At 34.2% G+C, this 55,214-nt stretch overlaps 6 protein-coding genes across 11 annotated transcripts; 5 read left to right on the plus strand and 1 right to left on the minus strand.

Moving 5' to 3' along the window:
* The first annotated feature begins 1,127 nt into the window (after nucleotides 1-1,127).
* On the plus strand, nucleotides 1,128-8,485 carry LOC7457371 (uncharacterized). Its single transcript, XM_024594885.2, has 14 exons — nucleotides 1,128-1,834; nucleotides 1,932-2,018; nucleotides 2,220-2,329; nucleotides 2,478-2,528; nucleotides 2,937-3,108; nucleotides 3,357-3,674; nucleotides 3,753-3,956; nucleotides 4,763-5,248; nucleotides 5,364-5,573; nucleotides 6,114-6,302; nucleotides 6,772-6,935; nucleotides 7,049-7,201; nucleotides 7,290-7,368; nucleotides 7,744-8,485. Exons 1-14 carry the CDS (start codon nucleotides 1,382-1,384, stop codon nucleotides 8,191-8,193), a joined length of 3,126 nt encoding a protein of 1,041 aa, XP_024450653.2. The 5' UTR covers nucleotides 1,128-1,381; the 3' UTR covers nucleotides 8,194-8,485.
* A 161-nt stretch (nucleotides 8,486-8,646) lies between these two features.
* LOC7457372 (uncharacterized) lies at nucleotides 8,647-11,710 on the minus strand. Its single transcript, XM_024594886.2, has 9 exons — nucleotides 11,380-11,710; nucleotides 11,224-11,289; nucleotides 10,989-11,094; nucleotides 10,804-10,846; nucleotides 10,521-10,593; nucleotides 10,192-10,279; nucleotides 9,228-9,284; nucleotides 9,070-9,148; nucleotides 8,647-8,964 (listed from the first exon to the last, which is right to left on the minus strand). The coding sequence occupies exons 1-9, from the start codon at nucleotides 11,448-11,450 to the stop codon at nucleotides 8,951-8,953; spliced, it is 597 nt and encodes a 198-aa protein (XP_024450654.2). The 5' UTR covers nucleotides 11,451-11,710; the 3' UTR covers nucleotides 8,647-8,950.
* A 1,974-nt stretch (nucleotides 11,711-13,684) lies between these two features.
* LOC7497233 (BAG family molecular chaperone regulator 6) lies at nucleotides 13,685-18,740 on the plus strand. The gene is made up of 3 exons (XM_052450706.1): nucleotides 13,685-13,978; nucleotides 14,536-16,591; nucleotides 16,874-18,740. The coding sequence occupies exons 2-3, from the start codon at nucleotides 14,633-14,635 to the stop codon at nucleotides 18,602-18,604; spliced, it is 3,690 nt and encodes a 1,229-aa protein (XP_052306666.1). The 5' UTR covers nucleotides 13,685-13,978; nucleotides 14,536-14,632; the 3' UTR covers nucleotides 18,605-18,740.
* A 2,336-nt stretch (nucleotides 18,741-21,076) lies between these two features.
* On the plus strand, nucleotides 21,077-22,800 carry LOC7457373 (uncharacterized). The gene has a single exon (XM_024594985.2). The coding sequence runs from the start codon at nucleotides 21,644-21,646 to the stop codon at nucleotides 22,424-22,426; it is 783 nt and encodes a 260-aa protein (XP_024450753.1). The 5' UTR covers nucleotides 21,077-21,643; the 3' UTR covers nucleotides 22,427-22,800.
* Nucleotides 22,801-32,663: 9,863 nt separating this feature from the next.
* LOC7457374 (F-box/kelch-repeat protein At3g61590) lies at nucleotides 32,664-35,712 on the plus strand. 5 transcript variants are annotated; one of them, XM_006386559.3, is made up of 3 exons: nucleotides 32,664-32,953; nucleotides 33,726-33,804; nucleotides 34,270-35,712. In XM_006386559.3, the coding sequence occupies exon 3, from the start codon at nucleotides 34,301-34,303 to the stop codon at nucleotides 35,516-35,518; it is 1,218 nt and encodes a 405-aa protein (XP_006386621.1). In that variant the 5' UTR covers nucleotides 32,664-32,953; nucleotides 33,726-33,804; nucleotides 34,270-34,300; the 3' UTR covers nucleotides 35,519-35,712. The 5 variants fall into 5 exon arrangements, with proteins under 5 accessions (XP_006386621.1, XP_052306611.1, XP_002301389.1 ...); XM_002301353.4 differs by having other exon boundaries at nucleotides 32,665-32,953; nucleotides 33,726-33,822; XM_024595795.2 differs by lacking the exon at nucleotides 32,664-32,953 and adding an exon at nucleotides 32,967-33,495 and having other exon boundaries at nucleotides 33,726-33,822.
* Nucleotides 35,713-48,199: 12,487 nt separating this feature from the next.
* Nucleotides 48,200-52,707, plus strand: LOC7457375 (uncharacterized protein At5g41620). 2 transcript variants are annotated; one of them, XM_024594192.2, is made up of 5 exons: nucleotides 48,729-48,862; nucleotides 49,319-49,455; nucleotides 49,608-49,771; nucleotides 50,064-50,189; nucleotides 50,932-52,707. In XM_024594192.2, the coding sequence occupies exons 3-5, from the start codon at nucleotides 49,718-49,720 to the stop codon at nucleotides 52,414-52,416; spliced, it is 1,665 nt and encodes a 554-aa protein (XP_024449960.1). In that variant the 5' UTR covers nucleotides 48,729-48,862; nucleotides 49,319-49,455; nucleotides 49,608-49,717; the 3' UTR covers nucleotides 52,417-52,707. The 2 variants fall into 2 exon arrangements, with proteins under 2 accessions (XP_002301390.1, XP_024449960.1); XM_002301354.4 differs by lacking the exons at nucleotides 49,319-49,455; nucleotides 49,608-49,771 and having other exon boundaries at nucleotides 48,200-48,862.
* Nucleotides 52,708-55,214: the final 2,507 nt, after the last annotated feature.

Here is a 55,214-nt window from a genome sequence, read left to right on the forward strand (position 1 = left end):
GTAGTTGTTTTTTAAAGTATGTTTTATTTAAAAATAAATTAAAATATTTTTTTTATTTTTAAAATTTATTTTTAATATCAGAACAATAAGACGATGAAAAAATATAAACAAGTTAATTTAAAAAAAAAAATATTTATAATTTTTTAAAAACATTTAAAAAACTAGTTATGTCAAGTGATGTCATCAGGAGATCAATTTTGGAAGGGAACTTGAAAGGGTTTGGTGAAGTTCTCGATGGCAGAGAGAATTCTCCACGTCGGTTCCCTAGTTGAATCCAGAGGAATCTCAAAATCATCAACCCTAATTCCATATATAAAGCTGGTCTGGACACAGCATATGAGGAAATTATTTGAAACATACCCTCACCTGCTTAAGCTTGTAGCCTCTTTGCCCCTTGACACAATAGCCTTGCATATTATACTAAAACCCACAAAACCACTGTCGCAATCTGAAGAGAGTACTCAGATTTGAGACAAAGATTCAAAAATCAGGGCTCTCTCTAAACTTCAATGTGTGTTTTCAAGAAGAAGAAGAAGATAGAAAATATAATTCGAAGAGAGATATATTATGCATTGAAGAAAGATGATTTAATATCCGTTTGAGTTTATAATAATATATATATATATATATATGATAGTAATTTGGTTTTAAACAATAACCAAATGTATCATCTTTATTGTTTACATGGACAATGAAAGAGCTCAATTGACATCTAATTATTTTAAATGTATGGAGTTATATCAATATTTATGTTAAAAATACTAATAAGTTAAATCAATATTTATATCAATACTAATAATTATTTTTTCTTGTAGTTTCATATTTAAATCTTGTAGTTGTTAATATTAATAGCCAAAATTTGCTTGATTATTAATTTTAGAACCTCCATGTAATTTAAAAAATAAAAATAATAAGTTGAAGTAGTAACAAGTTGTTGAGGATGCGAGTTCCTATAAGATTCTTGTATTTTTAATTCATTAACAAGTTTGTAATTACCAGTGGACCTTAAGTTAGCCTTTTCCGTGGTTTAGCTTTGGGAGTGGCTGCTCGTATTGTTATATATAAAAAATAAAATAATTTAATATGTGTGTGTGTATATATTAATAAGTTTCTTACCGATTTCTTAGCTGTGTGAATCACTGTAAGAACAGGACACGAAAATACCCTTCAAAATCCAATAAAAGAAAGAAACTCCCCGAATTGACCTCTCTCTCTCTCCCCCTCCTCTCTTCACTAATTACTCAACTCACAAGCATCTTGCAATCACTCCACTTTGCCTTTGGCTTTGCTTTCCCCCCCCCCCTTTCAACCTCACAACGATTAGCTTATATGCATGTCTGTCCTGAGAGGCAAAGGATTGATTTTTTGTATGGAACTCTAAATGGGTTCATTAGAGAGTGGAGGAATCTCCTTCAAAAGAGACAGCAACAATCTTATTCGTTCTCATTCAGCTGGTAGAACTGAAAGAAACCCTTTTTTGTATAGACCCAGATCGAGACTTTCTCGTTTCTTGCTTTTCAAGAAGTTAGATTACATTCAATGGATTTGTACTGTTGCTGTTTTTCTCTTCTTTGTAGTTCTATTTCAGATGTTTTTGCCTGGTTCTGTTGTGGAGAAATCTGAACTAGGCTCTTCTCCATGGAGAGGAATGGAGTTGGTTAATAAGGATTTGTTGTATTTGAAGGAGATTGGTGGGTTAGATTTTGGTGAAGATATCAAGTTCGAACCTTCGAAGATATTACAAAAGTTTCGAAAAGAGAACAGAGAGATGAATATGCCATTTACTAACGGGACATTAAGTCGTTTTCCTTATAGGAAACCGCAGCTTGCATTGGTTAGTTTCCGCTACTATTTGCTAATCCATTGCTGTTCCTTTTTGTTATTTTTTCTGCGGGGTTGACTTGCGGTCTAAATTATGTTTTCTAATTCAGGTGTTTGCGGATCTGTTGGTTGATCCACAGCAACTGTTAATGGTGACTGTTGCTACTGCATTGCAAGAGATTGGCTACACAATTCATGTATGTATTTTGGTGCTTCAATTTTTAATGCCGATGGTTTAGTGAAAAGAAAAAAGCGAACTGTTCGAGCAACAATTGTGCATATTTCTTTTTTTTGAGTTTTTTAAGTGCTTGTGGTTCTCCATTAAGTTGTATAAGAATTTGTTAGATTAATGATATTTCATTCTTCTTGGCATCAAATTCTTGCAATTTGTTTGGCAGGTTTATACACTACGAGATGGTCCTGTGCAAAACATTTGGAAGAGCATGGGATATCCGGTTACCATCATTCAAATGAGCCACAAACTTGAAATTGCTGTTGATTGGCTAAAGTATGCATGACATTCTACTAGATTTTTGAAACATGATGAGCTTTTAAATATCATCTTTTTTTGAAAAAAATAATAATATTGAGCATGGTTTGTGTCATTGGATTTGAAGGCTTTTGGTTGCATTGAATTTTGACGTATCTTTTTGCAGCTATGATGGCATACTTGTGAATTCTCTTGAAACAAGGAGTGTCATCTCTTGGTAAGATATTTTACCATCTTTTCTCTCAAATAATAGATGTATCTCCAAAATTATGCTTTGACTCAAACTCTTTCTTTTATCCATTTCTCTGTTTCAATCATTCTATTTTTTTGGGTAATCCTATGTGATTAGTCTTTCATTAGCAGTCAATTAGGATAAACCTATTTAGTATTGTAATGATTTGAGGATGCTATCTTTACCCAGGAATCTTAAATCGCCCCTATGCCCAAGACTTGACAGCCTGTGCAAATTAAAATGCCCAGTGTGCTGAATATGATGGAGCACAATTTTGTTACTTCGTTCTAGTTGAAATGTGTATATGAGGATAAAACCTTTCAGTAACTTAGTTAATTTATGTGAGACGCTACTTGTCTGAGTCAATTAACATGAATGATTTCACTTTACCAGTTTTATGCAGGAACCTTTTAAGTCCGTGCCTCTTATATGGACCATCCATGAAAGAGCACTTGCTATTCGTTCAAGACAGTACACTTCAAGTTGGCAAATTGAGCTTCTGAATGATTGGAGAAAAGCTTTCAACCGGGCTACTGTAGTAGTCTTCCCAAATCATGTCCTTCCGGTAATTGACTGTGATAAGTCTTCCACCTTGTGGACACTATCTGAAAATTCCATGGGGTTAATCTGGACTTGCAGATATAATGCAACTCCCCAATAAATCTCATCTATATTTTAAAAAAATTCCTATACATAGCAATAAGCAACTTAATGTTTTGTAACGTTATTGTGTTGTGATGTTGTCCTCAATGTTCATGCTATTAACACTGAAGCTGAAGCTGGCATTTATCTCCATTTCTGCATATCAAACAGATGATGTACTCTGCATTTGATGCTGGAAACTATTATGTTATTCCTGGTTCCCCTGCTGAAGTATGGGAAGCAGATACTACAATGGCATTGTACAATGATGATATACGCGTGAAGATGGGCTATGAGCCCACTGACATTGTCATTGCAGTTGTGGGAAGTCAATTTTTGTACAGGGGTTTGTGGCTGGAGCATGCGCTTGTTTTGAAGGCCCTGTTACCACTTTTGCAAGACTTTCCATTGGATAGTAATTCAATTTCTCATCTCAAAATCATTGTTTTAAGCGGGGATTCTACCGGTAACTACAGTGCAGCTGTTGAGGTATGATTTAGATACATGCCTGGAGTTCATTATATCTAAAAATAGATGCCAACTTCTGCGATCTCTTTATTTTCTCAGGCTATTGCTGTTAACTTGAGTTATCCAAGAGGTACTGTAAAACACTTTGCTGTTGATGGTGATGTGAGTAGTGCCCTTAGTGCAGTCGATCTTGTGATATATGGATCCTTTCTTGAGGAGCAGTCTTTTCCTGAAATTTTGGTGAGAGCCATGTCCATAGGAAAACCCATCATAGCCCCAGATCTCTCCATGATCGGGAAATATGTAAGCCTTAATGATTTTTTTATCTTTAGTCTTCATGCACAAACAGATTGAATTCACGAAGAACATTGATTTAAGTAGATGATTTGAAAGATGATCTCACATTCCTGATGGTGTCAGCTCAACTAGCCTATCTCCATCACTTACAGTGGATCACTAGTCTTTCTGTTTTTTCCTGCCTTTTCAGCTCTATCAAGACTCAATTTTCTTGATGAATAAGAACTCTTATTCCATTGGGGCTTATTCATAGCCTAAACCTGAGTTCTTATAAGGCCTATTTTGATCCTTGTATTTGTATGAATTAGATTGCCTAACCTATTCTGATCCTCGTGCTTGTATGAATTAGATTCCTCTCTTTACCAGGGCACTAACTTCTTATTTATTTGCCCAATTTGTTTATCTTTATCTAATCTTACTAGCCATTCATCTCAATATCCCCATATAGGGTTTGCTCATTTCTTGTCGTCACATCAGGAACATTCTTTTATAGTTCATGTTGCCTCATTAAGACTACTATTCTGTTTTGTGAATGGCTTCTTCAAATCAATTTGCACTGAGACATAATTTTTGTCCAATTCGATATATAGTCACTGCCCTTCTTTAAAGTCAGTGGCCCTGGAAACTAGCAGTTCTTAATTTTTTTTTGGCAATGACAAATTTTTTATCAGCTTTTTGAAATACCAAATAGACAATGATTAATAAAACGTTATTGGTATCAGATTTTTATTTTACATTATAATGAATCATCTTCTTGTTACACACCTATGTCTATTAAGCAAACTACTGACTTTTTCAGCAATAACAATTAGGTTGATGACAGGGTGAATGGCTATCTTTTTCCCAAGGAAAACCTCAAGGCTTTGACACAGATTGTATTGCAAGCGATCTCCAAAGGGACATTATCACCTCTAGCTCGTAACATTGCTTCAATAGGAAAAAGTACAGCTAAAAACCTGATGGTTCTAGAAACCATTGAGGGCTATGCTACACTACTTGAAAATGTTCTCAAGCTTCCATCAGAAGTTGCACTTCCTAAGGCTGTTCCAGAAATTCCTCCAAAACTAAAAAAAGAGTGGTGCTGGAATCTATTTAAAGCATTTCTAAATTCAACACATGAAGACGTAACTTTGAAAAGTTCTAGATATTTAAACAAGGTTGAGGAACAGTGGAACCATGAGCAAGGAGAGAGCACTGGTTCAATTGCCGCTACCGATGATTCATTCTCATATGACATTTGGGAGGAAGAGAAAAATATTCTGATGCTCAATACTAGAAAGAGAAGAGAGGAAGAAGAGGTAAGAGTTTGTGCAGTGATAAATATTAAGAGTAAATTTTGATGGAACAGGTCTTCCTGTTTTACATTATTGAAGCGCATCCTTTGTAAAATCTGACCTTTTTGATATTTGGCAGCTAAAAGATAGAACTGATCAACCTCGTGGAACATGGGAGGAAGTATATAGAAGTGCCAAAAGGGCTGATAGGTCCAGGAATGATTTACATGAAAGGGATGAAGGAGAACTTTTGAGGACAGGGCAACCGTTATGCATATATGAACCATATTTTGGGGAAGGAACCTGGTCTTTTCTTCATCTAAGTTCACTTTATCGAGGAATAGGATTGGTGAGTTTGCATCTGTATTTTATACTGGAAATATGTGTGCACAACATCTCTATTTTTCTCAAAGTTACTTGACTTTTGTGTCCTGTCAGATGATTGTTCCCAACATGATTGACATCACCCTCTCTTAACATGTAGCTTATGGTTAAAAATCTTGTGTGCTGATTATAAAGATTCTACTTTCCAAAGGTGTTTATTGCTTGAACTTTCAATCTTAATCTTCCACATTTAGCAAGTTGAGGAAAAGGTAAATGGTCAGGAATATCTTTATTCATTTATCTGAAAACTCTACATTTGCATATTCCTCAGCACCGTGGTGTGTTTTACCTGCAAAATGATTTTGGTTGATAAACACTTGCACGAAATCTTTTGCTCATCTCACATTGAAGGAATTTGAAGGCCCTCAGTCGCATATGCCTTTGCAATTGTAACCAAACCATGTGGCACCTTTTATTTTATGGAGCTTGCTTTATACTTCTGCTTGTAGTTGAAATTTATAAATTTGGTTTCCTTCCCGATTTTGTATACTGACTATGGTTGCAGTCCACAAAAGGTCGAAGACCCAGGACAGATGACATTGATGCACCCTCCCGTCTGTCACTTCTCAGCAACTCATACTATCGAGATGCCCTAGGTGATTATGGAGCTTTTTTTGCAATTGCAAATCGAATTGACCGTATTCACAAGAATTCTTGGATAGGGTTTCAATCTTGGAGAGCAACGGCAAGGAAGGTATATAATGATTCCCTATTTTCTGTCTACCCTGTATTCTTATTGTGATGTTTACATGCCAATTTTAGGAGCTGATATTGGTCTTTAAACCTGCATTTTTGGTCATTCAGACTGATATGGCCAGAACATGGTCAGATTTGGCTCTACTGTAAAATGTGGAAAAGACAAGGTTACTCGCAACCACTTGGGCTTTCTGAGCGCATGTGGCAGTTGCACAGGTCAATTGATGCATCCTATGCAACTATAGTTACCAATGTGATTTGCCTTACTTCGAAATGAGCTAAATTGATCAAATTTTTTTCTGGGATTCTAGTACCAAATTTCCTCTGGCCATTACCTTTACTATGAGTAGTTACCATTTCGGTTCTCTGTAATCTATGCAAGGAATGAGTTTATTGTTAGACAAATGCAATCTCATAATTTATTTCATACATTTAATGAACTATTTCTTATTCTGGGGTATAAACAGGCATCTTTGTCTAGGATTGCTGAAAAGGCATTGATAGATGCTATTGAAACACAAACGCATCGGGACGCGGTTTACTTTTGGGTTCCCATGGACATGGATCCAAGAAGTCACTTAAGGAGGGACTTTTGGTCTTTCTGTGATGCTATAAATGCTGGAAATTGCAAGTAAGAGCTATGCTGTTATATCAAGATTTATCATGTGAATCTTGACAATTGCGCTTCTTTCTCATTTGCATTCTTCTAGCTGATTTCCACCATTTAATTGTTGGTGATTGAAGGTTAGCTTTTTCCGAGGCTTTTAAGAGGATGTACGGCATCAAGCATGATTTGGATTCTTTACCATCCATGCCTGAAGATGGGGATACATGGTCTGTCATGTTGAGTTTTGCTTTGCCAACAAGGTCCTTCCTAGAGTTTGTAATGTTTTCAAGGTGTGATAAGTTGCTTTTGTTGGCTTTAGGAATTCAAAAATTCAAAGTGTAAGCTGGTTCAGATGCTGATTTGAACTGTTGAGTGCAGAATGTTTGTGGACGCATTGGATGCACAGATGTATGATGAGCACCATCAAAGTGGGCGATGTTATCTGAGTCCAGCTAAGGTAACTTCGAGTTTATATGATGAGTTTTCTGTGCTGCAAGGATATAACTTGTCTGTTCTTGGAATTTAGTTTGGGTACTATTATGAGTTGAAGTCTAGGTTTTCAATGAGTTCACCTGAAGAAACTCTGCAACCCAAAGTGCTAGACAACAGTTTCAACTGAAGCTCAGTTTACCCTTCAAGTTTATGATGAATAACTACAACCATACCATTCACCTCACTTGGTGCTCAAAATAATCGGCTGGCAAATTCTGTTTTTGGGATATGCTGCTTGAACAGTCAACTAGGCATTTTAAATTCACTCAAAATGGACAGATAGATCTGCAGTCCTTTTGATAACCGCAAGACCCTTTTTTTCTCCTTTTATGTATTGCAGGATAAGCATTGCTACTCACGGGTTCTTGAGCTGCTCATAAATGTCTGGGCATACCACAGTGCACGACAGATGGTGTACGTGAATCCTGAGACTGGCCTGATGAAGGAGCAACACACGGTCAAGAGCCGCAGAGGCAAGATGTGGGTTAGATGGTTCTCATACAGCGTTCTTAAGAGCATGGATGAGGACTTGGCTGAAGAGGCAGATTCTGATCGGCCCAAGAGAAGGTGGTTATGGCCTTCAACGGGTGAGGTTGTATGGGAAGGTGTATATGAGAAAGAGAGGAATCTACGGAATCATCAGAAAGAGAAGAGGAGGCAACAAAGCAAGGACAAACAACAAAGAATGAGGAAAAAACACCGTCAAAAAGTGTTGGGAAAATACGTGAAGCCCCTACCAGAAGACATAGAAAATTCAAACTCTACAATGTCTACGTCAGAAACTTTATAGCATTAAGTTCACCCTTCCGACTATGGGCAGCATTTGGAGGTGGAGTCTAGCTCGATAATTCTTTTATATTTGATTTTTCCTCTTCAGTTCTTATTTGGCAAAAGGGATGCATGTGTTTGTATCTTTTACATGAAGGGGCTTGTATGTAACTAACTGCATCCCTACGTCATTAGTGTTTGTGAGTGTATCAAGTGTATACTAATTTGCCTGTTCTTTTCATTTTTTTCACCCCATTGTAGAAGCTATTACATTCATAACCACAATGAAAGATGAAAGAAGAATTGTGTGAGTATTTGTAATTTCAATAACTCATTATACTCCCATCCATGTTCCGCTGTCTTGAGAGCTTTCAGATCATATTAGCTATAATTATAAGCTCATTAGCCTTGTCTTCCACATCGACCTACAGTCGTGAAGTTAAGATAGAAAATATAATCACGCGGTATCACCAAATTCAGGAACACGGCAGAGCTTCAGAAGGGTTAAATACCAATACAGGATTCAGACTGTAAGCATGATATAGCCATATAGGGCAATGAAACAGAGTGAAAAAGCTAAAAACAGTTGCATAGCGGGGAGTATTTCCTCTCATCACAGAAAAGAAACAAAATTGCAACCCTCATTTGGAGGGAGGAAACAACTACACTCAAGAGTGTCACCGCATGGTAAACGACATCAATTATATCTCTAGAAGGTGGGATAAATAACATTCAAGAGCCCCAGGCAAAATCCTCTATTCTCCCATTCTGGAAACTTATCAATACCTTGGAGCTGCAGCAGAAGACACAAGTCAGTCATGAAATCAGTCCAATCAATATCACCAGAGAATATTTACCAAATTGATGTTTCTACTAAACATGAGTCACGGGGGCCTACCTCCACCTACTGTTGCTTCAGGCAACCGCTCAATCGAGTATTTGTGTTGCGTAATGTACATGATTGGCACACCAGGGATCTGCCAGCAAGCAAGCAACTTCATATCAGAACCAATTTCATTTCAAATGCACAGCAAGAGAGTATTCACTTGAAGGTACCTTGCGGATCCTTCGCTTTAAATCTCGATCACATGTAGCAACAACATAGCATTTATGCTGTTCCCAAACAAATGATCTGGTTAGTTACATTAAAAAAAACATGTTGAATAAACTACAAATTAATTATCATGAAAGGCAGTATCCATAACAAACAAAGTAAAATACTTTGAAATACAGTCACATAAAGGATTATTCCTTGCAAATGGCCACTATTTTGTACTCTTTTTTTTTCAAATAAAGATTATTGTTTTTCATAGAACAGAAAAAAAAGATGGACATGAATATTTAAACGAATAATTTTCTCTAACTTCTGTAATTGTGCACACACTGCAAGGATGCGCTACTTTTTGCATTGTTACTGTCAGATAAATGGCAAAACCTATAAATCTGGTTTTGATCCTTATGCTCCTAGCAACATGAGGTACTATGTTTGCTAAATCCAAGCCGTAGGGTTTAAAACAAGTTTGATCCTTATGCTCCTAGCAACATGAGGTTTGCTAAATCCAGGCTGTAGGGTTTAAAACAGGTTTGACCCTTATGCTCCTAGCAACATGAGGTACCATGTTTGCCAAATCCAACCCATAGGGTTTAAAACAGGTTTGACCCTTATGCTCCTTGCAACATGATGTATCATGTTTGCTAAATCCAAGCCATAGGGTTTAAAATAAATGGTCAGATTCTATTTCTATTAGTTAGCAAGTGGTTAGGGTGTTTTCCAGACTATTGGGAAGTGGTGGACATTTGTTGAGTCATGTAATCCAAACCATTCATTTGAAGTTAACAGTCCATATTTAATGAAAATAATAGATCATCTTCCTGGCAAATTCAACTTAGCAAATAACTGGCTAATGGCTTCTAGCTTTGTATGAGGAGGAGGGGGAGATATCTCCAAGGTGGTTACTATTCTGAGAAAATAACACTTGACATGGAGAGTAGGCCAAAGATATTAGCGTCAGATTTGTACCTTGGTAACCCTTTCAACAATACAATCATCAGCATAAGTTCCCTTGTGAACACAGGGTAGTCTCTCAAAACGTGGATCCTTAGCAATCCTGTTCAGACACAAACATCCATCATCAAAATTCTTGTAAATAAATGAAATTTGAAGAGTAGTGAAGGTTGTTGGCCTCCAAATTACAAAGAAATAACATTGTGGATGTACACTATTAAGTGACAAAATTTACAAGCAGATTAGAACCACTTCCATAGACTATTCAACAACCTAGACCCTTGATGCAAAAAATAGCAGGTAAAAAAATATCAATTGCAAAACTCAGCAACATGAAATCATACCTTAAAGCCACACGGTACTTCTGACCTAACTTCTCAAGTTCTGCCATCACACAGTCCGTGATACAAGGTGTGCCTTCAAATCCAAAAAGTGGAAGTTATCGATAAACAAGCAGTACAAATCCAAAAACTGAAAGATATCAACAAACAAGCAGTAAAAAGAAGTTCCGGACTTTATCTCATTCCCTAGCCAGTCTTATTACTCAGACAATTGAGATATTATTTAAATCAAAAGCATATAATTTAGAGCTACTAAAAAAAAAAAAGCAGAGGCTAGCGAACACACATTTCGCATACAAGCAGTCCAGCATCGCCTTCTCTAAATCCAACTACAAATGGAAAACCAGAAAATCGTAAGGGCCAAAATTTCAATTCCGTGGGCTGAGCCTACAGCAAGTTTGGTTTGACCTTTGCAATTTTTGAATCAAAACCAGATGGAAGTAAAAATTGGCAATTGCATTAAACACTAACTTTATTCTGAATAGAGAAATTGATGAAGTTGGTATCCACCAAAACCCTGTATGGCGGCCCCAAAGCTGTGTTGTACGAGAAGAAGAGAGCTGAAGAAACCTGTGGCCTGTACAAAAAAACAAAAGAGAAGAGGGGGGGCGGGGGTGTTACTTGAGCTCCAATTTTTTTATTTTTATTTTACTTGCTAGAAGAAAAAACAACAATCATAGCAATAGTTATAGACATAAAAGCTTACACATTTCTCGGGAGCTTTTCGAGGTACAAATCTCTTTTCTTTGGATTCAAGACTTCTTCTTTATGTCTAGTAAGGGATTAAGCAACAAAACTAATTAAGCAGAGAGCTAAAATTAGAGAGGGAACTAAAATAATAAGAGAAAGAAACAGTGCTTACTGTTTAATTGCTCTAGAGGTAATCATCTTCTTCATTTTTGCAAATTTTGGGCCGTTTTTGGCTCTCCCCATCGCTTCGTTTGAAGAGTATAAATCCTAATATATAGGGCGAGGTAAGAAGAGACTGTTTTTGCAAATTGCAACTGACTACCCCTTCCAAAAAAGATTTTTATGCTGTTTGGCTCGCTAAAGTACTTTCAGTTTGGTCGATAATATACGCAGAGAGTGATGGCCTGAGATTGGAACGTCTGACAGCAGCTTTTGTTTGGGACGAGGACGGTGACGGTGAGGAAAAAAAATCCAGGAGACGCCCGCCGCAGGGTATCTGTTTAACCTGAAAGATGTATATGAGCCGGAACTGAGTCCAGCCCAGGTTCCTTATTATATTGGGCTTCGGAGGATTTTGAATCCAGCCCAGATAAAAAAAACCTTTTTTTTTTTCCTTTTGCTATTAGAATGAAAAACCTTTCTTTTTGTTTATTTTGATTGGTGCTGTTTATTTTGTTTATATATATATATATATATATATATATATATATTAATCGAGGTGCAATATTTGAGTTCGTGACATTGTCTTTTGATTTTTATGATATTAATCAGAAATTCCATATGATATTATATATATATATATATATATTAATCGAGGTGCAATATTTGAGTTCGTGACATTGTCTTTTGATTTTTATGATATTAATCAGAAATTCCATATGATATTTTTAATAAAAGAAATCCAACGGTTCATAACGTACAAGGATTAGCTCTAAGAAATTAAACACTGTTCGTAATTGGAGAACAATATCCACTTCGATCATCATGGTGCTGATTCCAAAGCATGACACCTCCATGTTTAGAAGCTGAGTATATCGTTTCCCACATAACCATTGCCTGCAGCCTGTTGAGAAGCTGAAAGCCCAACAAAGAACTTCTGGGCTGGAACAGATGACGTCCATTGGTTCCCTGAATCATTAAATTTTTTAGGCCCATTTCAAAAATACTTTCTAAAAAATTTAATTTTTTTATTTGTTTTAAATTAATATTTTTTTTTGTATTTTCAAATCATTTTAATACGTTTATGTCAAAAATATTTTTTAAAAATAAAAAAATATTTTAATGTATTTCCAAATAAAAAATAATTAAAAATAAACAATTGCAAAAAAATTATTTATGTGACGTTAGCTTTTCAAGAGAAATATTTTCTTTAACCAGATTATGATATGATCAGTAGTATTCCATCCAACCTTCAGTGCCAGATTTAATGATCAACTCTAGAATTCACCAAAATTGTGTATTCTCTATCCCCAGTATGTATCATATAGGATAGGAATAGAAAAACTGGATAATTTTCGGGGCCGTGAAGATTAGTCGAAGTATGTTCAAGTTAGTCCCACATCTCACAAGAATAAAAAAGCTGGATAACAAAATATAGAAGTAGCATATTCATGATGTTTATTATCGTACAAAAATAAAGCAGCGTAAGCTTTTATCGCCCATAATGAAAATCAGAAGGACTGATTATTTAGCTAGATATCATAGTTTTAAAAAAAATGTATAGGATAATGGCAAATCCACTCAAGCAACTACTAGAGAGAGAGCATCTCCAGTATTACACAATCATTAACGTGGATGTCCGGACCAGCTTGCGTGCACCTCAACTAATCCTACAGCCCCTGAAGTTAACGACCAAGCCATCATGTTTTATGATTAAGGGAGAGGGTGATGTTCTGTTTGCTAGGAGGCGAAAATGAAGAGTGTGTTTATTTCTTCGTTAAAAAAAAGTTTTTGAAAATTTTTAATTTTAATTTTTATAATTTTAGATTATTTAGATTTGTTGTTGTTTTAAATGAATTTTTTAAAAAATAATATTATTATTTTAATATATTTTTATTTAAAAAATAACTTGACTTCAAAGTATTACACAGCCTGTGTATTTTTGTGGTGATAAAGTATTTTTATAATAATTTTTTAATTATTTTAATATATTGAAGATAAAAATAAATTTTAAAAATAAAAAATATATTATTTTTATAATTTTTCAAAAAAAAAAAAACACCCAATCACCCCCTTAATTGTCGTCGTCGTCGTAAAAATGAATCAAAGCTCAATGGGCTGGGAACTTTAGGCCGACGTGTCCAATAAAACAAAGGATAAAATCTGTTAACTTGATCAACACAATATCTTTTAAATCCCAAAGGGCCCACGCAGAATTCTAGTTAAATCGAATTGCATTTGAAATCGCGAAACGTGGACGTCGATAAAAAGGTCTTACGTGGCAAGAAAACTCCAGAGAGTTCACCGTTAGTTGGCGTGGGCGCGCGAAACATCTGGAAGGGAGGGGAAGATGATTTTGTCATGTCTTACAGTTGAAAATTCCCCTTCGTAAGTTGGTATATAAAAGGCAATATCTAACACAAGATTAATATCAGGAAAATCAGAAATCAGTTGATAAAAGAAACACACTCGCGGTCTCGAGAATTTGAAGCTTTTGGTTTTGGGTTGGTGGGGTGGATCGATTAGCGCTGCTGTGTCAATTGGATTTGTGGAAACGTTAGGCTGGACATTTCGTTTTCTCCCTGTTACTTTATATTAAGTTAAAAGAAAATGTAAGTTACTCCTCCTTCTTTGTAGATGATTGCTTGGCTTTGATTTCATAGTATTGTTATCTGTTGATCTGTGGGAGATTTATTGAAATGTAAAGGGATATTCTTGTTCAATGACTGAATGGATAATGCCAGTAATTTAATACTTTCTAGGAATTATTTCTTTCTAAAATTTGTGGATTTACAATGCACCAAGTTGTTGTTAGAGAGGTTTTAGAGGATTTCTTAAGGGTTTACTTGTGCATAGTTTCTTCTCTGGAACAACATAAGATTTATTCCATTTTTAAGCTATCGGTTAATAAGAAAATCGAAGACTAAGCATTCACCATGACGTTTTGAATGTATAAAAGCTGATATATCTATAATTAATGCAACTTGTTTATCATTATTACTATTTTTTCGTTTTTCTTTCTGTTGCCCTTTTCGTGTCTGTTTTTGCCTATGTCTAGATGTTGGCCTTTGTTCTTTTATCGCTCTCCTTGATATAAAAAAAAAATTGTTGGCTCTGTGTCGATGTTCAAGATGATCGTTCATGCTGATCTGCGTTTTAACTTTTTCAGTTACATCGTACATCGACCTCTGGTGGTCTTTGAGCCAGGAATTTCAACCTGCTAAAGAGCTACCAAGGCTTCTTGGTTTGAATAAGCTTTACCGAAAATGATGCCTGTGTATAGATACATGGACTCACACCCGATGCGCGGAGACCATGTACCTCCCATGCAGCATTATCATCCAAGCATTGGGGCTGTTCCACCTCATATGCATGTTGATCCATCCAAATCTGCTGCTCTCTATGGATTTTGTCCTTATGGGAACAACTTCGGGTACTCGGTTCCATGTCATGCCTGCTGTGGCCATGGTAACTTCACTGGTTACTATGGTCCCAGACCTTCTTGTTCTCATTTTCCACCACCTCAATATCAGTGCTATGGATATCCTCCGTATCATGAAACTATGCCTGTACAGTATGTCCCTTCTCCACATTATTCGATGGAACAGCCAAGATATGAATATGACAAGGTCGTCTCTAGCAACAATCATTGCTGTGGTTGCCGGAGTCACACCCATGACCAGAAGAGTGATGAAAGTGTGAAGGTGGAGGAGCTGGATCCTGACTCTCAGAAGAAAGAAGGCGACTCTTTGGTTCCATTTCAGGTGAAAAATTACCCATACCCAGTTGTGTGGATCCCACCAGACAAAATAAAGAACGAAGAAGATAGAAAACCTGTGGACTCAGAAATGGCAAGCGGGGAGAAGGCTTCACGAGTTATGAAGCCTCCTGAGAGTGTAAAGCCACCCGAAGAAAAAACAAGAGTGTGGAATGGCTGGGTTCCTCTTGACTTGAAAAGCTTTGGACCCTTCATGCAAGCTGAAGATCAGAAGAGAACTCAAAATCATCAAAATGAGGACGAATTGCAACAATTTCCATTTCCTATATTCTGGTTGCCACCATACAACAAACAGAATGACACTTCCAACAAAGATGGTGCACAGACAATTGCATCTTCAAAACCTGTAGACGAGCCACCTTCTGCGGTCAAGTTCTTCCCAGTGAAACTACCTGGCAGCAGCGATGGCTCTAACAAACTTCTAGAAGGCCAATACAATTCTAGAGACCAAGGAAGTTCAGGGACAGAAAGCACTCCTGTTAAACAAATGGAATTGCATGGGGAGAAGGAAGGGGTTAACCGGAAAAGCATACCTGTGCAGCAAATGGAAGCATTTAGGGAGAAGGAAGATTCTGAAGGCATTGGTAAGAGAGGTAGAACTGCCTCTTTGAAAAATGCAGAAGGTAACCCAACTGGTAACTCTTCTGAGACCTGTGCAAAAAGACAATCCTTAGCCCCCCCAAAGGCATCGAAGTTACCTCCTGTTTGTTTAAGAGTTGACCCATTGCCTAAGAAGAAGAATGGAAGTTCAGGCTCAAGGTCTCCTAGTCCTCCAGGGTCAAAAGGTCAGCTGCAGGAGGCATCAAAGGACACTTATAAACCTTCTGCTTCATCAGATTTAAAAGCAAATATCCATCATGACGCACAAGTTCAGAATGTTGCTCTAAGTAGTGGCAAGGAGGTAGAAGCAAATAAAAATGAAGGGAAAATCATAGAGGTCGTGCAGAGGAGACGTATTGAAAACAAGGATGGTGAAGCAAGGAATGAATCTCAAACTCAGACTCCAATTGCCTTAACAGATCTTCAAAAGGAGGTCTTCAGAAACCCAAAAGCAGAGGAAGCTGAAACTTATGATGACAAATACGTAAAAAAAGAGGATCAAGGAGCAAGAGATGCTAAAGATTTGGCAGCTGGTGAAGCAACCAAGTCAAAGGAAGTAACAGATGCAACCAGATCAGCAATTGATGAAAATAAAGAACAGAGAAAGAACTTATCAGATGAAGCAGCCGCCTTGCTTATACAATCAGCTTATCGTGGGTTTGAAGTGAGGAGATGGGAACCTTTGAAGAAATTAAAGCAAATTGCTAAGGTCCAGGAGCAGTTAGTTGTGGTTAAAGATAAGATTTATGCTCTCGAGTCCTCTTCTGACCTCCAGAAAGATGATCAGCAAAGGCTAGTCATTGGAGAAATGATAATGAGCCTTCTGCTGAAATTGGACGCTATCCAGGTACGTGCAACTATCAATGACACACACTTCTTGCTCTTGCAGCGTTTGCACAAGAAAAGGAAAAATTGAATTTTCTTTACATAATACAAGTTATGCAGGAGGATTGACTGTGCAGATTCCATTTGTTTGCTTAGCAGCAGTTCTGTGTCCAATTATTACTAGGCATAGCAATGAGTAGTACAATGAGCAACTTTCTGTGTGGCATTTTTTCTTATAAAACTTTGGAATTGTTTTCTGGAATTAAGTGTCTTGATTCAATTCTTGGTTATTTTTGCTCCCCAGGGCTTGCATCCAACTATCAGGGATATCAGGAAATCCTTAGCAAGGGAACTTGTAGCTCTACAGGAGAAGCTTGATTCACTCATCATGAAGAAGTGCGAGGAAACTTCTGGCTCCAAAAATTCTGAGGACCATCTCGTCACTTCCAGTGTCATTACAGCAGACCAAGATGCACAAAAAATGGAGGTAGGAGAACAGCCAGGTTACTGTCTTTCTCAAATGGTGGACTCCGTAGGTGACTCGGAGGATAAGGAAACTTCAAAGTCTCCTATTATTATCAAAGATGAGCACAGGGAATCTGAAAATGAAGGTAGGGAGGTCGAAATTGATGGAGGGTCTTATGTGGCAGAGCAAGAAAACAAGGTTGGCAGTGGAGAGTTCCAATCTAGTGAAGTTGTTATGACAGAGAATGGGCAGGGAATGTCAGCAATTGAACAATCTGTCCTATCCCAGTCACAGGAAAGAGATAAAGGGGAGATCAGGGGAATTCTACCAGAGAATATGTGCTGCAGTCCACATAACAAGCAACAAGCTGGATTGATGAAACTGACCAGTGTAGAAAATAGTCCTGAAGTGAAAGGAACTGAAGCACCGGCACATGAAATAAGTGGGAAGGTGGCTGCCATTTCTGATAAAGAGGAAGAATGTGGAACAGAAATGGTGGCAGTCATAGATGGTGAGGAGATGGAATCAAATGCACCATGGTCATCTTCAACTGCTGACTCTCCTGATTCGACAACTGCTGCAAAAACTATAGATGTAAATTTGCTACAAGAATTCCCATTAGGGCTGATTGATGACGAGGCACCAGAGAAATTGGACAACTCGAATATTCAGGAGAATGAAGTTCGATGTGGTGGAGACAATAAAGAAGATACAGAACCGTCTTCATTAAATGAGGTAATAATCCCAATTGAGCTAGAGCACCAGTGCATGGAAGTGCTTAATAAAGGGGCTTTTCTTGCTGGATCAGAGGATTCAGTGAAGGTTGGCCCTGAAATGGATGACAGCCATGAAGATGCAATGGTTGGGATGTGTGCGCAACAACCTCAAGCATTAGATGTCAAAAATGATGAGGAACAAGTGGAAGTACTTGGACAGGAAAAGGTGCTAGACTTTTCCCGGGAACAAGAGGGAAGCAATGAAGAAAAGCAGAAAGATGGACACAGCTGCTCTTCTGAATTAGCAAACAAGATCTTTTCTCAAGAGGAGGAAGTGCAAGCTGAGGAAGAAAAAGACAACGATTGCCAGCCAATAACAGATTGTGGAAATGAAGAAATGAAGTTGGAAGTAGAGCAATGCCATGATCTAGGGGTCTTGAGTGACAATGACACCATGGAAGATCGGCTGGATGGATCAGAAACCACCAAGAGTTTATCCGTGATTGGACCGAAACTTTCTCCAATGGGTGCAGAGTATGATGAAGAGAAAGGAGAGGAACTGCCTGCATCATCCACTGCCATTTCTAGCCAGGTATCTGCTGATGAACAGGGGATGGGAATGGAAAGTCAGAGAAAGCTGGTTGATGAGAATGAGAAACTGAGAGAGATGATGGAGCGATTAATTGAGACAGGAAAGGATCAGTTGACTGTTATATCCAATCTGACCGAGAGAGTGAAAGATTTGGAGAAAAAACTGTCCAAGAAGAAGAAAGTATGGGCAAAACGAACTCCACCTTCCAGTGCAAGGCCATTAGTCAAGTCCGCAAGGAGAAAAGCTGGTGTTTCAACTTAACCATATTGGATTTTGTGATGTTCAGTATGTGAGTGATAAGTCCGCACGCTCTTTGTAGATATGTTCACATGCCATAATAAACACTCTTATGGAACGCAGGTTTTGTTAGTATAACGCATTGTTTCATTTTCTGTAAGGTTTACTGTTTCTTTTTATTTGCTTGAAAAAACTTAATTTTTTTTTAAATTATTTTAATATATTGATATCAAAAATAATTTTTAAAAATAAAAATATTATTTTAAAATATTTTAAAATAAAAAATATTTTAAAAATAAACATTGAAAGAGGTTTCAACAGGCCACCATCGTCATCGCCATTTGGGTTTAGATTGCATTCTTTCACTCATTATTGAACATTCTAGTGGTTTATCAGTGCCATCGTTTTGTCATAGTTTGAATATTGTGTGTGATTATTCTCCCTTAGGCCCTCAGCCTCCGGCCCAGTTTATAGCTATGAGTGCATTACATGTTGGTAAAATGATAGACATTTATATTTTTTATTTTAAAATATATTAAATTAATTTTTTTTATAAAAAAATTATTTTAATATTAACATATCAAAATAATATAAAAACAATAAAAAAAAATTCAAGTTTTTGGAAACATTATTCCAAATATGTTTTCAAATAACTTCATATTTTCGTTCTATGTCAAAGTTTTGTAATTAAAAAATAATAATGTTTAGATATTGCAAGCATGTTTTTAAAAAATAAAATAAAAATTAATGACTCGAGTTATCGTCCTGACCAGATGTAATAAGTTAGTTTTATTTAAATTAGACTATTAAAAAAAATAGTAAATAGATGAATTTTCTTTTTTAAAAAAGATCATGACAGCTTGGAAAAAAAATCATTTGGAAGAACAAAATTTAATTTTAAAAAGAATAATAATAAAAAAATCTTGAGTCAACTGGAGGTAATGTAATAAACATGTAACTTGGGTATTAATGGGAGAGCCAACTTGGATTAACCAACAAAGCTTATGATCAATGTCTTGAAACCAAGATAATTCAATAGAAAATAAATGAAAGAAAACTAAAATGCAATTTCTTTTTAAAAAAAAATATCAAACAATAAAATAAAAAAAAGCAAAAAAAAAATGTCAACCATATTAACTTTTTAAACTTGTGACCCAGATCATCATTTTAGAAACACCATATATAGAAAAACCATGAAATTCAATCCCTAATAAATCAAACGTTAAAGAATGAAATTGAAAAAAAATTATACAAAATGATAAAAAAAAATAGCAACTAGAAGAACGAGGATAAAAATAGAAATACAAAATAAATTAGAGGGCAACTAAAAATCTTTAATTGAAGAGTAAAATTAAAAGAAAAAGAATTTTTACAAAAAAAAATAAAAAGAATTAGGATCAAATTAAAATACACACACACACACTATAAATCTAGATTAAGGAGTGAAATTGAAAACCAATAAAACTTGCATAATAGGGTTAAGAAAAATAATCAGAAATCAAAAGAACGAGGACCAAAGTGGAAAAAAACAATACATTGCAAATTGGAATTGAAAGATGAAATTGAAAAAAAATCAAAATTCTACAAGAGGATCAAGAATAAAAATTATAAACCAAAAAAATAAGGGCTAAATCCAAAGACAAAACAATTGAGGGGCAGCCTTGAAAATCTGGATGGCCGGTCGCAAAAATCAAGAAGAAAAGAGAAAGATGGGGAAAAAAAGAGTTATCAGGGTTAAAACATATGTTCGTTCAGGACACACCTACTAAGGATGGAGGAGCAGCCGAGAGAATTTAGACACCGCCCTGGAAACCACTGTTTAACCTCTAGATGATGCTGCATGCGCCATCCTAAGATCATAACCACCTTTCATGCATTGACACATGTGTCTTACATGTCAATTATTTTTAATATTTATTAAATATTAAAGTGTAATTCTTCTCTAATCTCACCTAACAATAACAAACAAACAAAAAAATCAAGGTTAAAATGATGAAAATGTTCGTCAACTAAAATAAGGTTTTTTTTAGAGAGGCGTTTTAGTAATGACATTGTTCAATTAAGAGCAAAAAGCAAAAATACCCCTAGACGTCAAGCCTGATTTTTTTTGGCATCAAGGGTATTATCGTACTTTTACTCTTCAAAAACCATAAAAAGACCTCCACTACCCTCACCAGCTAGTCATTTTTTTATGGCATATAGAGCAAAACCGAACTTCCATGATTACAATCCACAAGGATGTAGAGCTTCTGTAATGTACCTTTTAGTATATTTTGTTATTGTTATTCCTATTTCTTCCCGCAAGAAATTTGTGTGTTTATGCAGCCCAACCTGATAAATCAATTGACAGATGTGCATTTAATCATATCTTGGAACTTCTGCATGCATTACTTCGGTAGACGAACCCTCTAAATCGTTACTAATGGTCGCTACTGAACTCAGCACTACATTTCCAAAGACATGTGCTTCTATATATCTCGCATGAGACCTCGCATCGCCGTTCTAGGACAGTGAAGTCAGGAAGCGTGGTGTGCACGGTAAATGAGAAGCGTGGTGTCGTCCACTAGGGAGCAAAGGTAGGCGACAGCTCGTTTACCTGGGGTTGGGGGTAACTTAATCTTTTTTCTCATGGACGCTTGTCTTTTCGTTTGGAAGCAGCTTATTGGTAATAACCCAACATGCCCAATAAAAAGGGACATCTGGCCACATAAAGCCCAGCCCATTCTATTTCACCAAATAAAAGCCCAGAATATCCAAATTAAGTTCTCTCTAATCATTTCCCCTCGTTGTAGTGTGTCTCCCACACGCCCATCTCCGCTGCAAATCCTTTGCAGCGACCACCATGTCTCGCCATTGCTTTCTCTTTCTTGTTTCTAACCTCCACTGATAATCCCTTTTTCTACTTTCCTGATCAAATACTGACCGTCCATTTCTCAGAAAAATCTAGAAACTAAGAAAACCATGATTTTCGCTTTCTTGATCAAATCACAACCGCTCTATCCTTAGGGAAAAAAATCAAGAAAGAGACCAAAACAGAAACAAGAAAGTTAAAGAGAGACTCACATGGAGATGAAGGTTCTAGAAATCAACTTGATTTCTGCACAAGGTCTAAAACCGCCATCTGCTAATTTACGCCGGATGCAAACATACGCCATCGTTTGGATTGACCCTTCAACCAAGCTCCGAACACGAACAGATCGAGTGGGGTCCGAAAACCCTACCTGGAATGACAAATTCCTCTTCAAGGTCACGCCGGAATACCTATCCAGTGAAACCTCAGGTGTCTCCATCGAAATATACGCCATCGGTTGCATCCGTGACGCTCTGATTGGAACCGTCCGTTTTCTTGTCGGTAATCTCCGGCTTTCTACCCCAAGTGCCGCGATTACCATGCCTTCTTGTATCGCTCTCCAAATTCGCCGTCCTTCTGGAAGATTCCACGGCGTGATTAATATTGGAGCGAACGTGATCGACGGCTCTGATTTCTGGGCATTGCATGGAGCATCGGCGATTGGATTTCGTGATCTTATGGGAGAGAGTATCCGTCGGCGGCGGAAGGAGCGACAGCGTGACACGAAGAGTTCAGTCGGCGAGGATGTTAATCACTCTTGTGGTGAATCGGGAGATTTATCAGACGGTACTGATTCAACGACTTCATCATCGTCAACAGCATCAACCGTGTTGAAGGATTGGAATAGGGTTGGGGATTTTGCAGGGACCAATCTTGTTAGGTCTTCATCAGACGGTGGAGGTTTGTTGTGTGGGTTGTTGATGCAGAGGAGGCTCCTTCCTTGTTTGTCTGAACAGAACCTTCAGTCCTTTGGTGAGCCACAGAAGGAGAACTAATCATGATTTTTGATTAGCGGTCGAGATTGTTTTCGAGAGAGGTTTGGAGATTTTGAGTTTCTGAACAAGAGGGTCTAGCTGAAACTGAAGTAGAGCTGTTGCGTGGCAGACATCCTCCAAGGTGAATCAAGGCAAAAACCGGTCAACGGTGGAGGTCATCTCTCTCTGGTGCTTTGTTTCTTGATGCTGTACATGATTTTGAATTTTGTAGCCGTTGCCTAGCGGTTATATTTCAAATATTTCCTTGTCTATTGGTGCTGGTGCTGGTGCTGGTATTTTGACCTTTTTAAAAATGAACAGAGGTGGTGTTGGAATTTGATTTGTGAGAAACAATCAGCAATTGCTAATTAGTAATAATTAGAGACCTTTTTTCACTGCTTTTGATCTCTCCACTGCACCCTTTCAACTGAAGTACATAAAAATCTCTATTCTGAAAGATTTTGAAATTTTTTATTTTATTTTAAATTATTATTAGTTTTTTAGATGCCGTAATATAAAAAATATTATTTTAATAAAAAATATTTTAAAAAATAATATAATCTCTTCTGTATTTCTAAACAGACCTGTAGTCTCCGCAGCGGTGGACTCTGAAATCAGGTTGGACTCTCAGCCAACCGAATGAGAGTCCAATTTGGTAAGTAAGTGATGAAACGTCATAATTTGGTCATGTAGTTAACCCGATGGGCTGGCTCATGTTAAGGTGGTCTGATTTCGTATCTTGGAAAGTTATGGTTGGCTTCAAAGTCAAGGAGCTGACAGTTCTTTATTCGGTTGATTTTGCTGCCATGATTAAATGAGAAAGAAGACTCAACAGTGATGAGCCATTTGGAAAATGGCCTAGATGATGCCAATGGACACCTCTATCCTTTGATTTATTCTGATAGCCCATTATAAACCAGGATCGGATTGACAAGGTTTTCAACTCTTTCATCCTGATTGCTGCTGGGTATTTGAAAATAAGTATTTTTTATTTAAAAATATATTAAAATAATATTTTTATAGTTTTTAAAATTAGTATATTAAAATAATCTAAAAATATATAAAAAAATTTAGCTTTAAATAAAAAAATTCAAATTTTTATGGAACTCTTTAGAAACACACATTTCCAAAAAGGGTAAATTTTGAATTTTTTTTATTTAAAATTAATTTTTTTATATTTTAAATTATTTTGATATACTATTTTAAAAACTAAAAAGATATTATTTAAATATATTTTTAAATAAAAAACATATTAAAAAAACTTATTATACCCCCTCAAAATCCTCAATCTTTTTTGCTGGTTTCAGTAAATTATTAACCCAAGAGAAAACAAAGCAAACATGTGGTCCATTCACGGGGAAAAATTTAGGGAGAAGGGAGGAAAAAGCGCAGGTGACAAAGTAGAAGAAAATCAGACGTGCTGAGGGGAGCAGAGAAGGCAGCATAGCATGCTGGTGCATACAGGTTGCCCCAGTGGCAGTTGTATTGCACAGAACACGATGTGATTGATTTGATAAGTAAATGATAATTACTATTTAGCACCGCTACAAAAGCCAGCCAGCCACCCACCCACCCACGACAATGTATTTTTTTTTTTTTTTTGGAGGTGATCGTAAATCAGTGTTCGGTAAATCGTGATTCGTATAGTAGTGGGAATAGAAACTAGGAAGTAGGAGCTGTATTTCATTTTCATCGGATGGAGGGATGGATTTGATATCTGACGCAACGGCCCTGGGTCTCCTTGTCTCTTTCGTGGCCTCTCTGACTATTTCTCCAAATTTTGCGCCCGTATACTGCAATCCTCTCGACGTCTGTGTCTCTCTCATTTTCACCTCCTCCTCTGTTACAACTTAACACTTGATGTCAAAAACCTTTTAACTCCCCTGTTCTTGATCCCGGTGAAAAGAGAATTAACCATTGTAGCTGATAGTGCCTTGGATTTGAGATGAACTACAAGGAAAAAGGTCACTGGGAGACAATTATGGCGATTTGAGGTCAATGGGCTTATGATGTGATTGTCTCTTCTTTCTTTTGTTTGTTTCTTAGCTCCTATCCTAAGTAACCTGGTCTCCAAATAATTACCCCGCAGCGATAATTGGTGTCTGGAAAAAGGATGTTTATACTGTCCCATGTGATTTTATTGCGATATTCGTTTTGTTCCCCCATGTCTACACTTGTTTCCAATCATGCGGATACCAGTCGTTTGTATGCATATAAGTGCATTCACGAGAGAAGAAAAAAACCCAACGAATTGCAAACAAGTTTCTAAATTTAACGAAGTTTTGCTTATGTTGCCAATCTCACCTGCTAAAATTGAAGGGAAACTCCTTCAGTTGTTTAACATGATCGAGAAATTCTTTCAGGTTTTTGGGAGGTTTTATATAGTGCCAAAACATCAAAGATGTTTCTAATTTTATTTTATTTTGCTTTTTAAAATATTTTTTATTTGAAAATAAATTAAAATAATATTTTTTATTTTTAAAATTTATTTTTGACATTAATATAAAAAATAAAAAAAATTAATTTAAAGTAAAAAAATAAAATAAAAATCAGATTTTTTTAATAACTAATTACCACGTAATCAATGAATCCACGAGTGGAACCCCAAACAGCATTCCTGATATATATATATATATCTGTGTGTAAGAGAGAGAAGTTGCATGACTTTTCATATACGGGCTGGTCAAAGTTTTGCCCAAACAAGTCAGCATGCCGCATCACTATTCAGTCAATTTTCAGTTTCTTTTGACACGTCATCAGGTAGGACCCACCAGCCACGTCATCTAATCAAGCCAAGTGATGTTTAGTCAAGTCGAGCGGAGTGGAGTGCGAGTCAAAAGATCTATGTGCAATTGGATTTGTCATGAAATTTGATCCACTCATCAAGCCAGATTTTTTTTTTTATCAAATCAGAGCTTTCTGAAACGTGATCAGGATGATTTTGGGATTGTTTTCTAGCAATTTGATCATTTTGGAAGCATCGATACAGTTTAATTGTTAATATTTGGATTAAAAATTGGTGGTGGTTTTATGACAAGAGAGATTGCCCAATAAAAAAAGCATCTAGAGATCATCTTGGTAGGTGGTGATGATGAAAAAATAAAAGTTGCGCATGTTAGCCTAATATATGTGTTGAATTGATGAGTGGTAAGCTAGACTTGTTGAGGGCGATTTGGCACAGCTTGATGCCTCGGAGGAAGACAGAATTGGGCACTCTGAACACCCGGTCACATGGGATATGGAAGACCATGGTGTAGTGTGAAAAGACAAAAAAAAAAAAAAATCTTGATGAAGTGAAGAGCCAATTGACAAAATTATGAATTCACGCATGAATTTATTTTTTAAAAATAACATAAAATTATATGCTATTCAGCAATTTCAGCATTCTAAAATTTTAAAAATTAATAATATAGTCTGATTTGCAGAGATAAAGTGTTCTGTATAATTATATCTCCAAACAAACCATGTGAGCTGCTTAACACATGCTTTTATAAACTAGTAAGGCAAGTCTAGAGTTAGGAAAAGACCTAGCCATATTACACTAGGATAGTGATTTAAAATAATTATAACTATAAATTTAATCGTGTTGAATGAAGTTTAAATTCTTATAAAATATTCTACATGATGTTTTTATAAAAGGAGCCACTTTACCACTTAAAGATCTGGAAGTTGCTTCTTGAATCAATTTTGTTATTTTTGTTAAATAGATTTATGAATTTATTATTTTATTTTGGATTTTGTGTTAATTTTCTTTCTGTGTTAATGTTTTAATTTTGTTTTATAGTTTATGTTGATTTTTCTAGCCAGTAAAAGATATTGTACGAAGTAGACTTGGCCGACCGATTTAATATTTTAGAAATAAAATAAAGTTTTGGTGCTATTTGTGTTTTAACTTATTTCCAGTTATTTTTTTTTTCTTTATGATCTTATTGCTGTCTTTTTGTGTTTTCACCGCAATTTTTAATAGTCAAGAATATTTATTTTTTTAAAAAAAATATCAAATTGACGTGAAGAAATATCTAAAATAAACTAATTCTCAGTGTACACAACAAACTGACATCAAAAGACATGCTTAGAAATTATTTATTTTTAATATTTCGAACAAAAAGACATGCTTGGAGACGAATATAATAACCTCTTCCTTTTTCCTTAATCCGTGAGCGGCCAGCCTGACCATGACCTGTCCTCCATTTCCCATCATCCTCGTGCTAGAAGACCACCGGAAGCTTTTTCCAGGCGAACTGTCTGTCTAAAACGTGATGGGCTACAAAATGTTCTGTGGGTTTTTGGTCATTAAACAAATGGTAATCTCATGCATGCCTGTTGTTCGATGTTGTGTTTTTCCACGAAGGAAGTTGAAATTTAATACCGACGGACTCTCAGTCTCCAAATAATAACCAATTTTTTATCGAGTCCCTCATCCATGATCAATTATAAATTAAACCACCAAGCTGTAACCAATTTTTAATTGAAATCCCCTTCCTAACAATTCTATACCTATTTTATCTAAAACTTTTCAACTAGGTCCCTCCATCTAAATTCTATTAATGTTTTATAATATGAATGCCTATTTTTGCAAGAAAACAACGGTTTTTGAAGATAAATTAACCTTCTTTGTCCAGAAATCCTTTTTAATGTCAGACGGAAAGAATGGTATACCTACGAACAAATATATGAAAGATGAGCACTGTTTTGCTAAGTTTAAAAGGTCACCCTTTAGAATATCTGAGCATAAAATATGGGTTGTAAATGTGTGTTCTCTGGTTTAATCTGTGCATGAATATCTAAAGAGTCGTCATTTCTGTCATGATTTTCTGGTAAGGTTTTGACATTCATGTCATCCTCTAGTTGACATGTCATTCAAGTTTAAACTTAACAGATCATATTCTTTTTAACATATGAATATCTCAAATGATAAGATCAGAGTTAAGATTAATATATCGTGAAAGCCGTAATTGAAATTAAGTCTCGTTTCGTGATCGTTTCGTGAAATTATATTTTGATATCATGTAAAATAATTAAAAAATATAAAGAAAAATATAAAAATATAAAGAAAAATATAAAAATAAAAGAAAAGAAGGTTAGGGTTTTATTAATATTGTATAATCACAATAATCTAAATAAATAAATTTAATCTAAATAGAAAAAAATTATATAAGTTGCATAAGGGATCCGATAGACCGTGCTCTTGTTGAGAGAGGGACTCAATTGATAAAAATAAAAAAGTTAAGACGTCCAACTACAAAAGTTAAAGAAGTGAGAACATTTATGTATAATTATGTCGATTGTAGCCTAGCAGAGGTTGCTTAAGATAGGGATCTGATGATTTGACTGGCATGCATGCAAGTGACGGAAATCCCGTCTCCCACACATGTCCAATTCACTCTGTACAGGCCCACAGTATTGCACAATGCACAAGACTGCTACTAGCACTTCAGTGTAACTTTGATTGACATATATATATATATATATATATATATATATATATATTAAATTTATACTACTTAAACTGATAATATCTAAATAATAAATTTAAAATCTGATAAATTAAATTACATTCTTTAAAATTTGATTAATATTTCTACAAATCCTACTCGTGATTACTCATCCCACGAGTTCCTAATGATTCTCTTTTACATTAAATTTAGAGAAAAACTGTTATTTCTCAGCTCAAACACATGGAACAAGAGTAAATTTACCATGGATTAAACATTATTTAGGGTGTAGTGGTTGTTTTTTAAAGTATTTTTTATATAAAAATATATTAAAATAATATATTTTTTATTTTTAAAAAATATTTTTGACATCAGCACATCAAAATGATTTGAAAACATAAAAAAAATTTAATTTAATTTTTAAAATTTTAAAATTTAATATAATACGATTTACATTATATTTCCAAACAGACAAATGATGATTTTGCTAAGTAAAAATTATGAAAAAATATATTGGAAGAGGTAATAAAGTCTTTATATATTTATTCAGGATATGAAAATTATTCAATCATTTTTAAAAACAAAATCTCATAAATCTCAATCGAGTAGCTTTATTGTATTTTTAATTATTTTAAAATAGTAAAAAGATGTATTTTTCTTTAAAATCAAAATTTTTACAGCTATGGTTCAAGGGTTTTTATATCTTTTTATATTGGAATTTTTTTATAATAATATAGTTGTTAGAGAAATTGTTTAATAATTAATTTAATATAGATATTATTTTAAATAAACGTGGCACACTCGTCCACATATGAAAGGTCCCCAAGCCCTATTGAAGTGATGATTTTGCCTTTTGTGTTAGATATTTGCTAACGACAGTAATGGATTACACACACTATTGAAGTAATGATTTTGCCTAGTCTTTTTCAAATGATGAAAAAACGTATTGGACAGGGTACTAAGGTCTCCATACATTTATTCAGCGGAACAAAATTATTTAATCCTAACCATCTATGGTGTCACAGTTATAAGAGTTTGAGATTAAAAGATTTACTTTCTCTATAGTCTCAGGTTTGAACCTTATGGTTACTCATATGATAGCCACTCGAGGCTTACATGGTCGTTAACTTTAGGGTCCATGAGATTAGTCGAGGTGCGCGCAAACTGACCCGGACACCCACGTTAAACTATAAAAAAAATTATTTAATCGCTATTAAAAGTAAAATCTCGAATCTAGAAGCTTTATCATCTTTTTAATTATTTTAAAACATTAAAAAGATGTATTTGTTTTTAAAATATATTTTTTTATAGCCATGGCCAGGGTTTTTTGTGACTTTTCATATTAGATTTTTTTTTAATAATATAATTGTTATAAAAATTGTTATATATTAATTAAAAAAAACTTGCTTGCGTGTGGAATGTCCTCACGCCCCATAGACAGTGCATGGAATGCCGAGGAGTGGTTTTTAAAAGGTTATTTGAAAGTGTAGTAATGATCGTGGTTTAGAGTTTTTTTATTCAAAAATATATTAAAATAATATTTTTTTATTTTTAAAAAATTATTTTTGATATCAAAACAATACAAAAATATAAAAAAAAATTAAAATAATTAATTTTTTAAAAAATACAATTAAAATCAGGTTCAGAGCACGGTATAATTAACTTCCTGGGCGGCGCAGATGGTATCCCCAGCCATGCTATTGTAACAAAAAGAATTAAGTATATATTTGCTTCTTGTTTTTCTTTGCCTTTTGTGTTGGATATTTGCTAACGACAGTAACGGATCTAACCATGCATGCGAATACACAGGCTTGATTTATGGTAGCCATCTTACAATGGTTTCCATAGACGGCTAAAACCCGGTGCTTGACAGAGCCGAGATTGTCCTTAACACACCGGGACAGAAAGAAATTCTAGAGGATCGTTACAAATTGGTCTTTAACTATATATTTATCAACAAATCAGTCCTCAAACTTTAAAATCTTGCCACTTTCTCCCCAATCTCTCCTGGTTTAACATGTTCATCTCTACCAGTTTCTGTAATCATAAAAAAATACAGAAATTGGTAAAAAAAAATAAAAAAATCGAACAAAGACATCTATATTTTAATCAGTTCTATAACTGACGTTATGGTTTTGTAATTCAAGTGTAGGAATAAAAAATTTTGCTTAGTTAATCGCATGTCCCTCTATCAGTTTAATGATTTAATCTTAGGTTGGGGTCTAATTTGTAGTAACCTAATTCAAAAATTAGATAAACATCTCAATCAAGTTTAAATGTATGTTCGTTTTTGCTGCTGTTTTTGTTTTTAATGGCGAGGCCCACCACTGAAAGCAAGATCAGCAACATCAAAAGCATGAATTTGATATTTTTATTCTTGATTTTTTGCTAACACAAAAGCAGAAGTGAAAATAAACCCACCCTAATAATTCAATCTTGTGCTGTGTGCTGTGGCAAAGGTAGCCACAGACAGACCCAAAAAAGATGAAGAGTTCTAACCCAATGGGTTTTCATGGATAAAAGCTACTCATAACATGAACAGTTAATCCCACTAGGGTGAGTTGTGAGAAGAACATCCTTTTCAACGCTGGGTTACCACCACAATCATGTCCTCCATGACTTCATGCTTCAGATGAAACATTTGGTGAGTTTTCCTCAACAAAATCTAGACATAAACGGACAAATTAGACACATTAAAACTCGTTAAAGGGGAAAAAGCAAGGAATTATAAAATCATGCGAGGTGACACGACTTAACGTGACCATGGTGGGCTGGCTGAACTAGGTGCTATGGTGGTCTTGCCACTAACCTTTTAATTTTCAGCTCTCTTAAGTACAAAATAGAAAGGTCCATGCCAGACGTTAAAGAGTCAACGCCCACATGCTTTTCATCCTTTGGTTTCTCTGGCGAGCCATTTTCCCCAATCCCTACTTGTGTCCATGTTCTCTCTCTCTCTCTCTCTCTCTCTCTCTCTCGCTATATATATATATATATATTAACTTGGCTCCACGCACCACGCATTAGTGGCATCATAAAGTGATCAGCAATCCATTTTTGTTAGTATTATGCTTCAGAGAATGCAATATTATTAGCATTCCAATATGTTTGCAGCATTAATTGTGCTGCTTGTACCCATAGAAATTCGTTAAGGAACAGCATATTCTAATTTGATATGTTCTATCCCTCCCCTTGTTTTGTCTTTCGAAGTCTTCTTATGATCACCGCTCGATAAAAAAAAGAAGAAAAGCTGCTGGGCAAACATGAAGGAGCCAGGGGGAGAAAAAAGAAGAAAAAGAAGGCAAAAACTGCAATGTTAACATCGCCAGCACTACCCCACTGGCATGCACTATCTTATAAATAATCCTGTTGTATAACCTCTTCTGAACGGGCACACTCAAGCAAGAGATGCTTGTGTCCCCATAAATGATTATTGTATGATTCAACAAGCTGGTTTAGCTACTAATTAAATTCAAAACCTGGTCAAGCAATCTTTTTGCAATTCCCAGCCTTGATTAAGTCAAAGAATCCGACTAACAGCACCAGAAACTCCAATCCCAGCTGATCAAACGTAACGCAATGCAATTTTTAAATGCAGACATGCATGAATAATTGAAGCAGTGCTATGATTTGAGCGTCGTCGATGACGAGGCCAAAAGATTCTGCTCGCTGATTTGCAAATTGCAAACTGGCAATGGTGGTTGAGAATAAGATTTGACCTGTGACATGATCGGATTTTAGTGAGGTAAACAAGGCCCAGAAGGAAGGTCATCGTGCTTCCAACGAGACAAGAGAGAAGAAAAGGAACCCCGTATAAACTAATTTTTATGTTTACCTACAGTCGGAAGAGATCAAATATGGCTCTGTCGTGAATTTTACCAGTACATGATAAACAACTTCAACCACACATATATATTCAACCATATGAAATATATATATATATATATATATATATATTTCATATGGTTGAAGTTGTTTAGCATGTACTGGTGCTTAGCATGTATTTATTTTATATATTTATTTATTTATAACATGTGTCCGAATGAGTTCACAAGTATCTCGATTAATCTTTTAAAATTTTAAAATTAATGACTATATAAGTCTCCATCAATTCTAAAATAATTAATGATTTTTAAAAAAACAAACCCAAAATCTTACAATTAAACTAAACTCCAAGGATTTATATGAAATATAAATCTTACTAATTCGTGTGTTAACCAGGGTAGTTTGGCATCACTAACCACTGTATAATCCATATCCAATAGGTCTTTTAATAATGAAAATAATAATAATAAAAAAAGATCCTAAATAAAGAGTCCAACCAAAGTCTTAAAATGTACTTGTAGAAAAGAAAAAAAATGAAAAAAAAAAGTAAAAAAAAATTGCGGAGGTTGATGAGCGAGTCAAAATCCAAATGTTTTCTTCTTTCTACTACTCATTAAAAATCGATAGTTGCTTGAATAACGCCTCAAATACACACCACGCCCCTTCCCCTTGTCTCCCTTTGCCAAAAAAAACACACCCACACTCTGAAGAAAAAAGGCCTTCTCACTTCAAAAGTCGCACTGGTTTTTTTTTTTAAATGAAATTTTGATTTTTTTTAATTATTTTTATGTTTTGATACGATAATTTTAAAAAATAAAAAATATTATTTTAATATATTTTTAAATAATTTTTTTTAAAAACAATTTTTATTTCCAAACGTACCTTTTAATCTCCGCCAATCGTTTTTCTTATTATAATATATATACACATATAAAAGAATATAAAATAAAATAAAATAAAATAAAACCACACTAAAAAAATAAAAAAACCCCTCTCTTTTCTCTCTAAAACAGTAAAATGGGTTTCTTTGGCACGGGTTGCCAGCCAAATCTGGAGTGACCCATTTCATTGTTTCTCTACCATTAGAGGAAAAGACCTTCACATACCCTCATTTCAGTTTTCTCTTTATCTGCTTTTAATACTCTCTTTTACTGCTTCCTCTATCAAGGTGTCACTCCTTTTTTTGCCTTTCTCTCTTTTAAGTTTCTTCTTTCTTTTTATGCCATTTTTCCCCCTGTTAAATCTGGCAAGACCTGGCTGGGAAGATAGAGTGTTGGTGGCCTTAAACGAGGTAAGGGGCTTGATTTCTTGGAAGTTCTCTTCTTTTTTGTCTGTTCCTGGAAATCTTTAATGGGTTTATAGTGATCTATTTGTGTGCTTTAATTTTAGTTTCGAAGTGGGGTTTTGATGTTTTGATTGATAGATAAGCATGGCCTAATCTTACCTAACATCATTTTTGTTTTTTATTGGCTCACCACAGCAGTTTTAGTAGGGTTTGATAACCATGAAAAAAGGCTGTTTTTGTGTTGAAAGAAACACAAGTTGGTGTCTTTTTTTAGATCAATTGATTCATTTACATGTTATCCTCTTTAAATGCCGTTGGCCTTTTGAAGCAACAATCTTTTTTTTTATTAATGTGGGATACATCCATCCATGGATGTCGTTTCAAATCCAGAGGATTAAAATTTGCTCTGCATTTGATTTGGTAACCGGTCTGTCAGGTTTTTTAATTTCACTGTATTTCCTTCCGGGTATAAAGTAACGTGTTAAGTAATCTATATGGGCCTGCTTGGTTCTCCGCAAGCTGAGTACCATATTGATCATGCTAAAAATGTATGCTTTCATGTTCACTTGTTCCTTGTATGACAAAATCTAGGCTTTTTTTTATCATATTTGTTGGGCCGGTGATGCTGGGAGTTTTGCAGTTTTTTTTTTCGTGAGATTTTTGTTAATAGTTGGACTTTACTCTGGGTCTGTGGTTGGATATTTTAAAGATGAATTTATATAACCTGAAATATGTGGAAGGATGACAGCATATGATCCTGTTCCTACTAACTTTGCAGGTGCCCTTAAGACCATCACTATAGGGTCTTGTTTTTTCACAATTCTGCATCTGGATGTAGAGCGACAGTGAACTTGAAGGTTGATTCTTGTCTTCCTGTAAGTTAGTTGAATTATGTTTTGATTTCTGTTCTTTGATGTCTTATGTTTGAGGTTTCAGAATCATTATTCTCTCAACAGTAGGGGAAACATTGGGGTTTTGTATCTCTGAATCTGGAAGTGGTGTTAGTTTTAGATACTGTTAGCTTTCTGCAGCACATCAAGACTTGTTCTTTTGTTTTTTCATTTGTGAATTCTAGTATCGTTCAACGTTCATAACTTTCAGATTGATTGCCATGTATTTCAATCTCTAGATTTTATTCTTTATCATGTTTGGTGGTTTAACTCAATGAGCTATAATTGGGATCTCCCAAGGTTTAGTGCATTTTTAGGTTATATTAACTCATATTTGGCAACAAGGAGGTTTATCTTTTATTCCCATTAATCTTCATTTCAAAATTATTTTGTCTCTTTCATTTTCATCTCTCGCCATCTTTGTTGTCCCAGATCTTTTTTGATCGTGTCTTCTATTTTCATCATGGAGGGAGAAACGTCTTGGGTAATTAATTGTTTTGAGGACTCAACAAGGGGCATTGGTGAATTTGATTCATTCTCTGAACTTAGCGATGAAGGCAGTAAAGAAGTTAATGCTGTTTCAGTTGATTTAATCTTGCCTGATGATCTGCTAGAACGAATCCTAGCTTGTCTCCCCGTTGCTAGCATCTTCAGAGCTGGCTGTGTGTGTAAAAGATGGCATGAGATTGTTAGTTCAAGGAGGTTTTTATGGAACTTCTCGCATGTCCTGCCACAAAAACCTTGGTATTTTATGTTCACAAGCTCAGATGAACCTGTTGGCTATGCCTTTGATCCAGTCCTTCGAAAATGGTATGGCATTGATCTTCCCCGCATCAAGACATCTAATTGGTTCATTGCTTCATCATGTGGCTTGGTTTCCTTCATGGACAATGACACCAGAAGCGAGTTGTATGTCTGCAACCCTATCACCAAACACTGCAGGAAGCTTCAGGAGTCCCCAGGTTTAAAATTTCCTGATTACAGTGCACTTGCTATTTCTGTGAACCGGATATCACATGGTTATACTATCTCAATTGTGAAGTCTAAGCAAGTCCCTGGGAATTTTTTCCAATGGGATCTCTCTATCCACATTTATGATTCTGATACGAGGATGTGGGTAACTTCTTGCACAGAGGTTTTGACAGGATGGAGAGGTGGTGATGAGAGTGTAATCTGTGGTGGGTTTTTATACGTTTTGATATATTCTGCAGGAGGTGGCTCCCCAGAAACCCGTCATGGTCTGATTACATACAATCTATCCAGCAGATCTTCTAATGGCTTGTTGATAAGAAGTTTTATCAAAGTACCTTGTCCTCTTACTTGTGGCCGTCTGATGAATTTGAATGAGAAGCTTGTAATGGTGGGAGGAATTGGTAAACAAGACCGGCCTGACATAATAAAGGGGATTGGCATCTGGGTTCTAAATGGCAAGGACTGGCAAGAGATTGCCCGAATGCCCCATAAGTGTTTCCAAGGATTTGGGGAGTTGGATGATGTTTTTGCAAGTAGCGGTACGGATAATCTCATATACATCCAGAGCTATGGGGCTCCAGCTCTTCTTGTTTTTGACTTTAACCAGAAACAATGGAAGTGGTCACAAAAGTGCCCAGTGACAAAGAGGTTCCCTCTTCAGCTCTTTACTGGTTTTTGCTTTGAACCTAGGATTGAGATGGCACCATAATTTGTTATTGAATTAATGAATTTAGTGTGTTGGTGTTGAAAAATGTCTGAATTTTTCCCTTTTTTTTTTCTTTTTGCCTGTTTACCCTTCAATTTCAATCATTATGAAATCAGTTCCAGAAAAGTTAACACATTGTACCTGCAAACAAATTCTGCTAATTCATGAAAATGGGAATATTATTCTTTACGCGAGAATACCTTTTGTATAAATACTTTGTGACTTTTTGTGACTCAACAAGGATTCATCCAGGCACTGGCCTCATCACAGACGTTCCTCAACTGTTTCTTGTCGATTTACGCATCGAATGCATATTTACAACCTGGATTTGTTGCATTTTGGCTTTTATATGTCCTTAACATTGAGTTGTTTCAACGTGACATTTTTCCAGCTCCAATTTTTACTGGTTATATCTAGCATGCCCTTTAGAAGAAGTTACCAAGTATATTTTATGTTCAATAGCTTTGATGATCTCATTAAAATTTCAAGCCCAGGGAAAATTTTGGGGCATGGTGCTTCTGTTCCTTTTCTGGATTTGGCAATTCTGCCATCCCTGGATCAAATCTAGAGCAATGCTACCAGTTCCTATCCTGCAGTGCCATGCTCGTGACTTCACTAGCTGCTCCTTATTTTGGCAAGAACTCGATGTTGACATGCCAATTTCTCCCACAAATGGAAGGAGTTGAAAATTGTACGATTTTTCCTTAAAAATTTTTGCTATTTGCAGAATAACACTATTTTAATTTTTTTTTGACGAAACAATACTTTTTTTCCTGTCTGTTTTCTAACAATATAACTATCGCACTCCAGAATAACGATATTTAAATATAATGCGCAACAACTTAACATGTAGCCTCATTGATAATTCTCTTGTTCAACCGGTTGACTGATTAATCCAGTTGTATGAATTAATTGATTATTTCACATAAAAATCATAATTCTATGATTTTTTTTCTTCAAAATATGTTTTATGAATGTCAATGATATGATCAAGTTTACGATAACAGATGATTCTAAGCAGTTAGGTGTGAGTGTATCACAACTAGATAATGATATGTCCTAAACAAATAATGTGAATGACTTAACAAATGTATTTATGGACTAGTGGGACATGTTTAAACTTAAAAGAAGGTCTAACCGTACCAAAACAGAATAATGACTTAAAAGAACCAAACTTTTTATCCAACCACTAGATTGCATTTAAATTTTTACATGAATTTTTAAAAGTTTTTTTTTTTAAATGTAGACCATCAAATCTTTAAATTTTAAAAATATCTTCTCAAGCCTCAATCTTGGCAGTTAAAAAATCCAGTTAGAAAATGGTTGGTCATGCGTTGTCTGATTGATTCATGCACCACCATGTAATTTGCAGGAGCGATGTGTACACCGTTTTATCTCATTAATTTTTTTTTTTGTCTCATCCACATATGCAAAACACTAATTTCATGTTCGTGGATTTAGAAAAAATGCTTCTTTTTTTTTTTGGTTATATGCGTGGAAGTGTCATCACTAAACAAAACAGCCTTCTCCGGTAACTTTCACAAAACATGTCACTGTTTACGATAATGCGTCCTCTAAACATAACTTTAGGCCACCCAGCCAACAAAGAATTTCTTGTTTTTGTTAGCAGTTTCATGTCCATTGATTTAGATTACTTAAAGTGAAGGTGATGCTGTTGCTTGTATGTCGATCTCACTTGAAGTTACAATGAGCACTGTAGTTTGCACAGTGATTACTCATGATTATTGCCTTGGTGAAATAACAAAGCTAGTGAAAGAGTCAAACCTGATAAAAAAAAATTCCAGTCTTCCCTTGTGTTTTGGAACTAACATTTTTGAGTTGCACCTAATTATGACTTTTTGTGAGCAGGTTTGCTTTGCTGTTCATTCCAGAGTTATTCCACCACATGCTAGCATATTCAGGGTTTATGACCTGAAAGGCTCATGGAAAGGACGAAAAGTAAACAAATCGAAAGGTCGTAGAGAACGTCATATTAAAGGATATGGACTCAGGTTTTCGTTTTTTCCTAGATCCATTGATCCGAGAAAAACTCTTAAGGCATGTCAATTACTCTGGCTCTTCTTTCTTGTCACAATAGTTTGAAATAAAAACAAATATTATAGGCAAATCAAGCATTAATTGTTTGCTTTTATAGGCAAATCAAGCATGATTGTGAGTTTCTGGAAGCTGAAGGTATAATGGATTACAGTCTTTGTGTTTACAAATGTTCTTCATACTCATTGGATATTTCTTTGGCGTATAGATGTAGAGCATTCTAGCCAAGTCAAGTATTTTCTTACTGTACGTAGTGCTCTCTTGCCTCTTATCTCTTATCTCTTTATACGGAAGTTAACACCTAGCAACTCTTGACTTTTCAACATTTTGCTGCTTGCTTGCAAGAGAATGAGTAGGTAATGGAAGACCATTTGCTGACTGCTGTCCCAACCAAACCTGAGAAAGGGTTTTCACGTACATATTAATTTCATTCTTTTCTTTTTCTCTTATACAGTATAACTTGGTGTTTCTAGAAATGCGTACTTAATTGAATTTTAAAAAATATTAAATTAAGAATAATCCCAGATTTCCAGCTGCCTATCCTATTTCTTTTTAGTTGTTCTGTTCACATTCCATTTCTCCAAGCTTGATCAAGGCCTCCTCCTACTATGGATCATATTGTTAATAGTAGTGCGTTGTGATCCATGGAAAACATACCTTACAGTTTTCCTTTCCTGGTTATGGCGTAATGAATTTTCCACTGTTTCTGACAGGGGCTCTGGGGTCTGAGCCATGCAAGTTTGCGACCATCTGTATAGCATGGAGTAGAGGAACTATCTGGATGTGACGACTTGGTAACATAGGGACGGCTGTCCTCATTACCTAGCAATATGGCTCTGTCAATTTGCACTATCTGGATGATTGTTGATTTGCATCCTTTTTTCTTATTTAAAACAGTATTCGAGATAAAAGGAAGGACGGCCATTCCCACTCGATTAAGCAGTTGAGTTTTTCTCTAAAAACTGGTATTGTGGGTTCGAGTTTTAAGGTCCCTTTCTAAATATTCAACCCCTCCTCCATGGCACCAGAAGAGCTTAACAGAAACAAAAATGAAAGGGAACATTTAGTCTAGGCCCAACCTGGGCCAGACAAGCCAGGAAGGACACAGCAAAAACACAGGCCTTTAAATTAAATACACACCAGCCCACTTAGACATCCGGTGGCCTACACAGGTCGAGCCTAACACAGATCCATCCTCAACTTGAGAGAGGGAAACTGGTAGGGCAGCAGCATCAGCATACGCTGATTGGCTGGGGAAGAAACAGAAGGTCAAAAGGAACTGCATGGACCTTAAATGCTTTCATTACTAGCTGTGTGTGTAATGTTTGTTTAATATCATCATTGCCTTTGTTGGGAGATATATTTGGGATGTTGTGACTGTTTATCATCATTCCCTTGGACCACTCTATATTTGGTGAACACAACCCTCTTGAAGTGGTCCTTTTTGGCATCTTGTGGTCCTCTGGTTGCCAAAAAAGACCATCCCACTTAATCCCTGTATTCTTTCCATACAAATTTAGAAGATTTAAGCTCGCCAGATGCAAAAAATAGTTGAGGATACTGTTAACTGCTGTTGTCATGTTAAATCTAGAGGGGTAAGACTGTTGATCTATAGGTAGTGATCCATGGAATAAATCTCTTCAGAAACCAACTCCCCTGTTTCTTGTCAGGGGAACCTGCATTTTATTTCTTTTCCATTTCGAGATTCATCATGTTTTAGATTTACAAAATATAATAAGAGCTTGTAATCATTATGAAGGCTAGCATGCTTATTAAGCAAATATATATAAACTTGTATAAAAATTAAAATACAATTCTAAGTACACATACTAAAATAAGCATAGAAATAAGTATAGAGTTTACACTTAAACAAAACTAATTTAGGCCATTTACTTCTTAAAGCTCTTGAAATACAACCGAGCAAAGATTTTGTTGTTGTCAAAAATTAATTATTTATCTTTTAAGGTTTTATTATTTCTTACTTGATGCAAAATGATTGATTTCAATAAACTTTTCAGGATCCCAAAATCATCACCTTGTTTAGGTGTATTCCTAAACAAAATCCAACAAAACAAGAAAATAATACTTAATAATCTCTTTATAATGACTAAACATAAGCTTTATATTAAGAGGAAAATTATATAAAAAATAAAGCTTAAAAAACAAAGGAACCTGGATGAAAATTTAGGTGTGAAATGATATTTAAAATTATGGAACAAAAATAACCAACCATGAACACTTTTTTATAGATAAATTATGGAACTAAAACTGGTACAATTAATTCTAATAATAATCATAATGAATTCACTCCATCATTAGCTTTAATTAACCTCTATAAAATCAGAATTAAACTTGAATTTTTTGTCTTTAAATAAAATGTTTTTAGCTGGAAAAAATATTCATGTTCTAAAGAAATTGTTCTGAAAATATCGACTGGATTCTTAAATTCATGAGGTAGTCAAAACAATAGGGTGGAAGAAACAATTCTTTGTGAACCAGACACATGCCAAAATTAAATTGGCAAAAAAACAAATCTTTGGAGCCCAAAAATTATTTTACAACAAGCATAAACCCAAATCCAAACACAGGCCTAAAGCTCAAGGCACGAGTACAAGCTAATTCAAGTTATGCCGCACACGAGTGTGGATTTAAACCTAAAGTCCACTTTGCTTAGGTCATCTTCCCACTAAAAACTTGGGTGTCATTTGGTCTCAATATTAACTCTTCACATTCCCCCTAAATAAGCCACATGAACTTGTTTCTTTTTTATATTGGATAAAGTTTTTGAGGGTTTTGGATTTCTCCAAAAACATAACCAAGGGTTCATTGAGATTAATTTTTTATTCATCCATAATTTGTTTAAATCATGTTGATTTTTCATATTAAAAAGCTTATGTTAGAAATTAGATTCTAATAAATTTTTAACCATAAAAATAAGAGGACTTCATTTTTAATTTAACCTCAAATGTGCCAAGTAACCATTTCTAACAAAATTTCCCAACAATCCCCCACATGAATGGAAATTGTACGAGTAGTAAAAATAACTTGAAGATTCATAGAGAAATACTAACTTGATGAATCGTTATAATAAGATAGGTTGGTTTTAATATAAAGCCTTCTTCAATAAAATACTAACATATTTACTCGGCTAATTAGTGAACTCAAAATTTTGAAATATTTAGCCTGTCGTATAAACCAAAACAATAATATTTACATAGATCTTCACTTAGAGGTTTCTTTTTGGTTCTTACGGTTATATTTATTTTGGCATTGAATAACTTCTAGTTTCATGAATGCTTTAGAGAATTCAATATTTTTGTTTAAATTCTAAAAGAAATGACCATATTTCTTACTTATTTAGGTGATCTTTCATTAAGAATATTTTTCTATACTCTATTTGGTATACAAAGATATAAAAATCATTAAGAGCATAGCTCACCTTTTATCATGCTGCAACCATCAGAGCTTTTATCATATGAATAAGTAGCAAATAATAATTTCCAATGCCAAACTAATTGTCATAATGGATGCAAATTGTTGGGACTAATTTTGAACAATATGGAATATCCTCAAACAAGTTCTATAGCCACACGACTTTCTTTTTAGCTTTATCAAAAGCAATAAACTCTAATTCTATTATGGATCTTCTAATATATGTTTGCTTATAGGGTTTTCATGATGCAACTTATTTATTGAGTGTGAAGACATATTCACTAGTTAATTTTGAATTCTTAGTATCAGATATCCAATTGACATCACTATACCTTTCTAGCATTGTTAGGTAACTAGTATAATGTAACTTATACTCCAAGGCGTATCTCAAGTATTTGAGTATCCTATTTATTATTTTCCAATGATTCATACTTAGATTACTAGTAAATCTACTCAATTTGTTAACCGAGTATGCAATATTAGACCTCATGTAGTTCATAACATACATCAAGTTCTCAATTATTTGATAATATTCTAATTGGTCTAGTCTCATATCTTTGTTTCTAGACAGATATACACTTATATCCATTTATGTTTTCATAATGTTATTACCACTCTTAGAAAAGTTATCAAGGATTTTCTCAATATAATGAGATTTAGACAATACCAAACCATTAGATGCCCTTTGGTTTTTATTTCTCATATGACATCTATAACACCCAAGTCTTTCAAGTCAAACTTATTAGTTAATGTTTTCTCGGTAGACTTGATCATGTAATCAATTGCTCAAAATAAGCATATTGTTGACATAAATACATAAATTAGCATAACATTTATTTGCATTTCTTATATAAACACATTTATCAACTTTATTGATTTTGAATTCATTTTTTAAAAACATAACATTGTCAAACATTTTATTCATTTGTCTAGGTGTTTGTTTTAAACAATTTAATGATTTAACAAACTTTCTTTTCTTGGTAATTAAAAACGAACCTCTCAGGTTATTCTATGTAAATCTCTTTACCAAGATTACCATTTAAGAAAAGTTATGTATTGTTTATGTAATAACATTTGTATGAAATTTATTCTTAACACATATGAATATGTGCCAAAATAACCCATAACTTTCTATTGTTTAAACTTTTTAACAACAAGACTACTTTTATATTTATCAATAGTTCCATTAACTTTCATCTTACTTTTAAGGATCTACTTATGTACTAATGGTTTACTTCTGGGAGGAAAATCCTTTAGTTTTCATGCATGATTATTCATAATGAATTATATTTCACTATTGATTGTCTACTTTTATTAAGAAGTTTTAAGATAAGACATTTATCTTGGAGTACATACGAGACTCATTTTCTAACAAGTATGTTAGGAATTCAAGATCAATTTTTTTCTTGTTATTCTTGCCTTTTTACTCCTTTTAGGTTCACCTTTATTATTTTTTTTATTGATGATGACCATTTGAGTTACCCTCAATCGTTCTTTTAAATAAATGATTTTCTTATACTTTATTAAATGGAACTATACCTTTAAATATGTGTCACTCATTGATTTGATTATAGTATTAGGATGAATATTCTTAATATTTCATATGTAATACTTCATTCTTATAAATTGATATGCATTACTTTCTTAAATGGAACTATGCCTTCAAATAATGTCATTCATTAATTTCATTATAGTATTAAGATGAATATCCTTAATACTTGACTTGAGTACAAGAAATTAATATGCATTATTATTGTAAGCATATTTGATAAATACACAATCCATTGTTTTAGGTCCCATATTGACCTTTTAAGGATAAAAAATTATATTATTTACAAAATACCCCCACACTTTGAGGTATTTGTAGAAAAATCTTTTACCGTTTCATAATTTATATGGTGTCTTTTCTAACTCATTGTATGACATTTTATTAAGTATATAATTAGAAGTTAGAGATGTCTTTCCTTCAAAGAAAAGTTAGCTTTCTTTTAGACAATTCATTGTTCTCTTTTAGTCTTAGCCTCAAGATGAGGTCCTCAACTCCAATTTTCTTACTCTTATGCTTAAGGCAATTCTCGAAAACTTTCCAAGATGATGAAAACTTTTAAATAATTGCAGCCACTTGAAAAAAATTCAGCTATAACCATTATTTAGTATAAATATCATGCAAGGTTTTGAAACTATTAAACTTGGTTCATAACGACCATTGAGTCAACCATCTTGAAATTTAAAAATTTACCAATTATGAACTTTTACATACCGTCAATTTTAGTCGTTAACTCTTTGTTCAGAGCATTCTATAGTTCTTTTGCACTTTTAATTGAACAATAAATATCATATTGAGTATTGTTCAATGTATTCAAGATAAATTTCTTGCACACAAAATCACAATGATTCGATATGTCCAAAGCTATCATAATAATAGAATTAAATTTATTATTTGATAGCATTAGCACTTTTTTTGACAAGAACTTATCTAAGTTCAAGGTGGTCAAATAGAATAATATTTTTTTTATTATCTCCTCTTAAAGTTTAATCCATTGAATTTTTCAAATTTCTCACCACACTCCACAAAAAGTGATGGTGGAATCCTCTCTATCAAAGCAGTGGTTGCCAAAATAACATTGGTTGAGAAAACCAATCCTCTAGTTAAAGTCATGATATATTTTTGTAAAACAATAGCCAGAATTTATATAAATAATTTTTTCTTCTCAAAGCAAGTATAAGATATAATATGTGGAACAAACACAAAATTTTAACAAACTAAAGTTTGATAAGTTTTTTTTTATAACAAATACAAAAAGCTAAACAACCAGATTTTTTAAACAAAGCAAGATTATTTTAAATTATTATCCTATTAACATACATCATACCATTATAAGCTTGTTTAAATAAATAGCATACGAATATAAGTTTGTATAAACAAATTAAACAATTAGCATGATCGAAACAAAGATTAAAAGATATATTCAAACATAGTTTTTAAATGTTCAATTAAAAAAATATATTACATGCATGAATATAACAAACTAGATGAAAGTTAAACTTAACTAAAAAAATAAAGTTGTTAATATACTCTTTAACAATTAATCTAGTTTTCACAAAGAATTATAAACTAAATAAAAACTAATTCACTAAAACCTTAAGATTGTAGTTTAAAATATACTTGTTGATTAGACAAGTGGACATATTTGTTTCGTTTATAATCATGCAATATAATAAGAACAATAGTAAACTTGCAATCATAACAAAGGCTAACATGTTTACTAAGAAAAAATATATAAACTTGCATAAAAGATTGAAACACAATCCTCTTATGCATACTAAACATATATGAAGTTTATACTTAAATAAAAACAATTTAGGGCATTTACTTGTTGAAGTTCTTAGAGTATAATCAAATTGAATATTTTTTTTGTCAAGAATTAATCATTTATCCTAACATCTTTATTGCTCATCACCTAGTTTAAAATGAATAACTTCAATAAACCTTTCAAGATTTCAATACCACCACTTTGTTCAAGTGCACTCCTAAACAAGGTACAACAATTTGAGACGCAATTCTAAATTTGCTTAGGTCCTCTCCCCCTCTAAACATTAACTCTTTACCTTCCCACTAAATAAACAAAAAAAAATCTTGTTTCTTTTTTATATGGGATTGAGTTTTAGAGGGTTCATGGTTTTTTCAAAAACATATGAACTAAGTGTTTTTTGAGTATTTATCGACAATTTATTTAAATTATGTTAATATTTATATTAAAGGGTTTATATTGACGATTAAATTTTAATAAAATTTTAACCTCAAAAGTAAAAGGACCACAGTTTTTAGATGTTAAATGCATCCATCAATTATGTTTTAAGAAAAATTTCCAACAAAGATCCAAACTAATATTTTAGATCTAATTAATACGATAAATCATGTTACTAATTTTACAAGTCATAAAAAAATACAAATTTAACTTTTGACTATCTCTTGAAAGAATTATGTCATAATGTTTGGTATTGTGGTAGCGGTTGTTTTTTAAAATGATTTTCGCTTAGAAATACTTTAAAATAATATATTTTTTTATTTTTTAAAAATTTATTTTTGATATTAGTATATTAAAATGATAAAAAAATAATTTTAAATAATTCTTTTTAAAGTTTTTGCAAAACAATGTTTCTACCGCGTTCTCCAATAATATCTTAATGCGACACGAATTCATTTCCACAGTTGATCAAGCAAGCTCCAATAAGATAATGGTGGGCACGCATTTGTGTCGTCAAATTTGCATGACAATCATCGTTTCCTTTATGAAATCTATGAATTTTCCTCCTCTACCTTTTACAAAACATAAAAAACTCAACGTCCTGAATTTCAAATTTGACCATAAACTGTTTCTTGAAATATGCAAACGTGGCAGCTTAGTTAAGAGCATAATTGAGCAAAGTACATCCTTAAAAGAAACAACAAAACAAAAGGTTCGTAACACCAGCACGAGAGGGCAATGGACCACAGGTTGGTCATGTCTCTGACAGGCTCTTCGATGGACAATTTGCACAAATTTTTCTTCACCCGTGGGCCTGTGGCTCAGTCCTAAATGGGTCTACATCGGTGAGATATGCCATGGCACCAAAAAGCAGCCACCCGTGTTGATTTTCCTCGTCCTAGGGTCCTAACTAGGCTCGGCACCAAAGGTGTCTTGTGTGTCACACTGTCCCATGAACCGCATGGTTAAATGCTTTAGCTGAATGCTCTTCCAACCTTGCTCCGAGAGAAGGATTTAGGCATCATTACCCTACTGATTTTATTCCTACGTTTCTGTCATAGCATCTCTAGGTTCAAAAGAAACTTACTTCATTCACTTCGCCTATAACTAAAATAATAATTTTATAAAACTTGTAAAGTTAATTTTGAGAATTAAGAGGGTTATTTGCAGGGTAGTAGTTATTTTTTAAATAATATTTTATACTGAAATGCATGTTAATGATTTTTTTTATTTTTTAAAAATTATTTTTGACATAAGCACATCAAAACAATCCAAAACGTACAAATCATATTAAATTTTAGCAAAAAAAAATTTAAAATTTTTTTGGAACGCAGTTTGCACCGCGTTCTCAAACCCATTCTAAAAATAAAAAAAATATATATTTTATTTCAAAATAAAACTTGCATCTTCATATAAATTTTTGTTTTCTTTTATATAAATAAAAGAATAATTATTTATTTTAATAACTTTTCTAAATATTTAGATCAAATTTAATATTTTAAAAACATATCAGATCTTATCTAATAACAAATCTAATATTTCAGATCTAATATAATAACCAATAACATTTTTAATGATTTAGCTTTTTTTTAATACAAAAGAAGGTTAGAATTCGAAAATTCTCGAGGAAGAGATACATAGATGCAAGATGAACTATAAGTTTATTGGCTCCAGCGAGTTGGGTAAAAGAAAGGTAATGCCTTTCAATTCTAGTCGTAGAGGCTTCGCAAAAATTAAACTGCTGGCCTGGCAGAGCACACATCTACATCCAGGATGTGTAGCCTGGCGAGACAAATCGCAAAAAATAGGGAAGTAAAGGTGGCCTTGACACCAGAAATGCCGACAACGAGCAAGTAGTAGATGTAGAATCAGTACTCTTTCACACTAATTAGTAGAGGACCCAACAAAAATCTTGGCAAGAAAAAGAGAAGCTTTCAAAATGGTTTGATAATTTGGATCATGTCAATAGTGTTCTAACGTGATAAGTTTTACTTTGCAGGCCTAATTGTGCAAAAATGCCTCTAGCTTGTCATTATCTCTTTTTTGACTTTGAGAGACTTCATGATTAAAAAAAGTGTGCATAGGTAGATTTTAAGAATGATAAAAATTGTTTTTTGAAGTATTTTTTATTTAAAAATATATAAAAATAATATATATATATATATATTAAATTTATTTTTAATATTAATATATTAAAATGATCTAAAAATATTAAAAATAATTAATTTAAAGTTAAAAAATTTAAAAACATAGTAGAATCATAATACCAAATATAACATAAATCGTATAGAAGATGGAATAGAAGCAAGGGACTATCCATTGTTCAAAATCATTTTGAAATAAATAGCTTCTTCCTGTTTTCAGATTAGGTTGCTTTTAACTCAGGGAATATTTTTTAAAAAAAAACAAAACTAAGAAAATATAAAGTTATAGCCCGTTTAAAAGTGTAGTTGCGATTGCTTTTAAAAGTACTTTTCATTTAAAAATGTATCAAAATGATATCTTTTTATTTTTTAAAAATTATTTTTGATATCAACGCATCAAAATAATCTGAAAACACTAAAAAAATATTAATTTAAAATAAAAAAATAAAAAAAAATTAACTTTTTTTTTTAAATCCTTTTAAAACACAAAAATAAAACAAGATTTTAAAAGAGAGAGAAGTTGCTTCAACCATGTCAATCATCTAATGTTACTGATGAAAATGATCGTAGCTAATAAGTCAAAGTCTGCACACAGATTTACTTCTTAAAAAGTAGGTGCCTTTTCACTATTGGTCATCCTAGATTACACAACTCTTGGATTATCATGGCGCCACCTTATCATTTTAGGAAAATACTGTCTTAACCACAATGTGTTGTGAGTTTCTTTATTTATTTATTTTTTTTTAAAATTCAATCTTCATGTCTTTGTTAATTCTATTTTCTAGTTTCACTTAAAAGTAGAGAAATTAGTGAAAAATCTAACTCTAATAAGAATTTGAACCCTAATGTTAATATATCCTCAAAAACCATGGTTGAGCTTTGCCCACTTTATAATATGTTATAGTGTGATTTTTAAAATATTTTTAATCAAAAATATAATAAAATTAATATTTTTTATATTAACACTAAACTATAAAAAAATATTAATTTAATATATTTTTAAATAAAATTTTTTTAAAAAAATATACAGAAGTTAGTATACTCAACATGAGAAATTCATATCATTTTCTTTTACCCTTAGAGTTGTATTAAAAAAGGTTAAACATGTGTTTAATATTATGGTCCAAAAAGCTTTTTAAAATGTATTTTAATAAAAAGAATTTTTTTAAAATAATACTTTTTAGTTTTTTAATTGAAGTACATCTAAATTATAAAAAAGCATTATAAAAAATTATTTCAATATTCTTTTAATAAAAAACTAATTTAAAAAGCATCCATTCCACCTCAACCTAAGGTTGGCTAGAGAACAGGGGCAAAGGGCAATAAATTAACAGGGGAAAACCAGAGCCCAGAAATAAGGTTAAAAAACTTCAGTCAGACACTGAACACAAAACTTGAAGCATGAGGAGATGCAACCAGCACCTCTAGCTAAAAGTCACGGTAGGACAGGAGAGAAACACGCATACAGAGACCGAACTTCACTCAAGCTAAAACAGCAGACCAGGCTAGATGAGTGAAACAGAGAAGAACCCAAAGTTAGGAACTTGAAGCGAAACATGGAAAGAAAAGATAAAGGTTTGGACGTGGAGAGACAAGGGAAAGGCGAAAAGAAAGAAGGAGAAATATTGATGGGTAAAAGAGAGTTGAAAGGAGGGATGCTAATGCAGGTAGGGAAAAGAGGAGGCCCAACCACTCCATCACCCACTTGGAGACTTGAGTTCTCTTCTTCTCCAAATGATAGCAACAACAACCCCATTCAAGAATTTCTTAACACTACCACTGCTGTCTCTGCTAGAAAGCTCTGTGCCAATTTTTGGGAGATTCAACCCCAAGTTCACCATTCTGTGCCTAAAATGAACAAGAATCATGGTCATAGAAGAGCACACCCTAGCCACCAGTATAAAGACAAGAAGGCCTTTGAGCCACGTACTCATTTAGTTGATCCTCTTAATAGCCCCCCCGATCAGGTTTAACTATCTCTTGGCATTTCTTTATCGTTTTTAATTTTGATGGAGTTTATGACTAGGTAGGAAAGAAATGGGGTTTTCGATTATAATTTTGTTTTGTGATTGGCTGGTTCTCGAGCTGTGTTTTTCTTTTTTGTCACTACCGACTTCAATTGATTTTTGGTGGCTTCTTCTTGTTAGGTGGCTGGGGGGTTTTGCTTGTTTGTCTTGTGCTTTGCTTGGTCTGTTTTCTTGATCTTTTAGTTGTATATATTATTGACATTTAGCTGAGAGGAACTGTCAATTAATGCAGAAAGTTTTATCCTTTTCTTAGAATTATTTAGAGGCTGATGGTTTGGGTGCTTATTTTATTTATTTATTTTTCTGTTGCCTTTGTTACTTGCAGAATGCCTTTTCTAATAACATATTTTAATTGCTTTATCTCATGTTTTCTACTCTTGTGCTGGTGGTCCATAGGCAGCTTTGTTCCATGCATGCTCTCGTTTTGCAGTTCATGTTTGAGTTGAAAGGTTTCTTCTTTGTGGTCTTCAGTTTCCTAAATTCATCTTCTGGACTCCAAATTGAGTTTCTGTAGCTTCAACATTTACTTATAGGTAATACAATTATAATAAAAAAAAAAAACATGCATCCTCCTAATTTTACCGGGATTTTCTCCAGATTATTTAATTTGGCTCTGATTGTTGATGTCCTGGTGGTTTTCTTTACTATTGTTATTTTTTGTTCCTTCTGTTGGTTTTGCTATCAGTTGTTGCCTAGAACCAGATCTCGTTCTTCATTGAGTACAAAATTGCTGGCTACCTGCTTTGGTAGTCTTAACATAAGGGGTGCCCATACGCAACAATCTGTTCCGTTGTTATGTGGCTGGAAGTGAAGTGTCTACCTTCTTCTGGTGACATAACAAATGTTCGAGTAATAAGCTATCTCTGTTTCTTGTTTTGGAAGAACAACCTCATTAAATGTACTTTACCATTGATGCTCTTAGTTTGTTTTCTTGGAGTGAAATCCCTACGTCCACTGGATGAGCAAGAATACATTGGAGTTCCTGTTTAACTTAGGAATTGTAATCATTATGTAGTGGACTATTTTTTTCTTTCAGGAAGCTAGGCATTTGCACACTGTAAACTGACCCTTACTCTAATGATAAAGTAGCTTTGAGTATTATTATTTTCACAAAGTAACTAATCCTAGCTAATATTTCCAGCCAGCAAGGGCAAGTCGCTTGAGGAAACAGGCCGCATCATTGATGCAACACCATCGACCAACTGCAAGAGATGGTAATGCTCTAAAGCCTACTATATCACCTGCAAGTTGTGATAGCTCAATGGAGGTAAATAAATGTTCTCCTCCCTATATCCCTCTGCAATTTTCGTTTTGATTTTGTGCATATAGGAAATTATAAAAGAAAACAAAATAGAGGCAATTAGGTGTCCCATGACTTTTTGCAATATCAGCAATCCATGGAAGTTCAAAGGTAACTTCTAGTACATAGTTTCCCTCTTTACTTATCATGGAGTAACAGTGGGAATCTTGATTTGGAAATTGTCTCTTGTGTTAGATATAGACTTATGAGATGAACTTGGATGCCTCTAGTGATAGTCCCTTTGCAATCATCAATTAGACGACTATGATATTGCTACATAAAAAACACAGTTTCAAGTAAAACTTAAACGGATCCAATTATGTAATTCCTGTATTTTGAAAATTTGGTCTCCAGAGAAGTTTCATGTGCAACAAAAAGGATCTGATTATCATTCATGTTCAGATAAAACTTGAGACTACAAACTGCTTTTTTTGTCATCTCAATTCATAAACAGAAGAAAGTCAAGGACCCAAACTAAAGTTGTCATATTAAAGTGGAAAATGATGAACTAGGCGTTTTATAATGTTAATGGTTCTCATTTAAGTTAGCATGCTGCTGATAAGGACACTGCGAATGTTATATTAGTTGATCTCCTCAAGAAGTTCCTTATCATAACCGTTTCTTTTATTGTCATTGTGATTCCCCAAATTATCTGTTTGTTTTCTCTTTGTATTTCTTCTACAAATTCAGGAGTGGCTCTTTTCCGCAGGTGGCACCTTATAATCCTGCAGTTACCCCTAGTAGTTCTTCAGATTTTAAGGGCAGGATGGGAGAGTCAAGTTATAGTCTTAAGACGTCAACAGAATTGCTGAAGGTGCTGAATCGGATCTGGAGTCTTGAAGAGCAGCAAGCATCCAATATGTCGTCGTTAAGAGCTTTAAAAATGGAACTGGATCATTCTCAGTCACAAATAAAAGAGTTGCTCAAAGAGAAGCAAGCAGATAGGCAAGAAATGGACAACTTAATGAAGCAACTTGCAGAAGATAAAGTTGTCAGGAAGAACAAGGAGCAAGACCGAATCAAATATGCTGTTCAGTCAGTGCAAGAAGAGCTGGAAGATGAAAAGAAGTTAAGGAAGCACTCAGAGAGCCTCCACCGGAAGCTGGCCCGAGAGCTTTCTGAGGTAAAATACTCTTTCTCTAATGCTTTAAAAGAGCTCGAGAGAGAAAGGAAAGCCTGTTTTTTGTTGGAAAATTTGTGTGATGAGTTTGCCAAGGGAATAAGAGATTATGAGCAAGAGGTGCGGTCCCTTAGGCACAAATCTGACATGGATAGTGTAGGTAGGGAAAAACCTGACCGGTTGGTTCTCCATATTTCAGAAGCATGGCTTGATGAACGGATGCAAATGAAACTAGCAGAAGCTGAAAGTGATCCTGTTGACAAGAATACAATTGTTGATAAATTAGGTCTGGATATTGAAACCTTTCTTCAAGCTAGACTCTCCAATGAATTGAAGAAAGACAGTAGCTTTGCAAAGGAGGGAATAAAGAATTGCTCGCGGCGGGAATCATTTCCGTTGAATGACAATGCAAGCGCACCTCAAGCTGCAGCTGATGAAGATTCTACTGACAGTGATTCACATTGTTTTGAACCAAACAAGAGCGCAAGCAAAAGACAAACCACATGCAACTCCAAACAAGTAGATAATGCTTCAGAAATTCATCTTGAGAAGATATTGTTCTCAAATTCTAAGAAGAGAATGGCTGGATCGGGGGAAAATACTAAGGTTCATAACCCAGTCAATTTCCAGGTGCAGTTTGAAGAACACGTGGCTGGAAGCAAAACCCGATTTCCAGATAGAGGGCAGAATGAATTTAGAGGAGAGAGCCAAGGTTTATCCAGTATCTATGAAACTAAACAAGATGGTCAACATGAAAGGAAAAGTAAACAGATGGGGGCCCATGGATTGAACTCTAATTATATGATTGATACCCTAACAAGACACCACTCCTTGTCATCTGAGGGTGATAAAATTCATCCCGTCAGTGATTTCAAGGAAGATGCTTGCGCTCAGCCTGTATTTGTAGGTCATGCTAGTCCAGTGCAACAATGGATGTCAAAGTTGAAATCCCCAGAATTTGAGAAGTCTGAGTCTTCCTTAAAAGTGACCAGGGTCTTGAAGGAAAATACACTGAAGGCGAAGCTACTTGAAGCAAGATTGGAGGGCCAGAAATCTTGCTTTAAGAGCTTCTAAAACTATCATTTAGGTTGATAGGGGAAGGTGGATATGCCTGGAGGAAGAATCTTCTCCATTAGAAACTTCTGCACGAAAGTGGTGTCCAAGATCTTCCGTGTTGCCTATTTTGTTGTGCGACATCCAGAATAAATGGTACGTCTATTATATTTCCTTTCCACTTGTAAATTTTGGAATTATATTTGTAGATGGGAAGTGTACGTGTTCTTGGGTGATCACAGAATTTAACCCTACGTAAACCTGAAAGTCGTCCCTAAAGCTTATATGGCCAAATTGTTTTTCGAATTACAAGTCGTGTACATTTTTAAGCATTTTGATCCCGAGTAGAGTGGGGGGTTCGCGCACAAGAGCGCGCAAGCTCATGCGGCCTTTTTAAATATTACTACGAAAAAAACGGGGTTTTACCGGATTGAATTCTTTTTTGCTTTTTTTTTTTTTTTTTGATTTAAAATTATTTTTTATAATTTATTTTAGTTTGTTTTTTACGAGTTCCTGCAGTCTTAAATAAAAATAATTTTAAAAAAATAAAGTTAAACCAATGGAATCCTTGATCAAGATTATGGGTTTGATGGTTGAAACAGTGAAATCCTGGTTGATTTAATATGTTACCGTTTTGATATTAAAAATATATGTCATCTTGAATTTTTTTCAAGCTAAACTATGCTTGCTATATGTTGTTTGGCTAAACTATGCTTGTTATATGTTGTTTGGATTATTTTTAAACCCGTCATGTTAACTAGGTTATCGAGGCAATTTTATGCAGGTTAGTTTTAGATTTTTAAATACATACTAGGCAATGAATTTGATCAAGAGGTTTCCTTTTATTTTTCTGTTTTTTTTTTAAATAATCTTAATAAATTTGTTTTTATTGAATTGTTTTTTAATTTTATCTTTTAATATTTGGTTAATTTAAAATTTATCTTCATAATTTGTTTCAATTTGCATTTAATAAACTTATCATAAATATCTTGATGTTTGATTAGTGTTTAATTTTGTGAGTGTTTTTATTATCGTATCATTGAGTGAAAAAAAATTAAAAATAAAAAATCAAAGTTGTTAAATTTGGTGAAATTCATAATCAGGGTTAAGCTGAAAGCTCGGGTTGATTTAATATGATATTGTTTTAACATTAAAATAAAAAACATCATTTTTTTTGTTTTTAAAGTTAAACTATGTTTTTTACATATCATTTGTGTGTTTTGGACTTATGAAGTCGATCGGGTCATATTAAAGCAATTTTTATCTGAATTAATTTTACACTTGAATTAGACAAGAAATAAAATCAATCAGATTTATTAAATCAGTTTTAATAATAATATCAAATAATTTTATATAATTTAAATTTTTTGAAACATTTCAAATATTTTTTTATCTTGCCCGCAACTTAACGATTCTACATAAGGTGGTAAATATCACATTACTGATGCCTACCGGATTGAGCTGAATCTGAGGATGGATACCTGCGCAAACTACTGTTCATTTTAACTTTAAAAAACTAGCTGCCTTGTTTCTATTGCAATTATAACAAGTTTCTCGGCCTCGTAATCTCACTGTTATTAAACCCGGTCTGGCCCGGCGGGTCGACCCGGGACCCGGTCGACCCGGTGGCTGGACCGGTCCGGGTTTAACAAAAGACCGGCTGTGGCAACAGCCCGGCCAAACCCGGGCGACCCGGTGGGTTGACCCGGGACCCGGGCGAACCCGGACGAGACCCGGTTTTGGTTTTTTTTTTTTTTTTCAAATGTGGGATTTGAAACACATTAGTATATATACTCTATGTTCCCAAGAAAAAAGTCATGTTTTTTCAATGTGGGATAAAAAACCTTTTGGTTTAAATACTTCAACTTAAAAAGATAACATAGTATTTTTTCAATGTGGAGTTTGAAGCCCTTTCATATATATACACTATATTCCCATGAAAAAAACCATGTCTTTTCAATGTGGGATAAAAAACCTTTTGGTTTAAATACTTCAACTTAAAAGGATAACATAGTATCTTTTCAATGTGAGGTTTGAAGCCCTTTCATATATATACACTATGTTCCCATGAAAAAAACCATGTTTTTTCAATGTGGGATAAAAAACCTTTTGGTTTAAATACTTCAACTTAAAAGGATAACATAGTATCTTTTCAATGTGGGATTTGAAGCCCTTTCATATATATACTCCATGTTCCCATGAAAAAAGTTATGTTTTTTCAATGTGGGATAAAAAACCTTTTGGTTTAAATACTTCAACTTAAAAGGATAACATAGTATCTTTTCAATGTGGGATTTGAAGCCCTTTCATATATATACTCCATGTTCCCATGAAAAAAGTTATGTTTTTTCAATGTGGGATAAAAAACCTTTTGGTTTAAATACTTCAACTTAAAAGGATAACATAGTATCTTTTCAATGTGGGATTTGAAGCCCTTTCATATATATACTCCATGTTCCCATGAAAAAAGTTATGTTTTTTCAATGTGGGATTCGAAACTCATTAGTATATATACTCTATGTTTCCAAGGAAAAAGTTATGTTTTTTCAATGTGGGATAAAAAACTTTTTTAGTTTAAATACTTTAACTTAAAAGCTTAACATAATATCTTTTTAATGTGGGATAAAAAATTTTTTAAAATATTCTTTTAAACTTCATAATATGTATAATCTATATTTACATGGATTTTTTCATATGAAATATTAAAACTTTATTTTTTTTTAATTTTTCTGGGTTAATCCGGGTTGACCCGAGTTGACCCGGGTTGACCCCTGAAACCCGGGACCCGACCCCTTGGCCGGGTCAACCCCCGGGCCGGG

Source organism: Populus trichocarpa, chromosome 2, assembly GCF_000002775.5.
Source record: "Populus trichocarpa isolate Nisqually-1 chromosome 2, P.trichocarpa_v4.1, whole genome shotgun sequence".
Classification (NCBI taxonomy): Eukaryota; Viridiplantae; Streptophyta; class Magnoliopsida; order Malpighiales; family Salicaceae; genus Populus; species Populus trichocarpa.

Excerpts from the sequence above, each read along its gene's own strand:
- LOC7457371 (XM_024594885.2), top strand. The coding sequence starts at position 1,382 with ATGGGTTCATTAGAGAGTGGAGGAATCTCCTTCAAAAGAGACAGCAAC. Across the intron at positions 2,529-2,936 it reads ACAAGGAGTGTCATCTCTTG|TTTTATGCAGGAACCTTTTA; the intron begins GTAAGATATTTT and ends TCACTTTACCAG. Across the intron at positions 3,957-4,762 it reads TCTCCATGATCGGGAAATAT|GTTGATGACAGGGTGAATGG; the intron begins GTAAGCCTTAAT and ends AATAACAATTAG.
- LOC7457372 (XM_024594886.2), bottom strand. The coding sequence starts at position 11,450 with ATGGGGAGAGCCAAAAACGGCCCAAAATTTGCAAAAATGAAGAAGATG. Across the intron at positions 11,095-11,223 it reads GAAAAGCTCCCGAGAAATGT|GCCACAGGTTTCTTCAGCTC; the intron begins GTAAGCTTTTAT and ends TTTTTTGTACAG. Across the intron at positions 9,285-10,191 it reads TTGTTGAAAGGGTTACCAAG|CATAAATGCTATGTTGTTGC; the intron begins GTACAAATCTGA and ends GTTTGGGAACAG.
- LOC7497233 (XM_052450706.1), top strand. The coding sequence starts at position 14,633 with ATGATGCCTGTGTATAGATACATGGACTCACACCCGATGCGCGGAGAC. Across the intron at positions 16,592-16,873 it reads TGAAATTGGACGCTATCCAG|GGCTTGCATCCAACTATCAG; the intron begins GTACGTGCAACT and ends TTTGCTCCCCAG.
- LOC7457373 (XM_024594985.2), top strand. The coding sequence starts at position 21,644 with ATGGAGATGAAGGTTCTAGAAATCAACTTGATTTCTGCACAAGGTCTA.
- LOC7457374 (XM_052450651.1), top strand. The coding sequence starts at position 34,301 with ATGGAGGGAGAAACGTCTTGGGTAATTAATTGTTTTGAGGACTCAACA.
- LOC7457375 (XM_002301354.4), top strand. The coding sequence starts at position 48,452 with ATGGAAAGAAAAGATAAAGGTTTGGACGTGGAGAGACAAGGGAAAGGC. Across the intron at positions 48,863-50,063 it reads TTAATAGCCCCCCCGATCAG|CCAGCAAGGGCAAGTCGCTT; the intron begins GTTTAACTATCT and ends TAATATTTCCAG. Across the intron at positions 50,190-50,931 it reads GTTGTGATAGCTCAATGGAG|GTGGCACCTTATAATCCTGC; the intron begins GTAAATAAATGT and ends TCTTTTCCGCAG.